This window comes from Glycine max, chromosome 17, assembly GCF_000004515.6.
Source record: "Glycine max cultivar Williams 82 chromosome 17, Glycine_max_v4.0, whole genome shotgun sequence".
NCBI classification, from domain to species: Eukaryota; Viridiplantae; Streptophyta; class Magnoliopsida; order Fabales; family Fabaceae; genus Glycine; species Glycine max.
Window position 1 is genome coordinate 6,426,267 of NC_038253.2, and position 68,808 is coordinate 6,495,074.

Below are 68,808 nucleotides of genomic sequence, written 5' to 3' on the forward strand. Positions count from 1 at the left end.
TATGCATGGAAAGTTAACAGAAACCAGCAATCTGTAAATTCATGCATATCTATTCTAATTATATTTAAGCTGATTTTCAAGACGAGTTAAGTAGATTTGGAGAAATTTCAGTAAAGGAGAAAAAAGCTACAAATCACAACAATTAGTAAGGTTATCTACTATCTATTTGTGTCTTTAAACCAAAAGTTTCCTAAACTGAACAAAATATCAATTAGGTTTATAACACAGATCATGTGTCATCTGTCAAACATACCAGCATGCGTGTGTTGGTTTGTAATAAATCATAAAATTTATATTATCAGTTTCATTTATATTATTAGTTTGGATAATCTATCAAGCAATAGAAACGAAAACACAAAGTAGTCACACTTGAATAGAAATAATGTTGCTCAAATGATGTCCTTTCTTTTTATCTTAGGCTAAATAATAAATATACCAAATAATTAACATAGTAGAATCACAATGACACAATAAAAATTCTACGGAAGCGACAAAGCCTGTATTTCCACTAGTATTATTTTAATGTATTGTTCATTCCAAATTTGAAGTTCACCCTTGCACCATTTGGGAGGCTGGTTCACCCTAGAACGCTCCCAAATCCATCTAATCATTCACGTCCCTTTGCATTACTTTCAATGTCCAACAATTACCTCTGTGATCACTGGCATAAGTGTAGTATTTGATAACATTAAAATATGCATCTCTATCTCTTCACCAACATGTTGGTACGAGTAAAATTGAATTCAAGTTTTTTAAAAGGGAACTACTACTACTTGGTTAAGGAATTATTTATCACAATTACCACAATTTTTTTTCAGTCACTTCTCTTTTCTTTTCCTAATACAAACCCTAAAGTTTCAACAACTTTAGCATCTGAAAGCATCTACGCAGAATTAAATTTGAGTAAATTAACATATCTTTATTTTTTTTTGGAATCAAATTTTCTCCAAAATTATACACACGATATAGTTCCCATTGTGCAAGAGGAAGCAGGATGAGATATTCACGCATGGGTATGTGCTTTTCAGTGGATTGTATGCATCATTATACAATGAAAAACACAAATAGAAGGAAAAGTTTATAAATAACTACAGGGAACTAAGATAATCTTTTATCAATGCCAAAATGGGGTTGGCATATGGATATCCTTCCAATTTCTCAAACATGATTCCGTCCATTCGTGCTTGGACTTCATGGGAAAATGTCAAGTCCTGTAGTAATTCATTGAAAGTTCTGTCTACTCCAACGAGAGAATTACCTAGACCACGTAAAATCTCGGGTAGAGAAGGGCTCGGTCTCGAGAGCTCCAACACAGTAACCTGACATAGCTCAAGCACGATTACCAAAATAATTGTCTACAGGTATATAAGCATACACAATCTTAAAATAAAGGTATTATCAAACCGACCTGTCTGTCCAGCGGTATATTGGCCTTCAATTTTGCTATGGCAACAGCTCGAGAAAGGCCACCAATAGCATCAACCAAACCGTGAGAAGCTGCGTCCTTACCAGTCCAAACCCTTCCTTGTGCAACCTCTTCCATCTTGTCTACCTAGTGACAGAACAGCAACTGTACGTAACTTGGATTTACAAGAGGATGAACAGAAAGCATGAAAAATAGCTAATTGAATTTAAAACATACAGTCATAGATCTGGATAAAGCTGCCTTATCTCGAAATTGTTTATAAGCATGCTGCGCAGACTTGGAAAATAGCTCTGCTTCATCTGGTCTGTAGAAGAGAGAGAGAGAGAGAGAGAGAGAGAGAGAGAGAGAGAGAGAGAGAGAGAGAGAGAGAGAGAGAGAGAGAGAGAGGATGATTATGAGTACCAACCCTCGAATCAATTAAAAGTAAAAGATTAACGCATAAATGACAGCAAAAGCAAGGCATTGAAGACAAACAGGCTATATAAAAATAACTCTTAGATTAAAATCATCACCAGCATTAGTAAGATTATATTCCTACATTGCAAGCAAGCCCTGGACCTGCCTAGGGTGATCTTTAGTGCCTCTCTATTTCTCCTCTATTTCTCACATAACAGGCGTAGAGGATAAAGGCAACAAAAATGTTCCATGTATTTCTCTACTTTTGCCATAATCCGCTTGCCAAGATTAAACAACTTTAAGATGGGCAAAAAACTACATTGATGACAACGTGGGCAACTGGAGTCATTGAAAAACATCTCTACATGTTTTGTATCATAAATCTAAACTATCTGCACCCCGTAAGTCATTGCTCTGGTTCTGCCGGTGCCTTTAGGGACACGTTTATGCTCTTTTCAGGGATTATGAAAAGGGAAAACTATAATTGATAACAGTATCAAGTGATACATGTGGAACCCGAGCCAGGTTTTATCCATTGTCCATCAAACTCTCTAATTGATTAAGGAACTTCCCTAATAACTGAATTCAAAGAATGAGAAGTATATATTGAAAGCCAAAACTGGGTTAAATGAAAGGATTTTAGCTGGATTCAAATACTGCCGCAAAAATGGAATTTCATTATCAGCTTATTAAAACTGGACTGGAGACTATTCAGACAGATACTTTGTGTCTTCCATTCACAAACAGACAGTGCCTCACAGTTAGATATCAGATGGAACGGTGCACTGGTTAATATTCTCTCCTGCTCTACTAGAACTTTAGCAAATTCCATTACCTTAAAGAACGCTGTTCAGCTGCACGGAGCTCAGCATATCTACCCCTTGATATGATTTCTTTGTTGAAGCCAATCTTCTCATAAAGTTTCCCAAGGTTAAATTTTCCTACAAAAATATGTTATAGTGTTATACCATCAAATTAATATATTACAAAACCTAAGGACAATATCTGGGGAGCTGATTGTTTATGAAATTACAATGTCTTCCCTCATTATCTCAGAGCTCAAATGAATATTTTCTTTCCTGATACAATTTCCTTTGGTTGCATTTAATTACCATTTAAATTTCAAACTGCTATATTTTTCTTCATCATAAAATGCTATATATTATATTACCATATTGACACAACTCATAATATGCTATATTATATCATGTGCATGGAAAGTTAACAGAAACCAGAAATCTTTAAATTCATGCATATCTACTCTTCTTTTATTCAAGTTAATTTTCAAGACGAGTTTATTTGGAGAAATTTCAGTAAAGGGAAAAATAGCTACAAATCACAACAATCAGTAAGGTTATCTAGTGATATCTTGTGTATCTAAATCACCAGGAGTTTCCTAAATTGAACAAAATATCAATTAGGTTTATAACACAGAGAGATCATCTGTGTCAACTGTCAAAACATACCAGCATGCGTATGTCGGTTTGCAATAAATTTTAAAATTTATATTAGTAGTTTTATCATCCACACATTCCTTTCTTTCTCCTACTGAAACACCCAGGTTCACCTGTGACCACTCCAATTGAACCAGTTAAGGTAAGACTTTCTGCAACAATAACTCCTGCTCCCATTGCCATGTAGTACCCTCCACTTGCTGCCACATCAGACATTGAAGCAATGACTGGTTTTGAGGCAGCCAGAAGCCTGATTTCTCTCCACATCCTGCAGATCATGACAACAAAACTTTATAGTTAAACAAGCAAACTCACCAAAATACTTGCACTTAGCATCATAATTTCATGACAAAGATCAGATAAGTTTTTCAAATTTAACTAGATCATTAATGCACTAATAACTCCTCTCCAATCTAAAAGTAGGATCTGAAAGAAGTTCTAAAGGAAAAATCAAAGCAGTATATGTTTTTACCAAGTATTATTGCTTTGGTATAGATCTTTCCTAAATGTGTCCAACCAACCATTTCTTGCATGTCATTTTAACAGAGTGCATTTTGAACAGTGGGAAATTTACCAACACTTACAAATCAGAAGCAAGAGCATCCCCTCCTGGACTGTCAATTCGGATAATAGCAGCCTTGTATTTATTTGACTCTGAGGAGAAAAAGAAGGCTCAATGTGACCTCCAAAATTATGACACAAATATAATAACCAAAAATAATAAAGCATAATAACATTGCCAAAAAGTTTCAGGTTTGGCACAGCATCATAGTTGAACAATGAAAGCCAACGTTATCCGTGTTATGGAATAAAAGTATCCAATGTAAAAGGTACGAAATAAAAATGAGTGTTTTGAGGCCTTACAGGGTGCAATAATGCTGAAAATTAGACAAGGTATTAGAAGGATAGAAATGACTTAAATTAAATTGCTATGATGGCAGTGATTTAGGCCAAGAAATTGATGGACAACTTGTTGACATGATGACTAAAGCGCTTCCGATATTAGGTTTCATAAAGGTAACTTCATAAGATTGAGTGTACCTCTAACTTTGCGTATCTTCTCAATTAACTTCTCTCCAATGATACCAGAGCTACGGGTACTTAATGAACTCTCGATACGGCGAATACTCCCTGAAGCTCGGATGATGGCTATTAATTCTTTGCCACCTGATAGTCCAAGAGTCGATTTCCTAACTCCAGAGTATTTTCTGCATTTGAGAAAAGAAAATATCAGTGTATGGTTAATGTGAGCTGTTTGGAATATTTTAATTTATAAAGTATCTATTCACATTATAAATCTGTTGGGAAACAAGAAGCCATATAGTAAATAATATATTGCAATGGCGGCATCACCACCTGTGCCGCTCATTTGCAACTGAGACATGGTGGAATGCTCTGATACCAATTGATAGAACCTTGGGAGAACCACACCACAAAAGCTAGTTGTTGTCATTGGAGTCTGAGGTCTTACCAACCCCACACTAGAATCCCATACTTCCAATGTGGGACTAAGTCCCATAACTTGCAATTGAATCCTAACAATCCACTCGAATCAATGGAGTCAGATTCTGACTTATCATCACCAAAACCTTAAGATCTAACAAAATCTCCCCCAAAGATGCTTGGAGGAGGAAAGGAATCCATTGTTCTAGGTTAATCCCCAATAAGAGGGAAACAAGAAAGAAACAACCGTGATTTATGAATATTGTTTTTCATTGGTGAAAATTAAGGTAACATCTTTGATTATGGAAGTTATTACAGCCTTCAAACAATATTATAAACTTCCGAAATTAAAATGAAGACCAGGAACAAAAATTTTAAGAGACAGTGAATTTATTAGACTAAGAAGGATTTGTAGAATTATTTTAACTTAACTTCCATCTATTCAGAATAAATGTCATAATTCAATGTAACCATATTAGATTTTTGAGGCCCTGGAAGAAAAAACAATACCTGTTATCAACCATAGGAAGATTTTTATCAGTTTTAACTTGAAGTCTCTCCTTTAACCGAGTGATAACCTGCAAAACATTTAATGTTTCTTATCCTTTCAAGTTTTGATTCCCTTTGATTGTATCCTCCAAAACATTTTGTTAACCAGTGTTAATTATCAATACGTATGAATGAAGTGCACTCAACAAGTTGATTGAACGAAGAAGAAAATAAAACCAACAGACTCTAAAGGAGCTGGAGAAAACCCCTTTTTCAGAACATTTCCATTAGATGAGATGCTGTCATACTCTCTCAATGTGATTATATTAATCATGCCAACAAGTGACAGGTTCACTCATGTTGTCATGCAAGTAATCAGACATATAACACCAGTGTACATCATGTACCTCGTCATCATAGATTATGTCTGTTAAGAAGCCCTCTTCTTTAAGTCTCTCTACTTGATAGACACCTTTATTTATGAAGTTCTCAATATCTTCCCTTTTCTTTCCTGTATAGAATTTGCAGAAATCCAGAAGTTAATTTATTGATCCAAGATTCAAGTAGGTCTTTAAATACACTTGCATTGCACCTCTAGCAGAAGAGACTTTGTCCAGCCAATTAGTATAGATATTATCAAGCAACGCAGTAAGCATCTCATGATGATCTTCAGACATGGTTTTACGGGTAAGTTGATCTCCTACACTTTTGTATTTGCCAATCCTTTCCACTTCTGGTTCAATTCCAAGATTCTCTAAAACACCTAAGAGAATTAATAAATGACATAAAAAATTAGTTTTAGGCTAACTATAGTCATCAAAGAACAAGGGTCTATTTTTGGTCCTAAGTCAGAGACCGGTGTCACCCAACCCACTGGGTCAGAGACTAATCCCAGTCGCAGTTCGTGACTACCACTGACCCAAGGAAATTTTGCACACAATGTGAATCGAATATGGGTTCTCCTGCTAAATAGATTGCTCTCACTCATGTGAACGCGGTGAGGTCTTACACCGCTGCACTGACATTTTGGGTTGAACAATGGTCTATTTGATTTGGGAAAGTTTTTTCTATTTCCAATATTAATTATAAAAGTGTTGCCTTGTTTTCACTTTTTTTAGTATAAAGATTTGTATATGAAATTGTATACTTATTTTTTCCCCACTATTTCTCATACAAATGTTTGAAAACAAAAATAAAATGAAAAAGGTGGTATTTTGGTAACTAAAAGAAAAAACAAGAAATAAAAAAACAGAAAAAAATTCCTTATATTAAACTTGCCCTAAATTTATAAGGATTTAGCAACAAGTCCCCTACCAATACCTACAAGATGGACAGGAGGATAGAAAACAATTTTTCAATAACATCAAAAGCATGAGCTGATGCCATAAGTACATACATCTGAACAATTAGCATGCTATAAGTTTTATAACTTTATTTATTACTTTATAGGGTGCACCATACACTAAAAGGTGAACCTTTGCCCACAAATATGCAAGAAAAAGCAGAATCAGCTTACCTCTGAGAAATGGGGCTTGAACAGTCAATCCAAACAAAGAAAAATATGCACTTGGAGGGGCATATATTTCTTCACAGGCACACGCAATATAATATTCTTTTTCTCGACATGAAGGGACGTAAGCCACAACAAATTTTCCTACAAGCATCATCAACTATCAAAGCTGTTCATAAGTAGCAAATATCAGAACTTATAGATCAGAATATTAGATGATTCAAAACATTGTATATATTTAGTATCAAGAATCACCAAATTTAGGGGGCATTTGGAAGAGTTTATAGTGAGTATAATTAAGCTTATAAAAATAGCCTATGACCATCATAAGTTCTTCTTACCTTATTTCAATAAGCTTTTTGTTGTCATTTATCAAAATAAGCTCTTGTCAGCTTGGTCCAATAAAATTCAAGGTCAAATTTATGGCATAAGTTCTCATGTGATAAGAGCTTATCGAATAAGCACTTAGGACCTTTTTGGATAAGTTTATCAAAAGCACTTCTAAGTGAAGAAAAAAATGAAATGAGTTTCTCCATAAGTTAGCATAAGTTAAAAATCATCTTTTAGAGAAGTTATATGAGAGAACTTCTACAAATTAGCTTATGCATAAACTAATTTTAGCTTATCCAAAAGCCCATTTCATTTTTTTCTTCTTATTTTTCCTCCTAGAGGTTCTTTCAGAAAAATTTATCCAAACATGCCCTTAATTAAGTTATCTCCCCAATCGTAGCTTAATGTATATAAACTTCAGTTGCTTCATAGCCTCAGAAAACCACATATACCAGTGTTCTTTGGGAGAAGAGAAAACATACTGATTCAGGCAACACAACAGCGCTACCTACTTGCAACTATAGCAACTTAATAAAATTAAAAAAAAAAAATCGTATTTAACAAATAAATAATTTTCTTGAATTTTCTCTAATGGATACATGATTAAAAATAAAATAAATTGGCTGCCTTGAAGAAATTATCACAGATTTGAGGCTGTAACCAGTTCGGATCACTACATCTATGTAACCAGCTCACTTGACCATAGTATATAAAACAAGATTGTAAAAATGGAAAGTAACATTAAAAAAAAATAGTTACATTATTACTAATACTAGTTACTGAATTATATTTTGGTAATTTGACGCACCTGATTTTCTGAAATTCAAGATATGTCTTCGAATTTCTTCGACCTTTGCCCAACCACAATTTAAAATATCAATATGGAGATAGATGCCGGAAATTCGAGGGTCATAAGTTGCCTTGAAGAAATTATCACAGATTTGAGGCAGAGATAATCCCGGGGAGAACCTACTATTGAGCTGATCCGATATCTAAAGCGAAGAAACATGCAAAATAGTAAACTAGTCACGCACGTGAGTGAGAAGAGAGTTATAACTTATAAGGTTGTTCTGGTGGTTGAAGGTAGGAGAAAAATCTCGTAGGTTCGAGTCCTCAAGCTAAGAAAAATTAACAAACTATAAAAATAAAAATAAAAACAGTGCGTGAGTGAGATGTTAAAAGAGAGAAGGGGAAACCTGGCCGCGCAACTTGATTGTTAACAGGGTGCCGTATCGGAGACGCTCCCAGGGGAAAGCCGTTAGCATCTTGAGGTTGACGGTGAACTTTTTCCAGCCTGTGATGGGCTTGAAATCAAAGTCTCCGGTGGGATAGTCTTGTTTGGGGGAAGATGAATAATGACGAGGAGCGTGGAAGAGGAGGGGTGCGCGCGTGAGATGTTGTTGAGAGCATTGGAATTGGGAGCGAGTAAGTGCAGCTGATGATGATAACGCGGTGTAGGTGTGGCGGAAGCGCTGAATGGCGATACGAGTGCGTGACATATTTCCGTGAGTTTGCCGCATCACCGCGGCAAAACGTGGGAGGGAAAAAGATCCGAGAAATTTGCCTGTTTGTCTGAGAAGGTAATGCTAAAACGAGTTTCCAGAGATTTTAACGCAGAAAAATAAAATAAAATAATTATTATATCAGGTTCTTTTTTTTTTTTTACAAATGTTAGTGAATAATTGCCAGTTTTTTTACACCAAGAATCCAATTCATAACATTTCTCTCTTTCTTCTGGTCTTATTATTCCCATCAACCTTATAACTTCATTATATTAAAGATGTAGTTAATCCAACTTAATCAGAATTCTTCAGTTAAATTTTGAACGTGTAGTTACATCAAATACTCTAATGAAAAATTTTGTTGTTAATAATGATCACATCAGTTCAAACATAATTGTTTTTGATAAATAATACATCTGATCTTAATAAAAAATAATTAGTTTAAAAATAGAGGTGAACTGAAAAAAAAAATTCACATGATTCATGTAAGTTTGGATGAAGTCAATCTACTTATAATTTACAAAAAATAAAAAAATAGGGTCCTCTTAGATAAAAACAGTGTAATTTAGAATTAGAAGATAAGGTATAATAATAAATATAGATTAAAAAATTGAGATTATAATCAACTTTTAATTTTTTTTTCATCTCTATTCGATTTTATCATGGTTTTTAATTGTTGATTTTCAAATGAAGTGTGAGAGTATTTTAATCAATTCCAAAATTTTAATTTTATTTATTTAAAATGGTTAATTGTTGATTTCATGTAAGTTTTGAACTTCGCTTATCTCTTCAGGGTGTTATAAATTCTTTTGAAGTATTCTGAGGATAAAGAATTTTCTTGAAACAGTATCCCGTGTTTCTAAATTTATACATAAAAAACTCTTTATATTACAGAATTAAATTCTCGTTCTAAAGAGTCTTTATTTTCTTAATTAACCCACTTTTTATACCTTGTTTCTTGTCTTATGTGGTGTACAACATTGCATAGAAAAGTTGTATGCCCCACCGAGTGTATAAATTAATTGGCATGAAACTGGTATAATTTAATAAAAAATTTCAAATTCAAGTTTAAAATATATAATTACGTTAAATACTCAGACCAATTATATTTAATGAAAGATACATGTAATATATATATATATATATATATATATATATAAATAAAAAATAAGCTAACATAAAAATTTACACGACACAATTATGTAAAATTTTAAAACAGTAAAATACATACTTATCAACAGGGTGTTTGAACTTATATTTCCTATGTGGGGAGACAGCCCAACATCAGAATCTATCGTTTTTAGATCTAGGGTGGCCTAACATATGTTTACAGCCGGCAATATGAGACTAATTCCTCTGCTTATAAATGTTTTTCTATTCATAAAACTAAGAATCAAATCTATTTTATGTATGCTTAAAGGATTGAAGTTACTGATTAATCACTCGTATCTCGTGAAGAGAGAGTGCCCTACAATGAAATCTATCCTCTACTTCACCAAGATTTGTGTATCATATCAAACATTTTCAAAATCGCGGGCATGCTAGGGAAGTTAATAGTACATGTATATATTGCATCTTATTTAAATGCTGATTTCATTGGAGATAAGCCCCTTCCAAATCCAAATGGAAAGCGACTTCGTCCTCAAAGCATGTTGATGATTTGAATAATGCACTAACGAATATTAATGCTGCAACCTAGTAGCTAGCTACTAGCTAGTAGTAGTTTATTCAAATGTGATGTACTTCATAACATATTAGCATTGATAATGTCAAGTAGCATAATACTATTTGCTCCAACAAACTCCTGTACCAGCTGGTAGATCATACTACGGCTTCAAGCTTAAACCCCATAATAGCATTTACTCCAAGCATTTCTCCATTTATGAGGCTTGTAATATAATAAAGAAAACCTGTGTCCTTCTGAGAGACCTACAGGACATGTTAGATTCAGTTTTATTTTTGACTAGATTCATTTTTAAATGTCCATTTTTTAAAAATTTATTCCTAGTGTGGTGCGAGTGCGATGTTGTGTTGATATGTGTCATGTGTGGAGTGTGGCTGGTTTGAGTAGGGTGATTATACAAGTTTAGTGAGTTATGATACAGAGTTCAAGGACTATGGTTATGGTTATTGTTTCGTAAGAAAGATTAACTCTTGATGACAAAAAGGATGGATGTAGCATGAGGTTCCACATGAATAATTATATAAATTTAATGTACTTCGTTAGTTAATTTTTTTTGGGTTGTTGGATATATATGACCACAATATAGGTTTGAGAAAGCTTAAGTTAGAAAGGGTTCATTTTTTAGGCACTGCCTTTAGTCAATTTTTATTTTAGTTTCAGCTTTTTAAAACACATTCACTTCACATAATGTTGCATAAGACAAATAAGACACATCACAGTGTCATATCATCATCTTTGTTACTTATTTTGCATATAATTAATTGTTTACTTTAAAAAATGAAAGGATTAAAATTAAGAAACAATTATGATAAGGAGACAAAAAATGCAACTCAAGCATATCATATTCATAGATGTTAAATCACAATAGTGTGTTTTGAAAGAAAATCACAATGCTATTTAAAATAAATAAGTCAGGTCATTCTACTAGTTCATCATCTTCATTATCATTTTGCCATGATGTTAATGATTCACTCACATTTACAAAATTAAAATAGTAAAAGATCACATTTGTAAAATTGAGAAAATAAAGAGACAAAAATACAATTAAGATTAATAAATAATATGTCAAAATATTAATAACTATCAAAATGAAACTTATTTACTTTGAAAACGCATATTAATTAAATAAAACCAATTTAAAGAATGTAATATTAATATAAAAAGTAAATTTTACTGAAGTCATTTGAGGTTGTGTATCCTTTACGAGTATGTATGATTTCAAATGATTTGTGTAGGCCTGTTATCGTACAATATTCACTTTCAATAGTTATAAACCTTGCGGATAAAAAAACAAAAACAAAAAAACTATTAACCTTGCGTAGAAGACTTTTGTCTCGGTATACAATTAGGACAATCTAAACGAATCAAAATTATTTTGGATCTTGCGAGCCATCATTTTTTCTACATAATCTTGGTCCTTTGAAGACGAACATATGAAGATTTCTTGTTTCTTGACAAAACTTTCCCATTCAAGCTCCTCTCTTGGCTAAATCAACTAACCGAATACGATAAAAATTATTCAGTTCAGTACAACTTGGTGGAATCTCATGCAATTAATTGGGGATGCTCTACCAATGCCTTGTTTTACGAATATCAAAGTCTAAACATAAAAATTATAATAATAAAAAAAAAAAGCCTTCAATGTTTGTAATGCCTCAGAGACATAGCATACAAAAAGTAACATACTAGTACATATCTGAACAACATATTTCAGAACTAACCAGATATGCATCCATACCCTTTAATCCTTGCATGCTGTGGCTAATATAGTGAAATGGCCATCACTATCACAACAACTATGGAAATGCAAATGAGTACAACACAGTAATTGCAGCTATTAATTAATTATCTAGTTTCAAAAGAAAACCTAAACATCAACAAATTAACCAGCTGTGGAGCAGGGAAATACACCTAGCTATTTCCTTTTTCCCACAAAGTAATTTTTTCTCACCTTTCCACAACCCTGAACTGGAGACTTATCTTTGCTATCAACTATTAACATCCCATTCTTTTCCACCTTTTTCCCTTCCATTTGCTTGTGTTGAGTTTTACCTGCTTTCTTCTCTAAGCAATACTTGTTTTCATCATTTTCTTCTTCGGCATCTCGGCGGAAATCCGCAAAGCCATGATGATGACTTGGCCCAGAAGACGCATCAGAAGCCATAGAATCATCACTTTCATCATCATCATCATCATCATCTTGTGGATGAGCTTGAGTACCTTTCTTGTTGTTGTCGTCGTTGTCACTACTATGTCCAGCATCATCTATGGGGGACCCAATATACATGGTCCATCCAGATTCACTGCTGTGACATCCCTCTGCACCGAATGGCTCCATCCTGAGGGTGTGCAAAGAAGGAGAATGAGAGATAATGGTAAAAAAATCAAAGAGAAAAATAGGAAATTAAAATAACATGTACCTATTTATAGACACGGAGATATAAGGTTAGTAGGATGGTTAAGAAAGAAGAGAAGGGAGAATTTCTTCTGCTAATAAAAAAACTAACAAATTAACCATTAACATTTTTCTATAAAAAAAAAAATGTTCATAGACACCTGAGAAAACACCAGCACTTGAGATATGTATGTATGTATCAAAGACTCAAAGCAAAATGTGATCAGAATCTCTTTAATGGCCTTGAGACAAGTCTTTCACCACACAACACCACCTGGAAGTGCATGTAAAGACCCATTAATTCTCTGACTTACCCAGCACCAGACACAGGTAGAAGCTGTCAATGAAAAAGTGAAATTAACCCACAGGAAGCATAAATACCAAACTTTTCTAAGGACATAGGGGTTGTTCAGTTAGTCATTGGGTTCCATAAGAGAACATGCAATCATCATTATTTCTCTGCATAGGTCATTAAATATGAAAGGTGGATTTAAATGCAGAATAGGTGGGAATGCCACAGGGCACAGGCTACAAAAACTGGAGAGAATATTATAAGACCTCTTGTTTAGGTAGTACAACAAGAGGACCTCAATTCATTACCTGATTCAGCTTTCAAACCTTTAATTCTCTTGTTCTCTCGTGAGAAACAAGCGAGAATTTTTTTAACTTCACAAAAAATGGCAAAATCACACTACTATGAGCTCTCTCTGTTTGAAAAATGAAAATTCCTCTGCTTCTTTTTTGGCTTGTCGGGGGAGTAATCAAGTTATTATGATTTCATGCCTGAATTTTTTTTTTCTTTTTTTCTTTGTAGAAACTAGAAAGACATGGTGGCAATAAGGATTTTAATGTTGAAAACCGACGACTTGTACGTAAGCTTTTTATGATAATAGTATGTATCGAGGAAAATGTTTTATGCGACAAGTTTCTGAGTGACTAGATTGTTGCGTCTATCTATTGGGGAGTGCATGGTTAGATAAAGATGGTCAATCCTAGTTCCTGTTATGAGAATTCACATGCCCCACGTTTTCTTCTTCTTCTGCAAACAATGTCCCACCCACACACTAATAATTTCTCCAAAGCTACCAGAACGGAAATTTAAAATAACAAGTATCTGTTCATGGACACGGATGTTTTTTTTTTTTTTTTCATACACTCATTTTGAAATTGAACTTAGGATTACAAGGATGTATTAAGTGAGAACAATTTTCATAGTAAAAATGTGAGAACTTTAGATTTAACTAATATAACTATGTATAAATGGTTAAGATTAAAAGTTATTTAATGATCATATTATTACTTTAAAAAGTTACATGCATTTTCCTTTTAGCTTTGATTATTTAAATAAAATTTAATAGTTTATATGTATAGTTCTCATTGATCATAATAATAAATGTTCTCATATTTTTAATTTAGTCCATTATTTTTTTTAAAAGAGAATGATTTTTAGACACACATCCTTTTTTATTAATTTTTTTAAATCACAAAATTTGATAAGTCTCGTGTCTTGTTTAATGATTTTTTATTTTGATTTTGTAGTTTTTAATAAATTTTTTATCAATAAAAAAATGTGTTATAAAGAATATGTTTCTATAGTACTCCTCTTTTTTAAAATCATTATCATGCTTATCTTGTAAATCATACTAAAAAGTAATCTCATTTTTAGAGTATAGACCACAAATAGGCAATGAACTGCTCAAGCTTTTGTAGAACTATTATGGATAACCAACTTCCCCTTGTTGTTATTTGATACACACTTGAGGTATTTTTAATCACGTCCCTATGTATATTTTTTAAATCATTTTCATGCTTATCTTTTATTTGGAACTGGTTTAGAACTGCCATGTAAGTTACGAACTTACATTTCACATTTGATAGGACTTATTAGTTCACTGAATATGCAATGTAGATGTGTTTGCTCGCTCTAATCCCATGCACGACCCTGAGCCAAAGTACATTATGAGAAGAAACCTATGCTTGAAATATTTGTTCATCTGTCGCCTCAATATAGCTTCAGAAGAATACTTGGCAAGTTGGCATGCAGTCCCCCACCATATTCTGGTGCTAATTGGCTTCTCCAAGTCAAAGGAGGAGAAGGAAGTATCGTTGTGCATGTGTAAATGATAAAGGCATGTACATGCATCTCGTACCCCACTATCGCTTTAGGATAGACTTTGGGGCTTCCCCCACCTTAAAAATGCATTCTTATGCTTCCAATGGGTTCAAATGGCCCACTTATTATTCCATGTGTTTGCCTTCTAAATAGCTCCACCTGCGGCTTCAAGCTTCGCTCTTTTCAATCTGCACAATGTTTTCAACTTTTTTTTCTTCGGTACTAATTAAGTGTGTTGCCTTAGTTACATCTTTATCCTCAAAATCAAAACTTTACAAGGGTGATTGTTTTTTCAAAATGAATATGTTACCAAACAAATTATTCGCATGGATCTATTTTGACCATAGATAAGTTAATTAAATGGAAAGTTTAACTATGTGGTATGCCACACCAGCGTCATAAGATGAAATTGCTATTGCAAACAGTAGTTTCATCTTGACAACCATACTACTAATTTTAGCCCCTAGTTATCACCATTCCAAGCGCATCATTTTTTCGCAAATATCCTATCACCTATCCACCCTAAGGCAACACAGCCAGATTGTAATTCATTTTTACTATTTGAAAACTTTTTAATTTTTATGCACAATTCGGATAACAGTCACGTCACATATATTGAAGTTGCAAATAATATTTGTTACTTCATGCAATTTTTTGGTGCATTAGTTACGTCATAGCTTGAAGTTGCAACTAGTATTTGCTACTTTAAACATTTGCAATTCGTGATTACAATTTTAGTTATAATCCTTGATTAAATCTTTATTGTCCAATTTAACGTGTTTCGACTTGCAAGCCATGTCCTCGATTAGCTTATTTTTTTATAAAAAAAAATGTGACACTAAAATTACTAGTCAAAATTGCAGTTTGATCACCTGGTTTACCGTAAAAAAACACAAAGTTGTGTCGATAATTAATTTCATAACAGACCCATTTTAAAAATATAATATTCTCAAAAGTGACCCAAATTGGTCAATCAAACAATTTTACAATCTTGCAAATCTAGTTTTCAATATTTTTTTGCAAAATTTGTCCCCTAGTTTATAAAATAGTGATTTTTTTCCGGTCGTAGAAAAACTGTTACTGTTAAGAAAATTTTGTTGTGATTTTTCCGTTGAACTACCACAATTAAGACAAAAAAGTGATTCTTTATAAATTGAGGGGTAAAATTTATGGGGGGAAAAACATCGAAGAGAAAATTCACAAGATTGTGAAACTTTGGAGGATAAAAAAATATAATTAAAAGTCTTTAAATTTTTAAGTCAGCATCCATGTGGACATACTTGTAAAAGGAATTTTCATATCATGAAAATAAAATAAAAATAGTAAAAGGAAAATAGTTATGTTTTTGTTATTCCCTAATATCTTTTTTTTTTTACAATGGTTTATAAAAGATACCACCTAGTGTGTAAATTGACTAATTAATATCTTTATATAAGTAAGACACAAACTTGATATTAGTTAAAATAATTATGTGTGATTGTGTCAATTAATTCATGTGTTTGGTGGTATTAAGTATTTGTTTAAAACTTTAATATTAATGAATTAACTATTCACTATGTTAAAAGAATAAAAAAAAAAGATAAAAGCAAAAGAGAAATAAATAAAAAAATATATATTATTTGGATTGATTAAAACAAAATAAGAAAAAATATTTGTTTACTTGAAATAAATAAATTATATGAAAAAATGGGTAAAAGAATTATATAAAACACCTTTTCTATACTTTTTTTTTAAAAATATGGATCCGTGTCTTTAATTTTTGGCCTCATTTATTCTCCTCCACCATCTTCAACCATGCTCTACCGCCACTCCTAAATATTCAACTACAAGCCATTATTCGCCAATACAACTATTGTCCAATCACACATAGACTCAAACCTTTGTAAAACCAACACAGAATAATGAATCATCCATCTGGACCAGCCATCGTACGTCCAACCCTTTTAAGGTTTTACCCATCCCCACCACTTTGTAGAAAAGAGAGACAGAAGAATTGACAAAAATGAAGAGTTTTGAAGAGAGTCAATGAAGGAGAAGAGTGGGAGAAAGTTGATGAAGGCATGGGGTGAAAGTAGTGTTGAGAGCAAAAGAAATAAGGACATCCAAGGAAATGAGTGGAAAATCCAATTCCAATCCATTGAATAAATGAAAAAAAAATAATGGAATTGATACGTACGATATTAAGAATTATAAGAATTAAATAAAATAAAAAAAGATCACGGTTAAGAGTAAATGACTCTATAATTTGTATAGTTTTCTTTTGATTTAACCCAATTATCCTTGAAAACAGGCCTGTTCGAAGTACCATTCAGTATTAAATATACATTTTTATCAACAGAGAAAATCAATAAATTTAAAATTAGTGTTATTTCATAATTAACGTTATGAGATACGAGTCTCTTTTGATATACTCAATCCCGTTGGTTTAAATTTGTATAATTAACTTATTAATCTGTCCATTTCATAATAAGTGTTGCGTAAAAAAAATAAGTATTATTTTTAATTTTTAATTTAATATTAATTATTATTATTTTCATTTATAATTTTAATAAATTTTTTTAGAATATTGTTATAGTAATAAGACTAGTTTCATAAATTTGTTACAAGCTTTCATGTATTTAACTATTATGCTTTCATTTATTTAACTAATCGTCATCTATGCATGTTTATAAAATTTAGGACAATACTTATTATTATGAGATGAAAGAAGTACAATTATTATTATAAAAATATATTAAAATATTAGTTCCATACATATTTTTTTTAGGATCTTGTTAACTAATATTTTTAAGCTATCAGTTAAGAAATTTAAAATAATTTTTCATTAGAATTCATATTTAAAATGCATCAGAGATACAAATAAATATGTATTAATATCAATTTTTAATAAAAAAAATCTATTTTTATTCTTTAATTGATATTTTTAGGTAACTAATTAACATTTTTGTCAACTTTCTATTCAATGAACTGTTTTTCTTGAACCTCGTCGAAGTTCCTCACACGAGAGAAAGATGAGTAACTAAATGTTGATGTCAAAACTATGGAATCCAAAACAAAAGACTCTTATGTTTTACTTTTGGTTGCCGACAAGTTGGAGGGAGGGGAATGATGGAATTTTCTTTATTATTATTTGGTAGGAGGAAGAAAAAAGAAAAAAAAATACTTTTAAAAATAATGAAACCTATTGTATATTTTTTTTTTCACTTAAAAATAATGTCAAAACTATAAACCTCTGTATTTTTCTTCAACGAGATACTTTTGATTTACATTTTATTTTTTCTTATTTTTAATAAAGTATAAATCAAAAGTATTTAGGTGAAAAAATAGAGAGTTCAGAAGAGATGAGTAAAAAGATAAAGATAAGTTAAAATAGAAAAAATACAATAGGTTTCATTAATTTTAAAATTATTTTCTTTTTTCTTCCTCCTACCAAATAAAAAAAAAAGAATAATATTATATTTTTTATTAAATTCTCTTATAAATCCTCCTACAATAGTGAAATTAAATAAATAAATAAATACATCTAATGTCTTAAAAATATAAAATATATTCATTATTTATCATAAAAATAATGTAAAAGAATTTAAAATTATTCTTATTCTTTACTTTTATCTACTTTATTTCTCTCTCAATAAATACAAACATGCATTATCGGTAACTGAAAAGTCAAAACCTATATATATATATATATATATATATATATATATGTATATGTATATATATGTACACATGATTTTCATTAAGCATCTGCAGCATACGAACTGAACGATCTATCGAAGTACACTGTTCCCTTTTGCTTTTGTGAATCCGTGCCATCCAGCTGTCGAATGTCCTTCATGAATTATATGCATGATAATCCTATGTCATAACATGTTTTTTCAACCATCAAAAACAATTTGGTTTAACAACTGTATGAGTATTTTAAACTTCTAATACTATATTTAATTTTTATAAATAAAAAAATATGATTTTTATATCTGTAATATATATATTTTTAGTTTATTACCAAAAAAATTATTTATTTCACTATATGATATTTTTAAATTTTTTTACTTTTGATATATATCATTAATTTAAATTCATTAAGTGATAATGTTATATTATATTAACTTATCATATCATCACCTAATCAATGATATAATACCCTATTAGCTAGTTAGACAAAAAAAAATACATATATATAATTTATTCTATATAAATAAATATATTAGATTTAACTTGAACATTATATTCTCTTTTAAATGTATGTATCTATAAAGTCGATTCAAAATTAAAACAATTAAAATAAATTTTAAACTCACCAATAAAATATTTTTTCTTTTAATTTTTATAAAACAAAAGAATGTCATATGAATTGAGAAAAAGAATTAATATAGAATTTTCTTATTTAAAAATAAAATATTTTTGAATCTCACTTAGGTTAGACCAACACTATATATCCATCACATATCAAAGCAAGGAGATCCAAAATCAAACCAACAACACTAATGAATATAGAGGATATGGTAAGAACAGATATTACTATACACGTTATTATATTGATCCGTATTAAAAAAAAAATGATCACCTTATTAATGTTGAATGCATACTGTAGTAAGTAGTGTAAATGGTTTAGAAAGTCGATCTTATCAGCAACTTCAACCACTCCACAAAAGTAAGATCATCTTTATAATATTAAAGTAAACAATCTAACCCCAACAGATTTTGTTCATGGCCTGTCCTTTCATCTCTGATTTGTGTTTTCTCTAGCTAGCTTTTCACTCCACACGTGTACGTGTTGATCGAAAACACCTAGCATTCTTCAAACTAAAGATGAGTCACAGCAATGATCAAAACCAGCCTCAAGGTACGCAGCATATATATTATTAATTTCATTAGACACGGACATGTTAACTTTGACAACACGTTTCCCCTGAGATCTCTATATCAATATATTTGTACTTTTGCACTATATATCATATATTTAATGCTGAATATACAAACTTTGGTTTAGTTTGGAATTCTGCTATAGCATATGAGTCAAAGGACATTGCACCGGGTCCTAATTATCAAGTTCCTCCACCTGCTATTATTACTCACGAGGAGAAGGTTCCTCCAAACGGAGAAACTAAATTCAAGGGTGACGGATTCTGGAGAGGATGGTAATTATATCGCTCTCATCATTTAATTATATATGCTTTCTTTTACAACCTGTAGTTACCTGTTTGTGAATTCAACAGTGATATTTGACTATAGCGTCAGTTTCTATGCAAACTATCATTGTATTTAAATTTAATCGATTTCGTTTGAATGCATATAGTTATTTTTCTTATACACTCACGTTTTCAGTAACTGTGTTAAATTAAAAAAAAATGTGTAACTTTATTTATTTAATTTAATTTCTTTGCAGTTGCGCGGGCATGTGTTGCTACTGTTGTTTGGACGTTTGCTTCTAAGATTTCAGGAATATTATGCATACACTATTGACGTGTACGTACTGGTCCCCTAATCCATCTACATGTTAGATATCGGCCAAAGGAATCTAATTACTTAATAGTTTAATTATTCATTTGATTTTTATAAATTTTAAATTTATTATTTTTAGTTCTTTTAGTTAATAAATAATTTTTTTTAATCTCTTGAATTTATCTTTTAAAATTCTTTAACGTTATACAAAAATTCCATGTTAATAAAAAAAATACAATCAATAACATATAAGAGGAGTCCTTAAAAGAGTTAAAAAAATTTAACAATAAATTTTTAAAAAAAATTAAAATTAGAAGTTAAAAGTGATAAGTTTAAAAATTATAAGAAGTAAATTATAAGAACATATAGTTTCTGCATCTCTTTTTTATATTATATATAAAAGTATGTATGAGTGTATAACAGTATATATTGATATTATAATATATATATATATATATATATAGGGTTTCAATATTTATACTTTTTGTGTGTATAACTAAATTTTGCACTGGGTCTTTCATATATATTATTTTTTCTCGTATCCTAAAAAAGGTATAATTACGACTATTTTCACATTTGTAATTTATTGTTAACTTTACTCAATTGCACATGCTGCTAAATAAATTAGGGTTGAGAAATGAATTCATTTGTTTATATGTAAAATTTAATCCAATCCATCTAGTTGTTAAAATAAATAAATAAAACTATGGTTTATATAATTAAATGAATGGATGATAATTTATCCTTTCTTATTTTCAAATCTAATATCTAATTAATACTTTATGGATGAGTATTTAGGTTGATTTGGGTGCAATTTTAAACAAACTCAACCAAAAATATTTTGTGAATTGAATAAGGATATGGATGAGAGAATATTTTGAAATAATTATAAAAACTATTTAATTTTTAAAAATAATTTTATAGATGGATTGGATATCCATTAAAAAGAAATTTTATTGATTGGATGATTTTTATTAAATAGATCATTGAAGAATTGAATTTTTTTAATAAAATTATAATTTACTGCCAGAAAAATACAAAATGCATACCAATCAAAATCAGCCACCGAAGTTTATCCGCCGTTAACAGTGACTAATTCAGCGACATATTTGGTTAAAATATAAATGTTGCGACGGACTTGGTAATCGAAATTGTTGCGTAGCGACGGATACATTAACATGGTCAAAATTGTTGCGTAGTGACCAATTCAGCGACAGAAACAAACTCAGTCTCTAAGTTGGTCTCTAAATGCTTTTACTTTTAATCAAACCACCAGCAACAGACTAATTTATTATACCAACAGATTATATGTATACATATAAAAAAAAATGTAATGAAGCAACTATGCAACACGCAACTATGTTCATACAAAGTCATGTCATGCATGGTAACGGAAACACAACAACTATGAAAGAGACAATAGCAGCAGTAGCTAGTGTCGCAAACTCACAAGGAGAGGGGCTTTGCCAAATGAGTTGGGTGCTCTTCTCCGGCTACGATTACCAAAATGTTATGCCCTTCATCAACTTGTGTAGTATTTGCTACCCCTCTCGAGTTGTTCACGTCAACATCACGCAGTGACTCTATTGTTGTTGTTGTTGTTGTTTCAGGCCATCTTGGACGACACCCTTGACGTGCTACCAAAAGCAACGCTACCACAATGACCCCAAAAATGGGTGCAAGTCCACCGTACAGAAATGAAACTGAGGAGTTCCAGCTCCACTCAAACCTCCCCACGCCATTGTTACCTATCGCGTCACTACTCATCTATCTAGCTACTCAAGTTTTACCTTTTTAACTTTTTTTGGTCTTGCTCTGGTAGTAATGAGTTATTTTAATTGCATTTTTATAGGGTAGTGAGAGATTCTTTTTACATTCTTGAAATACTATGTATGGATTAATAATTTTTAAATGTATAGAATCTTAGTGTAATTTATTTGTAATTTTGTGGCACGACTTTAGGAGTCGATAAAGATTAAGAAAATAAAATAAATCCGTGTAAGATTAAATATCTGTACTTTTTGGTTGATGATGTGATGTTTGCCTTACCACAAATCCAAGAGACGCTGATTTTGGACATTTATTTAAATGCGGGATCTGTTGGCTAGGGTGGCAGATTCATTGGGTACAGATAAACTTTGGCTTGAACAATCAGGTTTTTTTGATACGGATAAATTTATTTAATTATCAGTTTTAGGAATTTGGCCTTAACCCATTTTTAGATACTGTCCCTCTAAAATTATTGTAACGTATTTTGTGCTGAGAGGAATCCACTTATCCATGTACTTAAGAGGCGATGGAAAAAATTGACGCCATCGAATTCCTTTCCCACTTCAATCTTTTACTCCATTTCAATGACTAGTCAAGTGCTATGTTCCTTCTCTATTAGATTTATAATGAATTTAAGTTTTATACGGAAAGCAATAATGAGAGTGTTGGTTCCATGATCCAGATTGTTTTCACTCTGAAGCTGTAGACGGGTTCTTCTTCTTCTTATGTCTGCTGCAAGCTCTTTTCAACATGCAGGAACGGTGGATACCAGCGAAAACTCTAAGCAGATTTAATAGAAAAATTGTTAATCTTAGAAAGACTTACTCTCCTATAATCTTATTTGGAGAACTAGTGACAATTTCTCTGAATGCACAAAACCCTTGAGACAGCCATGTCGACATCCCCATTCCAACGTTAACGAAAAGCGATAGTCAAATACTTAATCATTGAAGGTAGGCGAAATATGAACAAAGAACGTCAATAATTAATGATATTCCATTTATGCTGATAAATTCTGAAGACACTGGGAGATTGTCTATTTCATAAATTACAAGAAACAAAATTATGTAGAAATGACAGAAACAATACTTTAAAGCCAACACCCGACTACCTAGACTAGCACCAAAAATCGACGATACATATAAATAATATGGCTAACTCCGTCAGGTGAGGAATTGCTATTGCTTTTCTATCAATTAACATATAACTAGACAGTAAATGCACACGAAATTTTTAAACGACTGCAATATGTAAATCTCATCATGCACCACTTTTCCTTCCGTAGTAACTCATTGAGAAAACTTCGCAACTAACTTATCAACATGGATAATGATATCATCTATCCTGGGCCGCATAGAAGCCGTTGGCTGAAGCATCCATGACACGAACTGATGAAGAGCTTCTGGATATGGAGGCTTGGGTCCAGCTGGCCATTTGACCTGTGCATTTACAATAGCCAATTGCAGGCTTCCACCAGACTCTCCAAGTGCATATTCAAATGGAGATACCCCATACCTGAAAATTTCAGCCAGGAGATATATAATAAACAATTAAAACGTGCACTGAAGTAGCCAAGATATAATTCTAACACAACACACCAGGAAGAAAAACAACATTTACAGACAATAATCATTATGTGCTTTTCTTTTGCATTTATTGTTGGTTGAGTAACATTACTAAGAACAGTAATAATATTTGATAAATTTTCTATTTTTCTTTTACAAAAATATACCAAAATTTTAAACCAGAGGCTCTGGCTCATAAGTAGGATTTTCCAATAAACCAAATGGTAGTCGGTCCCTAGCTCCTTTTTTTGTGCATAATGCTCTTAACAACACATCTTTTATGACAAAAATTGGTTAGGGCATAACAAATAAAATAACTTATTCTCCTACTCCCCCTTCTTTTCTCCTTTTTTAGTTTATAGTTACACTCAAGGAAAAACGAAATGTGAATTGACCAGATGTTGTTTCTTCACTATAAAACAAACCAGAATCTGTCATTGTTTAGTTGAAACTTTTGAGACTATATCTCACACACACACAAGTAAACAACCTTCTTTGCAATATTAAAAAAGTTATAATCTATATGTTAGTTTGTAGGATCTATATGCACATCAAGGGTTCCAAATCAAATGCATTGAACATATGAAACTAATGATTTTGAGGAAACAATTAGAATTTATAGAAAAACCAAGAAAAAATGACCAAAAGATGGTTATATGTTGTATGAAGGCACAATTAGCAAAAGTTCTAAACATAAAAATTAGCACAATCACATGTAAAAGAAGGGTTCATACTCACATTATTGCATATAATGTGCATCCTAATGACCAAATGTCAGTCCTCTCATCTATATCAGCTTGGCTTGGGCAATCCCACAGCTCAGGAGCTCGGAAAGGAGCAGAGCAATGTTCAGATGCCCATTCCTACATAGCAAGACAAGTAGCAATTAGCAGGTTAGAAAATCCAAGCCATAATATTGCCAACATGGAAACATAAGCTAAGCAATTGAGTATTTTTAAATAAAACATAGAACCATTTAATGTTCAGTAACAATTAAAAGGGTCCATTACAAGACTGATGATCCATATGCACCTCTATCATATTAGGAAATACAATTTCACAAACTACAAATGGAGCAAAAACCTCTAAAATATGATATACTTTTAAGCACCACATGTTCTGAGCTGTATTAAAGAAATTACCAGTAAGTGCCAAGTCATTAAAACAGTAAATAATCTTTCATCAATAAACAACACTTTGTAAAGGGGGAAGAAAGAAGCACCTGCAACTGGAGGGCCTCTGACCTGGAGCCAATTTGCTTCCTCGCCGGACGAGCACTGCCAAAATCCATCAGTATGGCAAGAGGTGGTTGTCCTTTTCTATGTGTTATGAGAACATTACCAGGTTTGACATCATTATGAGCATGAGGAGGATCAAAACTGTGCATGTGCTTGAGTCCTGCACAAAGCTGTTGATTTTACAGGGTTAAAAGAGTTTAAGAACAAATTTTTTTTAAGTAAAGTAAAAACAATAGTAAACCCTAAAATGTCAAAAGTTATACAGAAACTAAGGCAAAAAAATGCTCCTCAGATTCTCTAGAAGCAGACCACAGAAATCCATTTCTCTTCTAAAATATGATTCTTAAGACAACAAATAACCCATGTCACAAGAATTGCTAGGTTGATATTAAAATATGTGCAAGGGTATGTGAAACCAAGAAAGGATATAATATATGTCAAACAATATATTTAGCACTAAAATCTTGAGCTGTGATAGCAAAATGCATAATGGAAAGATGGTTCTTACCTGACGAAATATTTGAAGCACATCTGAGGTGGAATAGAATTCCTTCTTGGCTTTCATTATCTTGGCATTGTCTAGCAATGTTCCATCCAAATGAACTGGAAACAACAAATATGCTTCATGGTTCCAAGATGTTTCTTGGGTAGGCTGCTAACAAAATGTACATCTTCAATGATAATAAAAAACACAGAAATTGAAACAGTAGAAGGAACAGAATTAAACCAAATCTTTAATGGAGGAAATGAGAAAAGCTACACATTCCCACTTTAAGAATAGTGTTATTCCCACTGTAACAGATTGATCACTTTAACAGATTGAAACCCTTAAAGAACTACACTAGCAATGCCACATCACAAAACATACAAAATTCCCAACCAAGTTAAGAAAACCTAGATTTTGTGCTGCAACATTAGATACAAGTCGGGTAAAACAGTAAGTAGCGTTGGTAGCTCTGGTACATAGATACTTTAAAATTGACAGCACATTTGTATTGCACCCATGCACCCATACAGGAAACATACAGAATCAACCGAAACTTTAAAATTGACGGCATATATGTATTCTACTCAATACCTGTTCCCATTCAAATAGATTGGTAGTGATATTATATTTTCAGAAGATATCATATTCTACTCACTAAAAGAAGGTAAATGTTCATTAGGATTGTTGACGAAGGACCAGGTATACAAACTTCCAATGTATCCAAGCATGAAATTTTTTCCAGATAAGCCCCAGGAAAACAATACAGCAAATTACAAAATTGTAGTTCAGGAACAAATTCTAAAGTGACAAACCTTAACAGAAATGGCATTTGTCTTACCTGAATGAATCGGTGATACTCTTATTCTAGTGGACTTTTGCTAACGAAAAAAAATCTGAACTGTGATGTACTAAGGAGAGGAGTAAGTGTTTGCTGCAAAAACCACTTTACCTTGACAGAAATGATCGCATGTTCAAGAAGTGGCAGCAGATTGGGATGATTGAACAGTGATGAAACACGGATCTCCTCCCTAACCAACTCCAGTTGTTCATTGTTCTGAATGAGGACCTTTTTCATAGCATAAGTCCCGTCATCTGCTAGTATATGGTTAATGAATTAATTTGAATCCACAGAATAATACAGTACCACCTATTTAAATTTTATTTTAAAAAAGTCCACCGAATACTTTTAGTTTCTACAATAACACGGCACCTTCTTCATCACTGATAATCAAAATTGAACTCAGATTCAAAAAGACAGAACCTCCTATTTTCAATTGCAGCAAGGAAAATTAAACGCCTTATCAATTACTACCACCAAAGCGATAAATAGGACAATCATCACATCTTACAAAATAATTTAATCGGTCGCTGCAACAACAATAGTAAGCAATCGCTACACAATAACAGAATTGCACACAAATCTCTACGAATAATAATCCACAGGCTCCAACGTCTGGATTCACTAAACCTTTAAAAAACAAAGAGCTCGATTCATAAACTAAAATTACATTCACAGTTGCCAGCAAACGCTAAACAGCAACAGAATTGCATAAAAATCTCTAGGAACAAGCACAGGCTCCAAGAACAGAATTCGATAAACATTAAAAAATAAACAACAAGCACGAATCAGAATCTAGCTCTAACAGATCGGAAAATGAAATATCCACGGAGAAGCAATTCTAACATTTGGCCAAGGAAATGCCATCACAGATCGAGAAAAAAAAACAGATCAGGCTACGACACGGTCTAACAAGGTCAATTTCGGAAAAAAGAAAAAGGAAAAAGAGTGAGGGAAATCGAAACAGGTTAAGCAAGGAAGCTGACCGGAGAGATGAGAGGAGCCTTTGAGCTTCTTGGAGAGGCCAGCAGCGACGGCGGAATCATTAGGAGTCTCCTTGACGAGGTAGACGTAGGCGAAGCCACCTTCTCCGAGCTGGCGAACGATGCGGAAACGGTTCTCGTTGATCCAAACATCGCCTCCGCCGTTAACGGAGTCGTATAAGGCATTCAGACCGGAGAATGAGCACCCCATTTGCTTTGCTCGGTCGTTCCCTCTGTTGAATACAAAAGAACTGAAATCAGGTGTTGACCTGATTTCACATTAATTGAGTTTTCGTAAAATGGAAGTGTCAACACCTCTCTGATCCCTCCTCCTTAAATTTATTCGGGCTTCAGATTTTCTTACGCGCCCCCCTCCATTCTCAACCCAACGCCTGTTTCGTTTATTTGGGCCACACATCCCGTACTTTTTTCATCCATGATACATTTACCTTCTATAATTATCAAATTAGAGAAAATTTCACGAAACTTCCCTAAAGTTTACTCTAATTGCACGTGCATTTCCTCTGTTTGTGATAATTTCCTTGGCATCCCTACTACTTTAACAGTGTTAACTTTTTAAAATTAAATTACAGTTATATCCTGTTTATTTTTATGAACACCCAAAATTACCCTTCTTCATCAGTTTCCTCACTCTCTCTCTCATCTCATGGTCAAAGTTCAAACCCAAACTCCCACACCTTCCCATGGCAGCACCATCCACTATCTCATTTTCCCTCTTGCACCCCCTTTCCCCAAAATCCCTCTCCTCGTTTTCTCCTAAATTTTGATTTCTGATATCTTCAATGTGGACGACACAAGAAGCCGCGCCAGGAGAAGCCCCCACCGGTTATTGACGATGCTCCTGCCAACGCCGTCGTAGCCCTCATGGCGCCGCCGATCTCGGTCCCGGAGAACGCACATGTGCGCGAACTGACGCGTCAGCACTAGCGGGTGAAGCGACATCGTCGTCGTCGCTCATGGCCGGTGTGACTCGGTGGTCATCATCAGATCTGGGTTTTGACCATCATAACGAAAATCTCATACAGATCTGACAGTATCTCGACTCCATGGACGGTGGCGCCTTTCGCCAGAAGGGAGAACTCCGACATTGACCACTCCGTGGTGGAATCGCTACCCGCTTTCAGATTCAGGGCACTGCGGGAACAAAATGAAGGGCTCTTTTGTGTGGTTTGCCTTACAAAGTTCGAGGCTGCGAAAGGGAAACAAAATTAGTTTTTGCTCATTTTCTATTAATCTGTCATAAAATTCTTTAGTTCTGAAATTCTCGATTGATTGTTGTGGATGAGATTTTGGTTTTACTTATTCCTTCATGGTAAAACAGATGCATTGTTAGTTTGCTTGTGATGAATTCTTATTTTTTTAATAAAAATGTTGATTTGTTTTTCTAAGATTGTAACACTCTTGTTTTATTGTTTTAGGAATAGAGAAAGCTTGATTAGGTGCCAAACTCAAGGAAGAAGATGGGGGCTTTTTGGGGAATTTTTCTTCTTTTTTTTCGAAATCACATGATAATAACGTGATCACTAAAACTAACGGAACTAACTCTATTTGGGGAAGAGAGGGGTTTCAATGTAATGAGAATGAAAAAGGGAGGGAATTTTGTGTAGGATAAAAAAAAAATAAGGGATGCATGTGTAATTAGAATAAATTTTAGGATAAATTATTGTAATTTGCTCATAATGTTATGTCTCTATGTGAAATTGTTTACATATTAATATGTAAAATAGTGATTATTTACTAATAATTGTTGATATAAGTGATACAATTTGAATTTTGGTTGATGCTTTAAATATGTAAATATTGATTATATGTGGACATGTAATCTTTGTTGACCCTTAGGTATGAAACAGTAAGGGTGTTCAAATTTAAAACAATCCAAAATAAAAATAGAAAATCAAATTAAATCAATTTTTTTAATTTGTTTGGATGATTTTTTTTCTTCAAACCAATCAATTTGATTGGTTGGTGATTTGTGTTTTTGAAATCGAATCAAACTACAATAATTATATTATACTTAGACTATTTTAGTATTGTGTGTTTTATGTATATATCACTTGAATTTCACATAGTTATGTACTATTGTATATACGAAACTTATGTGATATATACCACTTTATATTTCATATGAAAACTTTTAAGATATGTGTTAGTTTAAAATTGATAAAAATTTGGCGGATTTATATTGTAAAAAATTTAGTATATTAATAAGTTTCATAAATTGTTATAACAATTTTTAATGCAATTTAATTTAAAAAGGAAAAGAAGGTATATGAGTTTCAATGAAATGATATTTTAGTAGAAACCACAAAAAAATTGAATTGAATCAAATTGCAAAATATTAGTTTGGTTTGAATTTTATTTTAAATAAAAATCGAACCAACCCGATTTTAAGGGAATGACATGTTTTTTAAGTTTGGTTCGAGTGACATTTTATTAAATCAAATTGAACAAACACCCCTATGAAATACATCAAGTTATAAGATAAATATTTATCTTGTTATAAGATAAATATTTATCTTGTATATGCTCATGAAAATTGATTATTACTTTTGATGAAAAGAATTTTGTACTAATACCATTGTGTCAACAAAAAAGAATGTGTTGATATGGTAAACGATTAACTAATCACATTATAATTTTTTTAAGGTGATTGTTTTTTTGGTAAAATTTGTGAAGTAATTATTATAAAAATTAATAAAATTATTGTATATGATATTTTTTATTAGATGAGCGTCGACTATGTAAAAACTATTTACATTGTTATAATTCATGTATTGTTTACTCATTCAAAATTATTAATTATCAGAACAATTACTTTAAAAATTATACTAAAATAAATTTTAATTAGTTATGTGTTTAGTTTCTAATAACATAATTAGTTGATTAAAAAATTTCATTTATAATAATTTTATTATTTTTTATAATAATTACATTAAAATTTATTTTTATTTCTGATTAGTTGAACATTTTAAAAAATTCTACACTATCAACATAGATTTTAAACTCATTCTAAATTATATGATAATTTATAATTAGATAATAATATTACAAAATTTATATTTTCAGTTTATTTTATTTAAATTTTTAAAATTCACCTTATTTGTGTATTTTGTTTTAATGGAACTTGCCCAACTTAGGTTTGATTCCAATGTTACGAGTCGAGTCAAGATCAATAATAACAATAATTGTGGACATGCACCTATTCACCTAAATGTGGACAACAAAATTCAACAGACTTAGCAATTGTTAAGAATGATTCACTAATTCAACCGTTGGGGGGAGAATACATCAGTAACACTAATACGGCCAGAACAATATCTTAATTCCAACAACAAAAACAGAACAAAGGCTTCATTGAAGAATTGAGTATATATATAAGTAAAATAAACTTTAATACAAATATTAATATATAATTTTTTTATTATGTTATTGTACGAAATAGTTAGATAGTGTTTAAAAAAGTCAAACTCAACTCTACTTGGATAAACATATGATAAATATTAATTAAAAAATTAAACTTAATTACAATTTTATGTTTTTATTCATTTTTATCTAATTACTCTAATTAATTACTGTATTTAATAAATAAACAAATATATATTAATATGGTTTAATTTATTTATATATTACATTTACTTTAAATTTATAAATATCAAAAGTAATTCTTTTGAAATATCTTATAAGTTAAGCAATTTATTTGAAAGAAAAAATTCATATAATATGCCTTTTTTTATATATTTATTATGGGTAAATAGTGCTTCTCTTCTTGCAATCAAGACTGGTAGGCAGGCTAAGGCCAGAGATTCAATGCCCGATAATTCTAGTCGTCCTAACTATTTCTATCTTATTCTTAGGTCTATGCACCGACACGACAAAAGAATTTTTATACAGTCAAGTAATTAAAAATAATATTAGGAATAAGTTTTAAAATAATTACTATAAAAAGTCAACAAATGTAAATGACAAATTTAAATTTGTTATAATTTATTCATTCATTTAAATTTCTTATAATTTATTTATTCTATCAATCACTGGATTTTTTTTTCTTTCTGAAAACAAAATATCCTCACCGTAAAAAAAAATCATAAACCCAACCCTCGAGATGCACTGAATTTATTTATTATAATTAAAAGTTATTAAATGATATAATAAATGATATATTTTAAATATACACTAAAAAAATTAATTTTTTTATTTATAAATAGAAAAACAATATAGATTGTTACATATATACATTTTTAATATTTCATCTCTTAATTCCTCTCCTAAATTAAACTATAAGTATGTACCTCGTCAGAGATTAAAATAATATATTTACTATGAATGTAAATTTGCATAATTTATACAGGCCAGTCTTTCTGAATTCATCACACATCCAATAAGCTTCTTTCAGAAACATTTACTCTAGATGCGATTCACGAATCAAGGAAAGAAAAAGATCAAAATCCTAAACCCTGTAAATTGTAGAGAACTATGACCAAAGAGAAGATTCCAAATTCAAATCAAGATTGCTTCGGGCATCCTCATGGGAAAATCATGAAGGTGGACAAGGCAAATTATGCAAATGATAAGGCAGTGGTAGACTATATGACAAGAAAATAATAAGCAAGATAGAAAAATAATAAAATTCATACATCAATTGATTGTAAGGCACACTAATACCACATGTTAATCCAGCTGAAACAAACAGTAGATACATGTGTGCTTAATTCAAAAGAGTGAAGTTGTAAGCTCAGTAACTTCCGCTACAACTTGATCATAATCTGACTTTAGTTTCTCTTGTTCCCCTTGCTCTATTTCACCCTTTGCAGGCTTTGTCTGTACCAGAACACAGCAAGTAGGCCTCTTTGTTGCTCCTGCGCCTGCAAGATCCTGGAAAAACAATATAAATAACAAACTTTAAGTGAACTTGCATAGTAATTGGAGTTTCTTGAACATGATATATGAGATAGCATGAACAACAATAACCAACAGTTATAGAAAAAATATCCATGTTTCTCCAACTCTTACTCCCACATTTAAAATGAAATGATAAGTGATAACACAATGATATGCCGTGCAGGTCACAGAAGCAACAAAGAATGGTAAAGTCAGTAGTACTTAAGAATAGGTATGTGATTTAAAACTTCCCCACAAGGTTCAAATCAGTTGAAAATTGGATATGCAGGGGGAAACAACAAGATCCTTTGTTTCATAAACTGAGCTAAAAGTATTTTGGTTTCTTCTTATTATGCAGTTCTCTGATATTCAGTTAAATTAAAACAAAACAAAAAAAAAACGTGTCTAATTCATTATGATAATTACATTAGTGTTGCTATAAGTGTTAGATGAACAACTAAAAACATGCATTCAAGTTCCTCCAGTAGATGCATCATCTCACTCATGTTTGGTGCTTCAATATTTCTTATGAGGGAGGGGAAAACATTAATGAAAAAAAATTGGGACTTGAAAGAGGTAAAGCAAGAGGTCTACAATAATAGCAAAAAGACATATGGAACACAAACATAATCAAGATATGGAATGCAGAGTTGGTTGCGTACTTCTTTAGATGGGACATAAATATAAGGAATGTCAGACTCTTCACAAAGAATAGGAACATGAGTGATGACATCAATCGGTGATATGTTCCCAGCAATCACACACAATCTGCATTCACAATACCGGAAAATTAGGGTAAGCATTTCTAATGTTTTTGTGAGAAAGAAAAAGTTAGAAAGAAAACAGACAGACCCTTTATGACCTCTCCTTATACTTTTAACGACCTCCTTCACTCCTCTTTTCAAGCATTTGTGTTCGGCAGCTGAAACAACACAATATATATACTTAACTAACACCAAGCAGCAAATAAAAAAAAAACACAGACAAATTGAGAGAATGCGAATGGATCATAAAGCTAACCTCTACGAACAAGTTTTAGGGTTCGCTTGCAAAGCTTCTTCCCAGCAAGAGGTTTAGCAATGGGAGCCAGGGCCAACATCTTCTTCTTCTCCTTCTCTTTCTGCACCGACTTCTCTGCCTCGCTGTCGCTCCCCATCTCCCTCTCTCACTCTCTGTGTCTGTCTGCGATCTGAATTGGCGAAGAAGAAAGAAGCTTGAAAGTTCAAAGCTTTAGACCCTTTTATCTAGCTAGGGTTTAATTTAGGTTTCACACGCTATAGCGCCGCGCGTGACTTATCAAATGTTTACTCGGGCCACTCCATGATTTGGTCAGACCCAACCTCATAAGGATGATGCTAGGTGCACCAGCATTATTATTTTTGCACCCAACAACTTTTTTATTTCCCTAAATGCTCTTGGTGTCTTCTTCCTTTTGAAGTTGATTGCAGTGTTATTTTTTCTCTTACGCCTCCATTGTTTTTTTCTTCTCTTTCTCCCTTTGTTATTGGTTTGTGTTGGTTTTTCATTGTTGAGAGAGTTGCCGCTTGGGTCAAGGTGAAAGTGTTAGGGGTCGGTGGTGATTGTTGCGGTGGTTGTTTCGTCGTCGTCGGCATTTAAGGTATGCCATTTTGCTGGGTGTGCGTGAATTGATCCGTATGTGTAAGTTATAAGTACGGATCAAGTTGATCCGTAAGTTAAAATTACACATACGGATCAAGTTGATCCGTAAGAAACATACAAATCAAGTTGATTCGTATAGCTCATATGGATCAACCATGACTCATACAGATCAAGTTGATCCATATGAGTCCTACGGATCAACTTGAGTGGAGGACATTTTCGCCTATTCACTTAAAATGTTGGGCTCGATGCACCTAACATCACCCATCTTATAATGGGATTAAAATTTGGGCTTATCTAATGGACCAGAAAGGGCTCTCCTATTCCAACCTAATATTTTGCTAATTTCACATCATATTTTGTTTTATTCTTCTTTTTTTTAAAATACTCCCGCATTTCCATTATCCAGTATACACAAAGTGTTTCCATTGTATACTTGCATTAGGAGCATGGGTGGATCCAGAAATTTTTTTTAGTGGGAAAAAGAAAACAATATGTTATATTTTTACAAAATATATAATTTTATGATAAAAATATTCAAATTACTCATAAGCTTTAACAAATTACAATTGAGTCAAGATGTATGTTTGTCATTGACTTTCTATATGCTTTTTGTATTGTAGGATCAAAACAATAAAAAGAGTATCAATTTTTTTTAATCTCTTAGGTTTGTCTATGGGGGCAAGTTTTGTATATGGGTCCACTTGGTTTTTATGGGGGCAATTTTTTTATATCAAATGTATGAATAAAAAATATTATCTTGTAGGGACAACTGTACTCATAGTGCCTAACATGCATCCATCCCTGATTAGGGGTGTTCTCCCCATTCATAATGAAAACACATTTTCATTATATATTATGCACAATAAAAACACTATCCATTGGGCATGGAGGATGGGCCCCTAACAGAATAGAAACACATTTTCCATGTGAACAATACATAATGGAAATATGTTTTGATTATGTATTTGACAGATGAGATGAGAAGAAGGATTAAAGAAAAGAGAAAATAATAGTGAGTAAAATGGTAATTTGCTACATTTTTTGTAAAAATAAGGGGTAAAAAAAGAGGGGGAGGTGAGAACAGCAATCCACGACCAGAAAAGGAACTGCGCCTACAAAAAAAAAAAAACCTAAGTTGACAGTGTTTGACTGTTTGCAAAGGAACGAAGAATGCAAACAAACAACTAGAATAGTGAGCTACTGAACTCCAATTGCCGGGAAAGAAACTATAAAATAATCAAGCAAATAACTGTAGAACAGATTTGGCTCCTCAAATAACTTTGACAGCTCGAGCAACTCTACGAGGACAATCCATTAAGCAACAATTGCTTGATAGAAAATGTAAAATGAGCATTAAGGTATTGATTAGGCATGGATATGACATCATATGCATCGGAGTTAAAATAGCTATTTCATATAAATACGTGCTGTACTAAAATCTGTTGGGTCTATTAAATGTGTTTTTCTTGGTAACTTATTAAATGTGTTTTTAGTTGTGTTGGCTATGTACATCTATTTTTAAATTTTATGTAATTCTAGAAGGGACACGCGTAACCAAACAAATATATATTTATATGTCTATCTTAAATTTATTGTCAAAACACAGAAAAAATGTACTTTCTTTTTACTACTTTAGAGAGGAGACAGGCCAGTTGGTTTGAGACGAGAAACTAAACACGCGGTAAAGAAAATTTTCTTCCTTCTTGCAGACGCTGAGCAACTCGCCACTAAAACAATCAAACGGCTGATCTATTCACATAAATCATAAAATGAAATGTCAAGGGGAAAAGCTAATGAGAATAAAGAACAATTATAATATATGCAATGCAAGTTCGGTATTCCACCAAGTAGACGAATTATTTAACGAGGAAAAAAAAGATATACAGAAGCTATATATTACAGCTTAAGTGAATGCCAACATACTACTACTTTAATGTGAGGCAGTCCCTCACAGATTGGTAATTGTTTTCATAAACCCTTTATGCTTTAGATATACTTATGAAGTTTGTCTCATACACAGTGATGACAATTTGACAAGAAACAAAATATATACACATTATTTTTGGGATGTAAAACCTCTGAACAAAAGCACACCAACAGCACCAAAGGCCAGAGTCAGAACCAGGGGGATGGCAACGGATTCAGCTTCACGCATTCTTCCTGTATGGTCTGGTCTTCCCAGGCGTGACCTTTCTCCAAAGTATTCATGCAAAAAATTGCTCAGAGTGTCTAGTTGATGCATGATTTGACGTTGTCCTCGTGCAATAACTAGTACCTATTTTGAAAAAATAATAACAATAAAAATAAATACCCTATATGTTTCATTGCTCCAGGCAAAATTTTGAAGTAGAAAACCACTCCAAATTTTGCTACTGACTAACGACTAGCTCTAACAAATAAGATGATAGTATTAATTTTCTTTCTCCAAATTGGAATAACCTGACACCATCTTAATGGAAATGTCTGAAATGAAGGGAGATTGGATGTAATGAAAATGTTAGACCAGGTCACTGCAAATCTAAAAATAGTATCCAACACTTGTTTAAGAGGATATTATTCCCATGTTACAAGAATTTTAAAGGGGACCATAAATATTGCTCAACAGATTGAGCAAATGGGTAGATAGCATTACTAATCTTCATTGAATTATTCCTGATTACTTTAAAAAGTATTTAATTGTTTTTTGGAATTTCAAGACTATAAATTTTTGTATTTTTCATTTAACAGTTCCTATTTTGTATTCCTTAACATACGCAGGGTACAAGGCAACAAAACTGTATACAATTTTATTTTTATCTTTTCTCATTTAGAGTTCCCTCATATCATATCTACCTCACGGGAGACATAGAATGCATCTCTACACTCAGCAGACACATAGGATATAGTATATACTATATACAGTATGCATATATGTAATCTACAGAACTATTAATGCCTATCACCTAACCTACCTCTTCCATCAGGGGAGACTCTTTATTAGCCAATTGAGAAGATGATGAAGAATTAGGTAGCAATGATCCAGTCAATGAGCCATTGCTTAGTCCAGTTACAAAGAAGGAAGTGGGGCCAGAGCCATTGCAGGCCTCAGCCTGTAAAGCCAAGTTTTGTTGACTGGCTGCTGAATCTTTACTGATAGCGAACTTTGAATTCAGCTCTTCAATACGGGAGGTGAATTCGTCCATTCTTTCATTTAATGTGGAAATTTGATCAGAAAGCTGTGTGATGACTCCCTGGACAACTCAAAAGCAAATATCAGTAGAAGAATAATTTAGATGGGTAGAGAAATGTGAGATTATGTCTTGATAATGTATTTATTATTAGAATATTCTATTTCCTATTAATCAGTAATTGATTGACCTTATAATCAATACTAATTCCTTTTTCATATTATAAATAGCATGAGGTGTGGTCTACTCAGACACAACACAACAGTTAAACACTGTTATAAGAAATAAGCAGAAAATTAAACCTCTTAAGACACAAAAGCGAACAGCTATTAATTGTAGCACTTTGTCTCTGCCAAAAAATTATGTAAATATAATTTCCACAAAATTTTAATATAAACTAGCTATATATTCTCTCTGAAATTTCATGCCAATATGCAGTACAATTGTATATCATTATTCTTTTCAACATTTCTCTCTATGGACTCAACAGGTAGCTTTTCCATGTTCACAAAATAAGATACAGCAAGTGATACATTGATGAATGAAGAGGCCAAAATTATTTTAATTGAATGACTTCTCAAGGAAAACATATCTTACTTGGTTAGCAATTGGTGCAGGTGATTCTAGCGCTCTTGCATCGAATCTTCTGTTATTTATAGCAAGTTTAGTCAGCTTAGGTAGAATCTTGTCCCTTTGAGTTGAATATGATTGTGAAATACCACTGCAGAAGACAAACATGAGAAAAATATCACAAAAACCTTACTTTCACAAATTTTTAATCAGATTAAGAAATTCTTGTACCAAATATGAAAAGTAAGTAGAATACATATCAATATTCTTTTTAAGGCAACTCAAATAGGTAATGAAAATTAATAAGTACCGATTAAGATACTTCATTCTCCTATCTGCAGAAGCTCTGGAAAGGGCTTCTTTGGGGCTTGAAACCAAGTCATCATCTATGCTGAGTTTTGTCTTAAGATCATCTGGCAATGCCTGCAGTTTGATCAGATCAGCGATTCAGCATACAAAAATGTAAACAACAAGCAAAAGGTTGTATGATGGCTCATACCATCACATCATTTACAAGCTTTTCAAGCTGGATTTGTTCAATGTAAGTGCGAGGAACATAGGAACCATCCAACCCCAGTTTCTCTGCTACAAATTTACAATAGTTTCTGTCTTTCCCTTGAACCTTCAAAACAACATGAACAAGTATTTAGTTACTGACAACAAAAGAAACACATTATAGTTGATATTTCCTAAATAAAGTCAACTTATATAAGATGTTGTATTAGTACAAAGATACTATGAACTACCAACAAATATAATTGGCAGACATTCAGTCCTTCTTCCACATGTACTTCGTAAGCACCAGCTGTTTGACATTCACCACATAAATATATTAAAAATGATTCCCAAGCCACCTCTAGTCTCTACCCATCAAAGGCATATGACAGAGAAGATGGGAGTCAATAAAGAAGGGAAAAGAGAGAAAACACTGATAATATTGTTTGTAGCACGTGTAACAAAATCCTGAGGCAAGACGGATTTACCATAATGAAGGTTAATAAAGAAAAAAACAAAAAATGGCAGCCCAAGGCCTAGGGGAGGATCAAAAAGCATTGCCCTCATAAATGGAAAAGCAGTTTCCACAACTAGAATTGTGACCAGCAGATCAAATATTAATTACAAAAATGGAGAAATAGGATGTTAACTAGTGGGAGGACAACACTCAACAGAAGAATGGAGGGCAAAGGGGAAGTAAACCAGATGTGTATGTGTATGGCAGGTCATAAATAGGGTACATATAGTACTGAAAATTTTAATGTTTTACAAATTATATCTGCAGATAAAGAACAGGAATCTATGGGTGATAGTACCACTGATGGACAGCAAACAGTAAGGGTAGATTAAAACTACTTATCACATAATCAACAGGTGTAAAAATATGTAAGGGAAAGATATGAACAATATGCTGTTATACCTGAACATAGGTGCGATTAAGTTGTTCTAGCCAATCAGTTTTTATGGTCACTTTATCATCATGAAAGACATGGCTGCTTCTTTTCAGGATAGCTGCAATTGTGTATCCCAAGGCCATCAGCCCTCCAAGAAGGCGCACGCTGACCTCAAAAGTAATTCTAGGTGATATTATGAATGGACTATCTGTCACCCATTCCTGAAAACAATAATGCACTATCACTATAGAGTTTTTGCAGTAATTTTGCTTCTAACTGCAAACTTCTCAGCAAATTTCAAACTCAAGAAGGTAGTTATAGAAGGATGTTGAAAGATAAGATCTGCAAAGCCGTGAGATTGAAAATTGAAATGTCAATACTATCCTCCATTGTGAAACAAGGGCTTTTGAAATATTTGTCAAACTTCTTGAAACAAACTTCATGTTTCACGCTTTATCCAATGTTTTTTAGAAGCACATATGCATACACACAAAATGACACAGCACAACCATAGAGATAAAACAAAAAAGAGAGAAAGAAAAGAGAATAACCCACAAATCATTGGAAAAAGCGTCAACCAAAGAAAGAGGTTTGAGACAAAAAACATACTGAAGGCAGTAAAAGGAGGGAAACAAGTAGGAATAGATGTTTCATTAATTACAAGGACTCAATTTGCAAAGAAGCTGTTGTAGGTATATACACCACAAAAAAGTTTGAGTTGAAGCTTTTTAAAAATGAAAATTTTATCAGTTTTTTTTTCCTATTCATTATCATTGAGTGTCACAATACCATGAAGTGGTAGCTATGTTTTTCCTTGCAGAAGGTTTTTAATAAACTTTTAACTAAGTAAACAATATCACATTATCATGAGTGAAGCAGTGGCATAAAATAAATGCATATTAGCTAATTAGACAAAGGATGCATTTGGGTGAATAGCTTAATTAAGCACATATTTAATAAGAGCTTATTCATAAGCTTGACTATGAAGTTTACCAAAGAACTTTGATAAGTTTTTCCCTGAAGATTAATGAAATAAGTTAAAAAGAACTTATAAGAAGGTCATAAGCCTCTTTCATAAGTTCAAATTCAAATAAGTTTTGTATAAGTTCCTAATCCCACCACACAAAAAAAAGGTTTATGCCTTGCTAGACATTCTCTCAAAAAATAATAAAACTACAATAATCTAAAAAGTTTTCAATCACCTAACCTCAAACATGAGATTGTACTTTCCATCACGGTTTCTCATTCTCAGATATGATTGACAAGCTTCAGGGTCTTCCCCAGGGGGTAGAAGAAATATGTCATACGTTTCCTCTTTGGTTTCAGTATGCTCTGCAGCAATAATTGCCTTGATTTGATCAACTGTCACAGCTCTTGCTGACTAAAATGGTAGAAACAATCAACACAATGCATCATCAAAAAGACACTTGAAAATATAAAGAATCTTACTATGATAGCATAGCATAGGGTCACCTTCAATATGTAAGTGGGATTCTGGAATCCAGAGAATGGATTAAACTTGTTAATAATTTTTAGATGAGCTGTTTTGAGATCTGGCTCAATAAAAGCTTTATACATAGGATACACCTGCAAAAGGAAACAAAACAATAGTTAAAAATTATAGCAGGTGCCTTAGTCTTACAGATGCAAGTTTTCAAAAGTCCTAAAAAAATTATAACATGAGATCAGTGAAAAACCGTTTCAGAGATTTGATGGATTATTTCTTCAGGCTCTTGACCGGCACGATGAATGTCCCGCAAAACACGCTTGACAAGATCAAAATGAACTCCACCAGTGACAGAAACACGAAGATCAAGCAAAGGTCGTGATTTTTCACTTAATGCATAGATGCCTTCTATGATTACAATACGAGAGCTAGGGACTTCAACAGTCCTGTAAGCAAAACAGTACAAAAGAAATCAACAAAAAACTAACTTACTCTGCTGCCAGAAGGCTCCTCACCCTTGGCCCTCGCTATGAGAAGGTATCGAGAGGGCCATTATTAGCAGTCTTAAGCTTGCATATACAAAGAGGTTGTTTCTGGATTTGAACCCATGACCAACTGGTCACCAAGGCACAACTCACCCTCAATACAAAATAAATCAACAAAATAAACATAAAGGTAAAACATCCTGGGTTGGAATAATGTGATGCTATTTCTAGTGCTAAGGCTCGTCCCAATTTACATATTTTGTCCTGCACCTCATCTGTCCACACAATAGACATTCCTGTGCGTGTATGTGCTTTGTTTTGTGTGTACCTGGATGTTCAAAGGTGAATGCACACATAGGTGCACAATTACTCATGCAAAGTAGATAATAAAAGAGAGAGAGAGAGAGAGATTCTCAAGAGTAATAATAGAGACCGAGAGAGCAAACTACAATATGTTGCTGGTTGATAATATACATGCATTTGTGAACTATTAATTAGGTGGGTGTTTGGCAATTTCCAACATTATACAAACATGAAACTGATTTTATCACACTCAATTATTGAATAATCTTTTATTCACGGATAATCCAAAAATAATTAAACTGCAGATAAGCAGAAATTACAATGATTTTCCAATTCCACACGTAAAGCATTTCAAATCTAATAGCTTGACCCATAGAAAACATAGTTAAATATCATTAGGTTTTGTATTCTCTTTTCCAGGTTTCCCTAATTTGTGAGATTAAACCTAGATGGCACAGCTACAAAATGAACTCATGCATATTCTAAAAATGAGAAAATTAAAAAGGTACACAACCTGTAACCTATGCGAGAACTAGACTTGAAATCGTATATTGGAACTTGAACAGGCTTCCCTGCTTTAAGACCCTGTATATTTTCGAGCAAGGTATCATAATCTGTCAACCGAGGGTCTGTTTCAAATAACAATGACATTAGAAAGCTGTGTTGCATAACATCCCTTCCTATGTATTGACTAATATGATAAACAAGTAAAAGTATTTCTTAGAAACTAAAAGAGTAAAATAAGATTAGATACTATGGGGAACTCATCAATATTACCAATAATAGATGATACGCCTGTCCGTGCGTGTGTGTGCAATGTGCGTGTGTTGCGTAGTGGATGCAAAAGAATCAGTAATTGAGTAATATTTACTATTAGGCCTCCATATGTTCCTCGGAAATAATGACAAAGTATCTGGAATCTATACAGTTGTCAATACTCAATACATTTCAAGATTAGAAAGTTGCTCCATCTAAGTGTGGTAAAATTATTTTAGTATTATCAGCCAGACAGCATAAAAGAGACGGTCCTAGACAGTAGTGGTGATTTGCCAGCAATATAGCAATTGTCTTGTCTCACTACATCATTTGATTATACTTCAAAATTAGCTAAATATACAATGTGTCTAATGATATCTCGTTGATGTTGTTTGTTCATATTAAAGCCAGATGATTTCTAACTCAAATATATGTTGAACATGTAATAGATTGGAGGCCTTGCAATCTACTATGTGCAATAAAGTAGCAAGGGCCTTTCATCCTACCTCTTCTAGATTTTCATCAGTTCCAAACCCCCACCCCCCAAAAAAATCTTGACACTAGTTCTGTCACCAGCCATAGAGAACCTGGATGCTAAGCTAGAGATATAAAATGCTATTCTTAGCTCTTGCCTAACAAAAAATAGCTTGAGATTGGTCCAGGGAAAATCAACAAAATGTGCATAAACCCATTTCAAGACTTGGAGAAGACAAAAAGATACACTGGGATCATTGAAGGTTGCTTTAAAAGAAAGAGACAATCCAACTAATAAATTTGAAATTATAAGTTTATAGCATTATAGTTACTACACATTCATATGGAGAACATAAAGAGAAATAAACAAATGTCACTTTGTTGTTCTTCGAACCCTAATTTTTTTCCTCTTCTTCATATGTCCGTGTATGTGCGTTCTTCTGAACTGCATAGCAATAGTGCTGCAGCAGAAGTAACTTTGGCAAAATACAAGTTCAAAGTCATATAATCATGAAGTCACAGGTAACACGAAGTAATAGTTAGCCCTGTAATCCTCACTCTCAGAACAAAAAAGAGATATATAAGATCAAGAAAACTTTGCAAAACCCAAAATGAAACAAAAAATAGATGTATGCACTCATTGTAGATTATGTGAAAGTAAATAGAAGAGAAAACTTACCATCAAAGTTTCCATCAATAATTCTACTAGAATCATTATAATTATCCATTGTTATGACAGCTATGCTTGGCATAAAATTGAGGACCTTCTCGGTGAAAACAGTTTTCCCTGCTCCAGATGGACCTGCAACTCCTACTAATATGATTCCATTGTTCTTTTGAGCCAACAACTGGCATGCACGAATAAATATGAAGAATCCTTTCTCAAATGACAAAGAATCTTGGATAGGAACAATTTCATAGCGATTGGAATCCTTTCTTTTAACCACTTGAACCTGATCTCGTAATAGACGTCGCCGAGGCGAGTCAACACCAGAAACAGTATCTTGTGCCATTAGGAAAACCACAGATGTTCAAGCCATGTGCTGCAGAAAATGAAAATGGCAATCAAAATGCAACGGCAAAGATGGGAACCAAACTGAGACAAATAATGACTCAAAACTGCATAAATTGCACATGGAATCAAGAGATAGCATTTTTACATTTCAAAACATATAATACAGAAATAAAAGTAATATAATTTAGTTACTACCTTGGCAGCTTACAAGCTTACTGGATGTCTTAATTGTATATTAGAGTATGGGTATAGTCTGTAAAACATTTTTTCATCTGTACAGAAGTAGTTCAGTAGACTATCTCTTTCAGCCTTCAGCTCTAAAACTTCCAGCTGTCATCTCTAACTAACTCAGAGTTAGTTAGAGTTCGTTAGAGCTTAGAGTCTCTAACTTGTCTCCTATAAATACCTGTTGTAGTTCTGTTTTTCTTAGGTTGAATTCATTTTACAGAATACAAATGCTTCTCTCTAAATTCTCTCTGAAATTCAATACAGTATCTGGAACTTAGTCTGATCCTCAAACCCTAAACCTATGGCCCCAGATCCAATTGCTCCTCCGCCAATCAATGCTAAGCCATTAAATTCCTTGCCGCTGGCGACACTGTTGGAACCTTCTGCTACCTTCTTGTTGGAGTACAAGTGTGAAGTGAAGTCCCACATTGAGTAGAAGTGAGGAAAAGTTAAGCACCATTAAGTGAGGAGAAAACCCACAAATTTGAGCATTAAGGTCAACAATTACACCACTACTTGGTAAATACTCATATTTCCCGTTTTATTGGTTGCAAATCGTCTCCCCAATTTTGGGAGGAAATGCACTCCTATTTTCATTGCATATTTTGCACTCAAATGGGTGGGTGTGAACAACTCCAACTCATAACTACCAATCGCCCTTTTTATGGCCAATCAAGATCAAATGTTCACAATCTTACTTGAACAAGATCAAGGGTTTAAATATACGTAAAGAAATTGAAAAAAAAAATAAATATAATTTCATGTTACAGAATATGAATTGGATCAAATATGTATTCCTGCATTATAGCAAAATCATTAGTTGAAGGGGGTCAACTTCCACCGTCCCATAGTTTATAACAGTAAAGAAAATCCATATCCACACATGACGTCATCCGTTCAATTCATAGATGTATGGAGGTTAATTAGTTGCACAAGGCATGGTCATGTTATCTAAGTTGGCTTTTCATGTGATAAATCAAAAGTAGTGCTATCAATATCAACTATTCTGAATTTTCAAAAACGACTATAGGAGTCGTATGTGCTAACTAATTAAATCAGCAGCCGTTTTCCTTTCATTGCCATTTTGACAACATTTCTTTACAGTCGCAAACAAAATGGCGGAAAAATATATATATTCCAAGTTTTCCCACTAACACGTAACACGATGCAAAGAAAACTAACTGAAGATCATAAACCATTTTCTGGGCCCAAAATTTACGAGTCTCTACAGAGAAATTTAAAATATAAACTTCTTAAAAAATTAAACAATTGTTTTTTGTTATGGATTTCAAAAAAGTCTGGAAAACATTTCAGGGATTGACTTTCAAGTCTTCAACCAAACGAAACGAAGCATTGAATAGGATCGTGAAATTGAAATAAGTATGTTTATAAATATAGTTCGTGAGGCAGAATATTGAACAAATTTAAATAAACAAATAAATAAACAGGATGAACAGCAATCAAAAGAAGCTAGTAGATAAAGTGAAACAGCAAAGTGGGACGAACCTTTTGGAAAAGTGAAGGAATAATAATAATATTAAGACGTGAGTTCAAGTCAAGTTGGTGCGAAGGAAGACACGGAGCAGAATTGAACGGAATTTGCCGGCGGCTGTTGGATTCTCGCTTTTTATTTTTACTTTTCACACAAAAACAATACGTGGAACGCCGTCATAGGATGACCGAAGGACACGACTCATAGCTTGTCCTACCATTTTGCATGTCCTGTCACACCGACAAGACAACTAGTTTATCAGTAAATAAATTCACTAAATTGTGATTAACTCGTGCTTTCGTCTTTGATTATCTCTAGCTTTATCCAAAAAGCTATACCCTTATACTAGTGTATCATATTTTATATAAATAAAAAAAGTTTAATTAAATTTTTCATACCTACGATTATTTTTAAATTATTATCTAAAATTTATTTTTTTTAATCAAGTATTTGAAAAAAATTTACGTTTCATTTTAATATTTGTCGATAGTTTCATTTTATTAAGTAATAATGTAACAGACAGAGTGTCAAGTCATCAAATTTTATCATTAAACATGTAGACAGAGATGTCCATGTAATTATTTATTAATTTTTTTAATTTAAAAAAAATCAAATCCAACTCTTCTCCTCTTCTTCCTCTTTTCCTTCTTCCCTTTTGACACTGTCCCTTGCTCCTTTCGCAACCTCCGAGCCCAATTCTTCCCTACTACAACACCATCGACATTAAAGAAAATAGGAATATGTGAAAATAAGCGTTGATGATAATGTTTTTTGGTCGTGGGATGTTGTTTTGGGTCGTGTTTGGCAGATCTGCATGGAGGTGGTGAGGGTGGAGGTGTGTATGATGATGCGATGGTTGGTGGTGGTTGGGTCGTTGTTGTTGCGCATGCACATAGGTGGATTTGGGTGGTGATGGTGTGCACACGCGACGATTGGCTTAGACACGAGTTGTTGCATCTATGTTGCATTAGCATCCTCACGAATTCACACCACCATCCTCGATGTGGTTGAGTATGCTTGTGTTGTTAATAATCTTGTTGATGATTTTGTTGTTGTTGTCGTTGTCGATTAAGAGAGGAGATGGATCAATGAGGTGAGTTGTTGGTGAAGTGAGCTGTTTGGTGGCGCGGTGGGTTGTTTTTAGTTGGATAAGGGTAAAAAGGGGAGAAGGAATTGAATGGTGTGGTGGTGGTGGTGATTTTTGTTGGAGAAGGGGAAGAAGGAAAATAAGGTGATGACATGACACTAAGATGTTAATAACAAAGTGTGATGACATGATACTTTTGGAAAAAAATAGAAACTAAGATATAAGATTTTTCGATAAGGGATTAAAAAAGATTATTTTATTGATATTCTTAAAATATTTCTATTTTGACTCAAACAAGAAGAATAGGAATCGGACTCTAGGAAAAGACAAAAAATCCCCCCTAGAATACATTTTCCATATTTAAATTGATTTTGTTTCAAATTATCTATCTATATAGATATCTATTTTATGTTTAGTATCAAATCCAATTTTGTATGTCATCTCATCACTTAACGATGGGTAATAAAATGAAGTATACAATTTTTTAAGTACTTGATTAAAAAAAATGAATGTTAAATAATAATCTAAAAATAATCTATATTTCAATACGAAAAACTTAATTAAGCCAATAATAAACTATCAAACACTTTAACTTAATTGATTGGAAAAACAAGCTTAATTAATTGAACGTATTTTACATAAATAATTAATTACCAAAGACTTTAACTTAATTATGTTAGGGAAAAAAACTTAATTAATTGAACGGTACGTTAGTTGTTATAATTTTTAAAATATTTTTTTTATTCTTATAAATAAATAATATATATATATATAATATGAATTAAAATCTAACTCGATACTTATTATATACTATTATTTTATTAAAAAAATAAAAGAATTATATAAATTATAAAAAAAGCAAGTAATGAACTAATTTCATGATATCTGATGCAATTTTGCAAACTAAAAAAACACATGAAGTGGAGACACACCCCACGTCCAGGAAGTATTGCCCAAAGCCCCAAACCATGCACCCCTTTTGACTTTCAAGTGTTTCACTTAGACATTTGTCTACCTCACTAAACCATTTCATGTGCCTCTTTCAATGATTTTCCCAAATTATTAGGTAGTCTTACACTACCACTTATACATGATTCCAACCAGTCTCTGTCACAATGAAAAAACCATTGCTTCAACTCCACGAACGCATAGCTAGACTCATTCTTTTTGCTGCACCAAACATTATAGAGCTCTTTGATTGAACCTTTAACTTTTGAGACAAAAGCACGGCTGCTCTACTTGTTGAGGGGAGATGATCTATAAAGTTGTTATCTTAGTGTAATAGCCAGTTGTTATTACACTTTTAAACGTTGTCAATGAGAATCCTAGTCGACATGCTAATGAAAAATGTGTAGATGCTGTCAAGGATGGCATGCAAATTGACAACTCGATTGTAGCTTTTGATAAATATACTTCCATAAACAATTAACAAAAGACATTAGTGGTGTAGGTGTTGCGTATGCAGAAAAACATATTCCAAAAAGCACCAGAAGACACTACTTGTACACGTGCTGGGAATGGTAAAAAGGTTTGTAAGTGGATTCAAGCACTTTGGTCCTTTATGTTATTTAGTAAGTTCATTTTAGTCCTGATTTTTTTTCAAAAATTTTAAATTTGATCCAGTATAAGAAAGTTCAAAGTCTTTTAAGTTTTTACAAATGATCAAAATGATTCATTAATGTTTTCTGGTGTGATGGTAAGGACCGATTTTAATATTTTCAAAACATAAAATACTAAAATAATTTTTTTAAAGATGCGATAGAGATCAAATTAAACAAAATAAATAAAATAAAGATTAAAAAGTTTATTTTATCCTTTAATTTAAATTTATAAACAATAATGTATTCATGATATTAATATTTAAATTTAAAGAATATATAATATTAAAAATAATATATTTTTTTTACTGAAAAATGAAATAATATTAGGATCTAGATTCTCTAACTTTAATGCAGTAACGTTACTGAGTTCATGTTATTTGGGCCATAGATTAACGCTTTCTTTTAGATTTTGACATGTGTATGGAAAGTTTACTTTTAATTTTAAAGTAAATAATTAAATTCGTTCTTAAAGATGCCAAAAAAATTAATTGTTAAAAGATAAAAAATTTAAATTAAATTTTTGGATGTACAAAAATACGATAAATTAATTTTATAAATAAATTAGTTTCTAAATTTTATAATTTTATATCAAATTAATCTTTTAAAAAATATTATTTTTTATTAAATTAATTTTTGAATATTATAAAATGATTTCGAAAAAATATATAATACAATTAATTAAAAATCCTCATAATTTAACAAACATAATTAATTTATAGCATTTTTTTATATAGGAAATAAATTTATATTTTTTTATCGGATCAATTTGATTATATTTAATCTTAATTTTAACTTTTGTTTCCTCCTTTAAGCCAGCACGCCAAAAAGAACTTCTTTGCAAAACACGACTGAGGACCTTGCAACACCGGCGTCTCCCTCCTTCCTCTCCTCTCTCTGCCTTTACCTTTGATTGTAGGTTTTTCATTATTTGGCGGCGGTGAGTTATTACGCGCAACAGTATTGAAAAGTCATGCATATGCTATATGCATATCTCAAATCGTGTTTTATTTTTTCAGAAACAGGGTTGAATATTTTTGTTTTAGCGTCTGAGCTTTGAATTACAGAGCAAAGTGAAGCGTGAACATGGTGATGCATCTAAACGGGACACCGTGCGCTCTCGGATTCCACATGCCTGCGGAGTGGGAAACCCACGCGCAGTGCTGGATGGGTTGGCCTGTGAGAAAACTACGTCCTAACTATACTATTATTGTTATTATTATTCTTTTTTTTTTTTTGGTTTGTTATGGCAAGTTGATGTTGCGTGACAGGAACGTGCCGATAACTGGCGTGACGGCGCCGTTCACGCCCAACGCGTGTTTGCGAGGGTAGCGTCAGCAATCTCAAGATTCGAGTCTGTAACAGTTTGTGTTAGTTCTGCACAGGTTGTTTTATTTTTTGGGCCAACGTTAATTGTTAATTGTTAGTTTTTTTTTTGTCAGCGGAAAATTGAATTCACTATCTCGGTTCCTTCTTCTTTTACCACCAAGCCAATTTTATAACTTCACCCTATTGGATACTTAGTATTCATTGTTTATGGACGGTGACGGTGTTGGTTTTGTTTCTGATGACGCTTGAATTGTTTTATAGTGGGAGAACGCGCGGAGTCAGCTACCGGAGCATATCAGGGTCGTTGAGATGAACATGAACGATTCTTGGTTCCGTGATATTGGACCTACTGTGAGTTTCTCTCCTTCTACACGCATGAGTTTTTCTGAACCATGTGCGTGTTTGAATGTATAAGAATGCAGAGTGTGGTTTGCTTTGTTCAATAGTTTGTTGTGAGAAGAAGCACCACGCCGGAATCTGGTGATGCAGTGAGCAGGATTGCAGGGATTGACTGGAATTTTAATAGTTGGGGAGGTAAGCACTCGGAGGACTCTTGATATTCGGATCTTTTTATTTTTGTTAGGATGGGTGATTTAAAGAACGGTTAAAAGATACAAATGTTTTTTTTTTGTTTTTAAATTTTTATTTTTATGTGTTGATTGTTGGTTGTTTGACTAATGAAGTTTTATGAATTGTTTAGGCTTAGAAGATGGATGTTACTGTGATTGGAGTCTTGATTTGCTTGTGGCTAAGAAGGTTTGGAAAGTTCAATATTTCACTTTGTTTATATATTTATTTATTTATTTGGCCGTGTGAATTGCTTACCTGGTTTTGTTGCTAGATTTTGGGAATTGAGAAGATTCCTAGATTTTCACATTCGATGGTGCTTGAAGGTGGAAGCATCCATGTGGATGGAGAAGGTAAGAGTTATATGTAGTGTTTTTTTGCCATGTCGAAGGGACATTTTTCTAGTTTGGGGAAATATTTAAACGGACAAAACTTTGATGTAGTTCCTTGGATGCCGATGGTGTTGTTCTCCAATAAGAATTGGAGTTTCACTTTGATAATCTGCATAGTAAAGGTTTGCAATAAAGATCAATGTAGATTACCGAGGTGGAAGTTCAATTTTGATTTGAGAACAAAACCAACAACACTTAAAGAACTGCATGTAAGTTTTATCTTATTTGAAGAATTTTTTTATATAAAGTAGAATTTGACTGGATGCTACATGCTTGTGATATGGCATGTAGTCATTTGTAAATAAATGTAGTTTTACTGCTGATTTATTCAGAACGAGGATAAGAGGCATGTGTGCAAGAAAATATTTTATTCTATTTGTATTCACGAATGTGGTTTAGTACATTTCATGACTTCCGTTTCAATTTGTCCTGAGATCAGATCGTGTATACTTAGATTTATGGCTCTATACCTGGATCTTTTGTGAATAAAATTTTCAAGTTTTTCTGTTTACTTCAGCATTTTTTCCTTTCTTCAGGAACTTGTCTTACCACAGAAGAGTGCCTCTTGAACAAGAACAGGAACCCTCACTTGAGTAAGAACCAAATAGAGGATGAACTTAAGACATATCTTGGAATCCGGAAGGTTATATGGTTGCCTCGTGGATTATATGGTATATAAACTTGATATTGATCTTTCCTATAAATTGATGGTATTTCAAGCAGGATATTTAATTTCAGTTAGGTAAAAATTCATATGGACCATTAATCATGTGCTGTTGCACAATTTTTTATACAAATTACAGATTTGTTTCTTGACAAGAATAATTTTACTTAAAAAAAAGAAAAAAAAACTTGACCCAGCATAAAACCAATAGAACAAATGATTAATATAAGGTGCAACTTAGAATGTGCGGTAGCTAGATAACTAGTTGTAGAACCATATCATGATATTTATATGATAAGTGGAATCTGGCTGTTTTCTTGTTCTGAATGCACTTTCTGTCAGGAAATTAACTTCTGTGCATATGACTAGCTTTCACCATTACATAATAGACTTCAGACCTTCACAATTACTCAGTTAATGTATATTGGTTATATCACCTAAGACCTAAGTATTTTTCTGCATTACAGAATGAAACTAAAAATAAGGTAAAATTGACAGATTTATTTACATCTTTCTTTGAATGAAAGCTAATACAAAATTAGGAGGTTCCACCTAAGCACCAGTAATGAGAAATTTGGAACTTGTGCCTTAATCCTTCTGGCTAATTTTTGACAGAAAGAAACAACAATCTTGTAGATGTTTTATTTTGTTATGATGTTCTTACAACTGTCTTTGGGGATCCTTATGTTGTTGTTCCTACTATTTTCACACTTGAACTCCAATTGAGCTAGTAAATTTTTAAGAGCATAGACCTGTCCCTCTGTAGAGATGATCTGGAAGTATTACAAACATGTTTTAGGTTATGTTGGGGTATTTAGATTTTATCTATTCCCTAAATTCTAATACGCTGCTTTTATACAGGAGATGATGACACAAATGGTCATATTGATAACATGTGCTGTTTTGTGAGGCCTGGTGTGGTTATGCTGTCTTGGATTGATGATGAAACTGATCCTCAGTATGAAAGATCTGTAGAAGCATATTCTTTGCTTTCAAATGAAACAGATGCTAATGGTAGAAAGTTTGAAATCATTAAACTCCATGTTCCCAGTCCACTCTATATGACAGAGGACGAGGCTGCTGGGGTTTCTCTGGTAAACATTCAACTTTTTATTTCTTTACTTTTCCATTTATTTTTTTCTCTTCATGTTTGAAAGTAATAACTAGAAAGGAGACCTTGCTATCTTTATTATTATTATTATTATTATTATTTCATTTCATTAAAAAAATTATTGGAATAATTATCATAATGACCCAATTATCATTGTAGTATATCTTTAAATGATACAGTGCATAGTTTGTTGCTATACGGTCATCAGCTATAGAAGTTTATGATGTCATATTTGAGCTCTTTTTTTTTACGGTTTGTTGTTTATCAAACTGTTGCCCGTATATTTTGGTTAGTACTTAGTTTAAATGTTGGTTAAAGAAGTTGTGAAACATTTTTTATTGGATTTGGTACCACATGGAAAACTACATAGGTAAATCTATGATTTTGTTTATTCCACTTGTACACTTGTTAGGATTTGCATGAAGAGTCAATTAAAATCTGTTTTGGTTGGTTTGTATCTCTCAAGTTTTCAGTATACTGTTTCTTTAATAGAATTTGTCTCTGCTTATGTGGAAAGTTTAGTGTCCTAGTTCCAACCCTATCATTACCTCTACCATAGATCTGTATATTAGGTCAACATGAATTTCATTTACAGTCAAGAAATGAATGAACAATTATGTTTTCAACGGGATGTAATATCAGGAAGAGCAAAATACTACAAACTGATCTGCTGCCTGTACTACTCTGATTCAATGCATCCTCTGATTGTTTTGCACACCTAATCTAAATTTTAACACTGTAAAATGAAATAAGGTGATTTAGGATGCTGGGTGCATCAAATTTTTGAAGCAGTTAGCAACCAGTCAGCTGACCTAGTCATACTTATAGCTAAAGATTTTCCTGTTTTCCTGTTTTAGTTTATTATACTTTCAAATAAGCAAAATGAGGTGCCATAAACTAGACAGATATTTCAAACAATTTTTAGTAACAACGGTTTGTAATCAGTTATAGACTTAATTGCGATATTCAAATAATGACTATGCTACAACTTATCATATGAAGATAGATATACTGAGCTTAACTCAATATTGATACCTGATGGCATGGTTTAAGATTGGAGTGGTTCTATTTATTACAATTGTGAGTGATAAATTATGAATTAGACAGATTTAACTCCCATTTAATACTTGTTCTGGTATGATTCTACATTTGTCAGGATAATGAGGCTAAGCCAAGACTTCCAGGTACTAGGCTTGCTGCTTCCTATGTAAACTTTTACATTGCAAATAAAGCTATCATTGCACCACAATTTGGAGATAAAAAGTGGGATGATGAAGCTGTCCGAGTCCTATCTAAGGCCTTCCCTCATCATGAAGTAAGTAAAACTGATTGTTAAAATGATCCTTTTTTTGTTAAAAAAGCTTCAAGCAGTACGGTAATCTTTGAAGGACATGTATGGTTGCAATAATTTCTGATGTTAGTTTAGATCAAGTAATATTTCTGAATGCATTATAGGAAATTTAGGGGTATATTTTATCCTGAAAATCTCGAAGAATATCCAGTTAAAGAAACAACGGTGGTTGGTAACTCGAAAAAATGAAACACAAGCATGTATGAAACAGACAACAGTCAAACTTAGAAGTGGGAAAAATGTGTTGTGAGGGACTGGAGATATAAAAAAATTCAAATGATAGGGTATGGATTTTGCCGACCCCACCTAGTGGGATAAGGCGTTGTTGTTGTTGTTGTTGTTGTTGTTGATAGGGTATGGATTTTTTTTGTTGCCCCAAGTGCTTACTGTTTGTTCTAGAAGTAGCTTAGAACTAATGCTATCATTCAAGATGATGCGTTTTTGCATTGACTCTTTTCAAAGTGAACTCTCTTTGATCTCACTCAGCCTATCATCATCATTCATTGACACATCAGAAATTGAGTAGAGTTTTCCTTGAAAACTGGCAAATGTATACCCATCGTTTGGCCAAGCTGCGGAGCTAATAGTAGTAGCAACTAGCAACATACTATTTTTTTTGTTGTTGTGCACTAGTATTTTATATGTCGTTTATGTAAACTTTGGTTCTTATTTTTGTGCATGGTTCTGGTTACTGAATGACATTTAAAAATGTTTGTCGGTTCCTAGGTTGTGGGAATTGAAGGTGCCAGGGAGATTGTTTTGGCCGGTGGAAATATACATTGCATTACTCAGCAACAACCAGCCATTTGAGCGGCGGCACTCTCGATATTCGTTGATAGGTGTTGTATTGTTGCTTATGGGTTTCCAGAATAAATTGATTTGGTTAAATTGCTTGGTTAGTTAGTTGGTTTGCTCCAATTGGGCATGTATGCTAATTTTTGGAGATTAGCAAAATCCAATAATTGCAGCCTGGATGAAAGTGTATGCAAATAGATGGAAAACCGTTGAAAATATAAAACCTAATTTATATTTAAATTGGGAAATTGTGGTTACTCTTAAATGATTGAATCGGAATTTTTAGTGGAACCAGCTATTGATTTAACTCAATCCTTCTTTCATACTTCCACTCATGAGTAGTTCTCTCTTAATCTCCAGTCTCCACGGGAACTCTCACTCTCGAGTCTCGAACCAACTGGGACATTACCTTTGGTTTGACAATTGAGGTTATTTGGAGGGATAAGAATAACCTTGTGTTTCATGATATCAAAAACCACCTTTATTTATAATAGAACAATATCAAAGCTAGGAGGTACGTAGTAGAGAAGTTTAAGCAAATGATTTCTTTGGTGCGCAAATGAAAAACTTTTAATAGAATACTATTTAAATATCCAGTTATTTATGGTTAAATGCTTCAGTGGTGAAAAAAAATTCAAATGAAAGTGAAACTTGACAAATATCAACGAGATGTCACTAATTTTGAAATCATTTTAAGATTTTGTAAATGCAGTTTATGTAATAAGAAATGTGAATGTAATAATAAGCTTTATATAATTATTGAGTAAAAAATGTAAAATAGTGTAATTTAATCCCTGATTGTAATTATATTATTCATAAATTTTGAAACCATGACTCATAGTCATAGACTCATCGTATGACATTGTTTGTTTGGTGTATTCGGACCTGGGCTTTATCTTACTCAACACTTAAAAGGCAATTGCTATTTCCACTCCCCATTATTTCTTGTATACTCCCTTTTCCATTATTTTTTATTTATTTTCCCAAACTGCCCAGTAAGTACACTCCCCTCAATCCTCAATTCCTCATGCACTCTTTTGGAAGTAACAAACACTCTCCATACCCTAACTCTTTCGGAAAAAAAGTTATTTCCTCATGTTTGTGACGATGTGGAATGTGTGGCCTCACATGAAGGTGGAAGCCTAGAGCCCAGCGACAACGATTGCACTAATCTCCCTCCATCGTGACATCCCGCACTAGTGCACTGAGCTCCTCTACCTTCAACCCCTTCCCACATGTTCCTCTTCCAATTTCTTTCTTTAGTCAAAACATCGTCTCTTTTCAAGGGGTCATTCCCCAACACCAACATTGGGGAAGGAGTGAGAATTGAGGTTGTGACGAGCAAGGCCTAAATGGGAAAATCATGGTTAAGGCACTGCTTAATTATGATAAATTTAAGGGTGTGGTCTTTTGTTCCAATGCAATTGGTTCCTCTACTATGCAAAATCACAAATTCACGACAATGCTTCAACCTTGTTACCTTCCGAGAAATAAGAGTTTATTCAAAGAGAGGTTTTGCTAAAATTCAAATTTGACCCCTTTTTCAGATTTTAAGGTTGATAAATTTGATTTAGTGGTTGATTGCTTTGTTAAAAATTCCGCTAAGATTTTTAACTGCATGTCTTCTCTATTCATTCCCAAGTGTCCTTTTTTTTATATTGGTTCATCAATTTTCAGTATCAGCATGGATTTTGAAAGTTGCTTGGAGAGGAGGAGTGTTTTTTTTTTCTTAGAACAAAGTAGGGGAGTGTATTGTAGGGATAGTTTCGGGGAAAATTAAAAATATAATGAAAAAGAGAAGTGTATTGGTAATAAGGGAGAGTGGAAATAACAATTGCCCTTAACAATCAGACCTAACTTGAGTTGGGCCGCTGCACTTCACCACTTGCATCCAGCACTTCCCATTTTCATTGTGCGGACAAAATAATCCTTAATAAGTTTCTATACTACCTTTTCCTAAATATATTCAGGAATTTGTATTCCATAAGTAAAAAATCAAAAGTTATGTATTGAATTAGTGTTCAGTAATACATTTCTAGAATTGATATTCCCGAAAACATTTAAGAAAAGGGAGTGCTAAAACTCATTAAGGATAATTTTATCCATATAATGAAAATGGAAAGTGCATGAAGGAAAGTAAATGCCTAAACTTAAGATATGGATAATTTGAGCTAGAACTTAAACCCAACCAAGTAAAAAAAACAACAGGAGGAGTGTCCGTGTAATTTTTGTTGACAAATATTAATATTAATTGTTAATTTATTTTAGCACGGAATCGAACACGACCTTTTTTTTTTCATTTATTTTCTCTTAATCACACACACACTTGTATCTCCGCCCCATGTATTTGAAACTCGTAGACTCGAATCCTAAAAAATTAAACCCTAGCTAGAGAGAGAGAGAGAGAGGGTTTAAAGCTTCTTTCTGGCGCAACGCAATTCATAGCAAAAACAGAGAGTGAGAGAGGGAGATGGGGAGCGACAGCGAGGCAGAGAAGTCGGTGCAGAAAGAGAAGGAGAAGAAGAAGATGTTGGCCCTGGCTCCCATTGCTAAACCTCTTGCTGGGAAGAAGCTTTGCAAGCGAACCCTAAAACTTGTTCGTAGAGGTTAGCTTTATGATCCATTCGCATTCTCTCAATTTGTCTGTGTTTTTTTTTTATTTGCTGCTTGGTGTTAGTTAAGTATATATATTGTGTTGTTTCAGCTGCCGAACACAAATGCTTGAAAAGAGGAGTGAAGGAGGTCGTTAAAAGTATAAGGAGAGGTCATAAAGGGTCTGTCTGTTTTCTTTCTAACTTTTTCTTTCTCACAAAAACATTAGAAATGCTTACCCTAATTTTCCGGTATTGTGAATGCAGATTGTGTGTGATTGCTGGGAACATATCACCGATTGATGTCATCACTCATGTTCCTATTCTTTGTGAAGAGTCTGACATTCCTTATATTTATGTCCCATCTAAAGAAGTACGCAACCAACTCTGCATTCCATATCTTGATTATGTTTGTGTTCCATATGTCTTTTTGCTATTATTGTAGACCTCTTGCTTTACCTCTTTCAAGTCCCAATTTTTTTTCATTAATGTTTTCCCCTCCCTCATAAGAAATATTGAAGCACCAAACATGAGTGAGATGATGCATCTACTGGAGGAACTTGAATGCATGTTTTTAGTTGTTCATCTAACACTTATAGCAACACTAATGTAATTATCATAATGAATTAGACACGTTTTTTTTTGTTTTGTTTTAATTTAACTGAATATCAGAGAACTGCATAATAAGAAGAAACCAAAATACTTTTAGCTCAGTTTATGAAACAAAGGATCTTGTTATTTCCCCCTGCATATCCAATTTTCAACTGATTTGAACCTTGTGGGGAAGTTTTAAATCACATACCTATTCTTAAAGTACTACTGACTTTACCATTCTTTGTTGCTTCTGTGACCTGCACGGCATATCATTGTGTTATCACTTATCATTTCATTTTAAATGTGGGAGTAAGAGTTGGAGAAACATGGATATTTTTTCTATAACTGTTGGTTATTTTTGTTCATGCTATCTCATATATCATGTTCAAGAAACTCCAATTACTATGCAAGTTCACTTAAAGTTTGTTATTTATATTGTTTTTCCAGGATCTTGCAGGCGCAGGAGCAACAAAGAGGCCTACTTGCTGTGTTCTGGTACAGACAAAGCCTGCAAAGGGTGAAATAGAGCAAGGGGAACAAGAGAAACTAAAGTCAGATTATGATCAAGTTGTAGCGGAAGTTACTGAGCTTACAACTTCACTCTTTTGAAACAAGCACACATGTATCTGTACAGTGTGCTCCAGCTGAATTAACATTGGCAGCAACCTGGGCCTATATTTTGTAATTTTTATTCAGAGAGCAAAGAACCAAATGAGGTGCCATGAACTAGTTATTTAGTGTATAACTCACAATGCAGACAAGCAAGTTGGCGAAGAAATTTTGCACCATCATTTTGTCATCCAAAATTGCTATATCACCTGTTTTAAAAATTTGAGGCAAAATTTTTAGACGGAGAAAGGTATTCTAATAAACTTGCAACAGAGTACAAATTTTTTTATTAATAGAAATTGAACACAATATTAGAGAGTTTATAACATTTACATATTGTTCAACATTGAGTTATATTCCTTGGTATAGAGTAGAATTAAAAACAATGAAATGTGCTATATTTAATAATTAATTTGAAGTTTGTATCTTTCGAAGATACCATGATAGGACACCAATTAAAATTATGTTTATTGCTTCTGGGTTTTTATATCCAGAAGCACTTTGGATGTGGATGGTAATTGCAACGGGTAGGACACCTCCAAACTTTGTAAATCCGAAATGATCAATTATAGCATGGAGCTTATTTCTGTTTGGGCAGTTGTTTCCTGGGCCCTCCAATTTGCTTCCTATGCTTTCCATAAATGCATAAAAAAAACACCCTTCTGGTTGATCCTTTGGGCCAGAGATTGTTTTCTATGTGGCCGTTGAGTTTTTAAGATTGCTCGTTGTGGGTTGATGAGCTACATTCTATAACTTTTTTTACTTAAACTATAATATCTGAAGTTAGATTTTTAAATTAATCACAATGCTATATTTTTTCAGAGGAATATTTTTTATAAACTAAAGAAAAAGAGTAATGTACGCCGGTGATTTGTACATCGATATTCATTAGCAACATGATTTAAATGAGAAGTGTTTTTTTTTTTTTTTTGACAAAGTTATTCTGACCCAACCTCAATTTAGATAAGAGAGATGAAGAGAAAAGAAAAAAAGAATATTAATATGATAGATGATGTGATGTGTTTAAGAAAAGAAAGATAAAAGAAAAATAAGAGTTGTTTAAAATAATGATACATAAATACCTTATCATTTTAAATACTTTTTCAGCACTTTTTTTATTATATCATAAATTCTATCTTTGTATTTTTTTTTCTCTTTTTAGGTGATAAATAACACAATAGGTGTCCATGTAATCTTTTTCTTAAAATAAAATATCACCAAAATGGGATGTGGTAATAACACACTCGTATTTTTTGACATATTTTATTATTGGTTATATTTAAAAATTATAAAATCATGAAAAATGTAAGATGTAAGACTTGATAAAATATTGTGATTTTAAATAAATTTGAATCCATAAGAGATAAGAATGTTATTATTTTTTGTATGGTTAATTTTTTCTCACAATGATTAAGACTAATGAATATAATATATTTATATATAATTATCAACATGTGATTAATAGTTTCGTGAAAATTTTGAAATGTGTAATAGTGATTAACTTTCATAAATGATTAATAATATTATAAAATTGTCAAAATGTCTAATAGTAATTAACTTTGTTTCCCTTAAAAAGATTTTAACTTTGTTTCAGTTGTTAATATTAACCACGTGATCGTGGTATACAATTGCCTTATTTATTCTTTAAGTAAAGTAAAATTAATTTACTTACACAATTATAGTTTGGCATAAAAAATCAATTTAGCCGACCAACTTTGGCATACTAACCCAATCCGACGTTAATCAATATTTCTCAATTAAATCGATATCTTGTTCAAAGTGCAAATTTGCGAACACTTTTTTATGGAGAAATAATCTTATTTTTAAAGAAATTAAAAAAATTCTCTCTCTACAAAACAAGCTAAACTAAACATATAATTAAACTCGGACGGAGAAGATTGAGCGTTTCATTTGAGGTGTACATTAAGAGCATCATCATTCATATATTCATGAGTTACGGCACGAGAGAAAGCTCGTTGAGGAGAAAGTTTCAAGGGTTTATGGATCTGCAACAAAACTACAAAACCGACAATCTCTACTTCCTATTATCGATGCTTCAGTTTACACATTTTCATTCCATGCACAATCTTCACATATTCTACTTTCTCCATTAACAAATCCTTACTCACAACAAACTGAGAGCGTTTCTGACAGTAGGCCTTGCTTGATTGTGTGTCTTTTCACCACTCACGAGGTTGTTACAAGGTCGTGCTCTTTCACGTTTCCTCTTATTTTCCTATATTGCGTTGCATATGGCGTTCACATATGCCTATAAATATCATCACTGAATACTTAAGTTTCGTGCCTTACATCAAACATTATTGAGTAGTATTAAGAGCATTGCAATGATGATAGCTATCTCTGCAACTTTTATGATTTTCTTCTTGTGTTCGCCATCAGTGGCTATACTAATCACCAGGTTGCCGCTACCCTCACCAGTGACAGGCCCTGAGTCCGTAGCATTCGACCGGAACGGTGGAGGGCCATATGTCGGTGTTTCTGATGGAAGAATTCTCAAATATGCTGGTCCAACCGAGGGCTTCAAGGAATATGCTTTCACTTCACCAAACAGGTAAACATTACTAACAATTGAGTGATACACATGACTCACGCTTTGAGTTTTCTAATTTATGAGCTCTAGTACATGTTACCTGAAGATTAATTAATGTTGCTTTGTTGGTCAAATTCAGAAACAAGACAATCTGTGATGGGCTTGCTGATTTCTCAGAACTCCAAGCAACATGTGGGAGGCCATTAGGATTGCGTTTCAACCATCAAACAAACGAACTATACGTAGCTGATGCTTATTCCGGGCTTATCAAGATTGGACCCAATGGAGGGGCTCCAACCCAATGCTTTAAAGATATACAACCACAACAAGAGAATGTTAACACTACTCTAGGCTTTCTCGATGGTTTGGATGTAGACGTCAACAGTGGAGTCGTTTATTTCACCCAAGCTAGTGCTAACTACCGTTTCAAGTAATTAATTAATTCCTTCCTCACACATTTCACTCTTTTCTTTTCTTTTTTCACTTAAAAGAAATGCTAGTGACACCAGCTGAAATTTATTAAAGATCAAGAATTTTGATGAATTTCACTTATCATTAATAATTCTATCTCTTAATTAAATATGTCATCCACAAAAATTGATGATTATCAACAAATTTCAATCACAGAGAATGTGTTAGGAAGACAATATTAAGAAATATTCCACTTTACTTACATACTAACTTTGGCCTAGGCTAATAAATTAACAAATGTGACACTTAATTATTACAGGGATGCTCAGGCACTACAAAGCAGCAGAGACCAATCCGGGAGCCTATTCTCACTGGACCCAAAAACGAACCAAACAAGAGTGTTGATGAGGGGTCTTGCATTGGCATCTGGGGTGGCAGTAAGCAGAGACGGGTCATTTGTGCTTGTTAGTGAATACTTGGCAAACAGAATTCAGAGATTTTGGCTGAGAGGACCAAGAGCAAATTCCTCTGAACTATTCTTGCAACTTACGGGAAGACCAGACAACATTAGAAGCAACCAGAGAGGTCAATTTTGGGTGGCAGTGAATGGTGCTTTAGGACCAAATCCACCTCCTAGGCCCACTATTTTACCTGGTGGACTCAGAATTAGTGAGAATGGTGTCATTTTACAGATTTTGTCTCTTGTCAAGGAATTTGGTAGTGAGGCAGCGAGTGAGGTTCATGAGCATAACGGGACACTCTACTCTGGCTCCTTGCGTGCTTCCTATGTTCCCATTTCTTCTATGATCTAGTTTTTCTACATGCTCCATTTGTATGTGAGGGGAACTTCAAAATTATTAATGAATAAAGAATATTGATCCATATGCGCTTTACTCTTGGTCTTATGATCTTATTTTTAGAGCACGTTAAATATCCGCCATTATAATTTTACACCTTTCGCCATGAATGATTGTCATTCAATTGAAAAACAAATATAGGTTACACAACATCTAACTATGAAAACCGAATATAATATTCATATAGTTGATTTTGAGTTGCGATTATTGATTAACACTCTGTTTACAAAAAAAACAAAAAACATAAAGGGTAAAATGAAGTGCAATAAATACCGGGGGCAAATCTGGATAGTATGAATATAATAGTGGTCATAAATTCACAATATAACAAGTTTTATTAATAAAATATTATTGGTATAAATTTTAAGATAATTATTTCAATTCAATCTAAAATTAAACATAATTCTTATTTTAAATATTTGACAAAATTAGTTGAAATGCTTACTCGAAGCTTAAAAAGTTAATTGAAAGTTAAAAAGTTAATTGGTAGTAAAAAATTGTAAGATTATTTTCATTGAATAATAAGTATTTAATAAAATTAGCCGATGAGGTAGCTAAAAACGTAAAATTATATAAATAGACATGTTATTTAATGTTTTATACAAATTTTAATTTAATTTTATTGGTAAAAATATATTTTGTAGTATTTACTATTTTAGTATTAAATTAATTTTAAACACTTGTACCTTTTTATTTATAAAATATCCAAAAAATACTACATTAAATTATTATATATCTCTATCAATATCATATAATAATAAAATTAAAAATGAGAAAATTCTATCATAAGTAAACAAAGGATAAAAATAATAAATTTTTACCTTAAGTGGAAAAGATTAAAAAGATTAAAAAGGATATCTAATAAATATTTAAAAATAAAAAGAAAACAGTAGAAGTTAGCATTTTAAAAAATAATACTTAATGCATCGTCTCAAAAAATGTTAGAAGAAACTAAAATATATTTATTTACCAAACACTTGAAAACTTTTTAGCTAGTAAAAAAACAAGAAGTTAGTTAAATGTAAATATTTAATTTTAAAAAAAACTATTTTGGAAAGGCTAAAATATGTTTTCTTGTTCTTGTAAAATGCTTTAAGTTCCTTTTTAGTCCTTATAAGTTTTTTTGTCCAAGTTGTGTTACTTTTTTACCTAGAGTTAGGTTTGAACGAGTTGGAACCTACATGGCGGTTTTCTTGCCTGAGAAAATGGGTTTCATTTTGTGGTAGTTTTTAATTGCTAGAAATAGTCTTTTGATTTTTTTATATAAATTATGATAGTTTTTAACCTTCAGAAATTATATTTTAAAATTGAAATAAAAAATGTCACATAGGTTTGGAGTCATCCAAATCTAACTAAAATTTCAAATTATTAACATAATGCTCTAATCAAATGAGTTAATAGGTCAATTATGCTATAAATTAATTAATGTCATTATATATAACACTGGAAATTTTAATGTATATTTAATGCACATGTATATTTATATAATAAATTTTATGACAATTAATTTCATTCTATTATATTCAATGCACCAAAATTAATTATCATAAAATATATTATATAAATTTACATGTGCATTAAATATACATTAAAAATTAATGCACCAAAATTAATTATCACAAAATTTATTATGTAAATTTACGTGTGTCTTAAATATATATTAGAAATTAGTGCACCAAATTTTTTTAAAAAATCTGTAATCCTGTAATCTGTATGTACATATGGATTCCCAATCTGTAAGCTGGTGGATTACGAATCCGTAAGTTTGCCAGCGTAATTTTGGGAAAAACGAAAATTTGTTGGGTGTGTAAGGAAAATTGTGAGTGCACAAAGAAATAGCCCAAACTCAGTCATATGTTACCCAGGCTCTCATTGGGCCTAAAATATTTGGCCTTGTCTAATGGACCCGTTAAGATGCTACGGCCCATATAAATACCTAAGACAAATAGTATCGGATTCTGAACATCTCTTTCTCCGTCGTGGTTTCACTTGTACTCACTCACTCCAAGACCAAAACGGCGCCATGCCTACCGTCAGTGTGGGGCGTGATCGCCTGTATGCTGCTCTAGGAAAGACTTACAGTGAGCTTCCATTCCTCAATGACCTATCTGTTATGCTATCCATCAATTTTCACAAGGATCTCACTGAATCGGTCATTTTGTTGTTGCTTTATTTGTTCTTCTTCAGCGCAAGAGGAATTCGAAGACTTGTGCTTCAGTTTCGGGATCGAGCTCGACGACGTTGTAAGCACTTCACCGTCTCTACGGAGCCTCAACCACTGTCTTTAAATTAGTAATTTGTATTAAAAAAAAGTAATTATTATTATTATCAGCACCATCTGATCAATTCAGCGTGATTGTATCAGACGACGGAGAAGGCAATTGTGAGAAAAGAGAAGCATTTGGATGAAGAAGAAGCTGACGAGGACGAAGAAGTTATCTACAAAATCGAAGTTCCCGCCAACAGGTACCTTGATATTCTTCATATTTTTTTGCTGCATATAGAAATGAACAAAATGTGCTTGTACGTTTAATCTGTCTTGCTGCTAGATATATAAATGATTAAATATTTTTAATAATGTTCAACCATTTGTTCTCAGTTTGTGTAAAAAACAAAGTTTCAAAAGTCATAATGAACGATGTGGCACACCATTCTCTCATTGCAAATTGCAAATTCGCTGAATTATAAAACATGCTGTGGTAACTTATAACCATTCAAAGCACAGTATTAGACCTTGTCTCCATTCATAATTTTTTCTGACATCATTATCCTTAATGCAAAAAATGGTTCTAACTTTTTTTTAAATAATCTATTTTGCATAGATATGACCTCCTGTGCCTTGAAGGGCTTGCTCAAGCCCTCCGAGTTTTCTGTGAGTTCCAGGAGATTCCCACTTACAGATTGTCCAACATCAGTAAAGATGCAATACAGAAAATGCACGTGAAGCCAGAGGTACTTATGTCATGCTTGTGCCTTTTACTTTTAGTATGGGTGTGGGTCTTTGCTAAGTGGAAAATGACGTGATTCTTTTATCTTGAATCATTGTAGACTTCTCTGATTCGTCCATATGTTGTATGTGCTGTATTAAGAGGTATAACCTTTGATAAAGTAAGATACAGCAGCTTTATCGATCTGCAAGACAAGCTTCACCAAAACATATGTCGGTAATGTGATTTGACTTGCTGCTTTATTCATTTTGAGCTGCATACTACTTGTTTCTGAATTCTAAATTTCTAACCAGAAATAGCCTTTCAAATTTGAATGCAGTCCAAATGTGTTTCTTGTTACTGAGTTTTTGATAAAATAGTTGTATAGTTTTTAGGATATAAAAAAAATCCTCTGTGTTCTAAGATGAGTTTGATTAATATATTGTATATTATTCTTTGAATCTTGTGCCTTGCCATCTTACATAGAAAAATTGAAAAATCCCTTGTGCTGGTAGGTTTTGGTTTACTTTTATTTCCACATTATGCTGTTCTTTTTCTAATTTATGTTTCCTTTTTCTCCATCAGTTTATCTTTATGTTGCTTTTGGTCATCTCATGTCACAAAATTATTAAATTTTCTGAATATATTTTCAGTTAATTTGTTTTCATTCTTTTCTATGTTTCAGCCGAAGAACTCTTGTTGCCATTGGAACTCATGATCTGGATAAATTGGAGGGCCCTTTCACCTATGAGGTTAATTTCTTTTATCGACTTGCAAAGCATGAAAATCAAAATGATTTAAATTGTGGATAGATAACTTACAACTTTAGAATTTAGATAGACATTTGGGTAATATGTTTAAGAAAGCGGGAAGCCTACAGCCTAGTGCTCCTTAGAAAAGTAAGTTGTTGCCTGGGCACTTCGGTTGATTGTGTCGGACATGCATCACTGTGCTTTGACTTTGAAGTTATTGGTATCAAAGGAAGCACAGTGCTGCTTGACGTGATTTACTGCTGTTTATGACCCAAATGGTGCACCTGAATTTTTCTAAAACCAATTAACAAGAAAGATCCTAATAGTTAATGACCATTTTATTGTGTAATTTAATTATCTTAATTCCCTGCATGGCTACATCTTCAGTATCAATGACTTCAGTCTTATGTAATTTTCCAGGCTTTGCCACCTTCAAGTATAACTTTTACACCATTAAAGCAGGTAAGATTTTTTGATGATATTCAATTTCTTGGTAACCAAATGTTTGAAATCAGGTGCTACCTCCTTTAGTACAAAAGCACATGATTGAATTTTTAATGTGAATTGCCAAGCTCATCTTTGGTATTTTTTATACTTTTTTGGCATGATAGGAAAGAAACTTCAGGGCTGATGAGCTAATGGAGTTCTACAAAGTGAGTTTTTGTGTGATATTTTCCTTTCTGTATACATCAAAAGTTATTATAATTTATAAACGTAGCGGAGGTAGGCTTACAATTTATTATAGGCCATGAAACCCAATTATATTTCCGTTTCATCCGTGATTAACTTTTTCTGTTTGGATGTGCTTTCTTTGAGACATGTCTGAATACTTGTTGATTTGTTTGACAGTCAGATTTGAAACTCAAGAAATTCTTGCATATAATTGAGGATTCTCCTGTTTTCCCTGTTATATATGACAGTAAGAGGTATTATATTTTCATAGAACCCTGATATTTAAATTTTCAAAGATTTGAAATGTTAGCTCTCATTTGCGTTATGCTATAGGATAATATTGTCCAAGATGCTATTTTCATTTATTCTGGTTATGAGGATTTGAATTCTTTTATCTCTCATTTGCATTATACTGTTGTCTTGTACAACTCTCTAGGTCATATGTATTTTGTACAGAATAATTTGTGTAGTCTTAAAAATTTAAATTTAACAATTATAATTAAAATAAATAAGATTATATATATGTATTATATTTCTGGTTAATATCACATGCGGATGGAGATGGCAACCCTATGAGGCTCCCAAGTTGGAGATTTGGGGAGGGTAGATGTATGTAGAGTTACTCCCAACCAACTAGCTGTTTCCAAGGGTCACAAAGCAGTAGTTGTACTGCCAACTGCCAACGCTCACCCTCAAAGTTGAGGCTAAATTCCAGCTAGAAGTTATAAATATGCAGAGAAAAAATTCAGTTAAGGTGTGTTTGTTAGAGAGAGATGAAAAGGGATGAAAGAGAATATAAAATAAAGTTCTTTGATTGGCATGAAAGAGATGCGGCAAATAAAAGGAAAAAGTAAATAAAATAGAGATGGAGCAAAAGAAATAGAGATGGAGCAAATATCCATTTTACCCCATTAAGGTGCGACAGAATTTTTTTCCTTTTTAACTAATTGAACGCTGTAAGTCGATAATGTAAATTGCATAATCAATTTTGCAACTTGATCTGAGGCCACCAGAAAGCAAAGTGTGAGAATCAGTGACCACCTAATCGACTATTCTATAAGTATAATTGATGAGACCAACTTGACCAAATTTGAACAATGCAATGGATACATAATGGATCATTCTAACATCATAATCATTGATGCAGGCAACCTGACAGCCACGAGGGTGTACAGAGGGTCAATTTTGGCAAGTGAAATGTTGTTCTCCTGTGCCCCCCGTGAGTAGTCTCTTTCATCCCATTTCATCTCAATTTGGGGTGAAAGTTTAAAGGCATGGGTCCTACCAATTTTTTTTTTCTGAAACTTTCATCTCCCTTTCACACTCACCAAACATCCTCACCTCACCCCTTTCACCCCCAATTCAGCTGAATTCACTTTTAGCACAAATTCACCCCTTTAAACCAAACACTACCTTAGAGAATGTAAAGAATAAGGATAAAAATTCTGGCATGATGATAAAAAAAATTACACTTTTTATGTGATGGATCTGTTAGCTGTCTCAATGTTATATTTAGGCATCTTATAGGTTGAAATTCTAATTTATAAAAATTAACTGGCAGATTTTGAGCATCAAATATACTCATATTATATTCAATGTGAAGGTGTTGGAAGTTATTAAACAAAACTTTCATATTAACTCATGACAACAGACACACCCATGCACACTCTAGCCATTGTATGGATGCATAAACTGAAAAGAACTTTCATGTTTTCTTCAACGAGATGCATTTTGATCAGGTTAACTTGCTGAAATGCTTTTAATTATTGCTCCTTGTATAATGTCTATTATTTGTGTGTTTTATGAACAGAAAACAACTGTTTCTTGATCTTTAATTTGCTCTAATATTCTTCTTACATGCTGTTGTTAAATTCAACTATTAATATTCTATAATGTTTTGACAGAACTGTGTTATCCTTACCCCCAATTATTAATGGTGCACATTCAGCCATCACTCTGGAGACAAAGAATGTATTTATTGAATGTACTGCAACTGATCTGACAAAGGCGAAGATTGTTTTAAATACAATGGTAGAGTAGTGAGTTTTGCTGTATGTTTTTCTATTTGCATTTTGTAAGTGGTACAATTGTTTAGATGATGACAGACTATTTTGTCTTTTCTTTAGGTGACAGCCTTCTCTGAATATTGTGAAAACAAATTTGTCATTGAACCAGTTGAAGTGATTTCTTCTGATGGCAAGTCAAACATATACCCTGATTTATCTGTCTACAATATGGAAGTTTCTCTATCTTACATTAATGGATTGATTGGGGTATCATTGGAGGCAGAAGAGGTAATTATTTTGCTGCTTCATATGAGTGGCGTGTTCCTGCACTTGCAAATTGACTATTGATAACTCATTTAAGCTTACTATTAACATATTTAATATCTGACATCTGAGACATTCATGTTAAAATAAAAAATGCAATTTTTACAGCTTTCTGCCCCTGTTCTTTCCAGATGTTAATTGTGATTGTAAATTTACCCATATTAATTTATCTTAAGGATTTAATTTCTGTATGCATTTAAACAACCAAGTTTTTTTTATATACTTTTACCAGGTGACTGCTTTCTTTTATGCAGCCATTTTACTTCTGTGGTTGATTAATTCGTTTGTTCATGTGAAATTTCCTTAATTTGTATCTAGTTAGTTGTCTTTATATTGCAGTTGCTTGTCTCTAACACAAGATTCAATGCTCTCAGGTTTTTAACAGCAAGTGAAACAAATATTTTAACTTGTAATTATCGTTTGATAATCTTCCCACCTTCCTTCAGGTCACTAAGTACTTAAATCGGATGCAATTGCATGCCAAGCAGTCTGCATCTCATAATAAGCAGTGTAACATTGTGGTATCTGTACCTCCTTCTAGAAGTGATGTTCTTCACCCATGTGATGTTATGGAGGTATTGATAGTGACAGGCTTTGTCATTCTTGAATTGGATCTATTGTGCCGTTGTGTGTATGTTTCACTGACAAGGCATGCCTTTTTTATTCTTGTTTTCTTTTATCTATAGGATGTGGCAATTGCTTATG

General features: G+C 32.7%; 10 protein-coding genes across 19 annotated transcripts in view; 5 read left to right on the plus strand and 5 right to left on the minus strand.

The window, feature by feature from the left end:
* Positions 1-898: 898 nt before the first annotated feature.
* LOC100809623 (serine protease SPPA, chloroplastic) lies at positions 899-8,650 on the minus strand. The gene is made up of 13 exons (XM_003549538.5): positions 8,245-8,650; positions 7,857-8,040; positions 6,725-6,862; positions 5,801-5,971; positions 5,616-5,719; positions 5,230-5,297; positions 4,318-4,484; positions 3,861-3,930; positions 3,390-3,544; positions 2,658-2,763; positions 1,643-1,730; positions 1,409-1,552; positions 899-1,319 (listed from the first exon to the last, which is right to left on the minus strand). The coding sequence occupies exons 1-13, from the start codon at positions 8,566-8,568 to the stop codon at positions 1,089-1,091; spliced, it is 1,950 nt and encodes a 649-aa protein (XP_003549586.2). The 5' UTR covers positions 8,569-8,650; the 3' UTR covers positions 899-1,088.
* Positions 8,651-11,383: 2,733 nt separating this feature from the next.
* Positions 11,384-13,910, minus strand: LOC102662747 (protein SOB FIVE-LIKE 1). Of its 3 annotated transcripts, none has more exons than XM_006600548.4 (2): positions 13,230-13,910; positions 11,384-12,573 (listed from the first exon to the last, which is right to left on the minus strand). In XM_006600548.4, exon 2 carries the CDS (start codon positions 12,570-12,572, stop codon positions 12,150-12,152), a length of 423 nt encoding a protein of 140 aa, XP_006600611.1. In that variant the 5' UTR covers position 12,573; positions 13,230-13,910; the 3' UTR covers positions 11,384-12,149. The 3 variants fall into 3 exon arrangements, 2 of the variants coding, with proteins under 2 accessions (XP_006600611.1, XP_040867043.1); XM_041011109.1 differs by lacking the exon at positions 13,230-13,910 and adding an exon at positions 12,791-13,219 and having other exon boundaries at positions 11,386-12,573; XR_001385652.3 differs by lacking the exon at positions 11,384-12,573 and adding an exon at positions 12,660-12,966.
* Positions 13,911-19,298: 5,388 nt separating this feature from the next.
* On the plus strand, positions 19,299-20,319 carry LOC106796776 (cysteine-rich and transmembrane domain-containing protein WIH2). Its single transcript, XM_041011110.1, has 3 exons — positions 19,299-19,588; positions 19,736-19,883; positions 20,132-20,319. Exons 1-3 carry the CDS (start codon positions 19,555-19,557, stop codon positions 20,175-20,177), a joined length of 228 nt encoding a protein of 75 aa, XP_040867044.1. The 5' UTR covers positions 19,299-19,554; the 3' UTR covers positions 20,178-20,319.
* A 2,603-nt stretch (positions 20,320-22,922) lies between these two features.
* Positions 22,923-28,824, minus strand: LOC100810160 (serine/threonine-protein kinase 16). The gene is made up of 6 exons (XM_006600549.4): positions 27,072-28,824; positions 26,197-26,339; positions 25,269-25,412; positions 24,745-24,930; positions 24,261-24,385; positions 22,923-23,472 (listed from the first exon to the last, which is right to left on the minus strand). Exons 1-6 carry the CDS (start codon positions 27,277-27,279, stop codon positions 23,247-23,249), a joined length of 1,032 nt encoding a protein of 343 aa, XP_006600612.1. The 5' UTR covers positions 27,280-28,824; the 3' UTR covers positions 22,923-23,246.
* A 2,876-nt stretch (positions 28,825-31,700) lies between these two features.
* Positions 31,701-33,245, minus strand: LOC100810689 (H/ACA ribonucleoprotein complex subunit 2-like protein). Of its 2 annotated transcripts, XM_014770105.2 has the most exons (4): positions 32,988-33,245; positions 32,820-32,889; positions 32,630-32,735; positions 31,701-31,961 (listed from the first exon to the last, which is right to left on the minus strand). In XM_014770105.2, the coding sequence occupies exons 1-4, from the start codon at positions 33,121-33,123 to the stop codon at positions 31,800-31,802; spliced, it is 474 nt and encodes a 157-aa protein (XP_014625591.1). In that variant the 5' UTR covers positions 33,124-33,245; the 3' UTR covers positions 31,701-31,799. The 2 variants fall into 2 exon arrangements, with proteins under 2 accessions (XP_014625591.1, XP_014625590.1); XM_014770104.3 differs by having other exon boundaries at positions 32,630-32,889; positions 32,988-33,231.
* Positions 33,246-35,428: 2,183 nt separating this feature from the next.
* Positions 35,429-46,951, minus strand: LOC100811230 (inorganic pyrophosphatase TTM1). Of its 4 annotated transcripts, XM_041011111.1 has the most exons (13): positions 46,935-46,951; positions 44,930-45,145; positions 42,860-43,223; positions 41,465-41,579; positions 40,413-40,608; positions 40,165-40,302; positions 39,923-40,096; positions 38,742-38,936; positions 37,827-37,949; positions 37,638-37,750; positions 37,355-37,478; positions 36,542-36,820; positions 35,429-35,865 (listed from the first exon to the last, which is right to left on the minus strand). In XM_041011111.1, the coding sequence occupies exons 3-13, from the start codon at positions 43,191-43,193 to the stop codon at positions 35,647-35,649; spliced, it is 2,010 nt and encodes a 669-aa protein (XP_040867045.1). In that variant the 5' UTR covers positions 43,194-43,223; positions 44,930-45,145; positions 46,935-46,951; the 3' UTR covers positions 35,429-35,646. The 4 variants fall into 4 exon arrangements, with proteins under 4 accessions (XP_040867045.1, XP_040867046.1, XP_003549589.1 ...); XM_041011112.1 differs by lacking the exon at positions 46,935-46,951 and having other exon boundaries at positions 44,930-45,157; XM_003549541.5 differs by lacking the exon at positions 46,935-46,951 and having other exon boundaries at positions 40,189-40,302; positions 44,930-45,155.
* Positions 46,952-48,373: 1,422 nt separating this feature from the next.
* On the plus strand, positions 48,374-54,049 carry LOC100811750 (agmatine deiminase). 2 transcript variants are annotated; one of them, XM_003549542.5, is made up of 11 exons: positions 48,374-48,540; positions 48,620-48,779; positions 48,872-48,985; positions 49,191-49,280; positions 49,376-49,463; positions 49,630-49,685; positions 49,771-49,849; positions 50,425-50,559; positions 51,414-51,646; positions 52,820-52,978; positions 53,741-54,049. In XM_003549542.5, the coding sequence occupies exons 2-11, from the start codon at positions 48,687-48,689 to the stop codon at positions 53,822-53,824; spliced, it is 1,131 nt and encodes a 376-aa protein (XP_003549590.1). In that variant the 5' UTR covers positions 48,374-48,540; positions 48,620-48,686; the 3' UTR covers positions 53,825-54,049. The 2 variants fall into 2 exon arrangements, with proteins under 2 accessions (XP_003549590.1, XP_006600613.1); XM_006600550.4 differs by having other exon boundaries at positions 48,404-48,540; positions 48,668-48,779.
* Positions 54,050-56,144: 2,095 nt separating this feature from the next.
* LOC100305515 (uncharacterized) lies at positions 56,145-57,816 on the plus strand. 2 transcript variants are annotated; one of them, NM_001249531.1, is given in 4 exon segments: positions 56,238-56,415; positions 56,514-56,583; positions 56,668-56,773; positions 57,442-57,816. In NM_001249531.1, coding segments are annotated over 4 exon segments (474 nt in total). In that variant the 5' UTR covers positions 56,238-56,279; the 3' UTR covers positions 57,604-57,816.
* A 2,062-nt stretch (positions 57,817-59,878) lies between these two features.
* On the plus strand, positions 59,879-61,458 carry LOC100812289 (protein STRICTOSIDINE SYNTHASE-LIKE 12). Its single transcript, XM_003549543.5, has 3 exons — positions 59,879-60,175; positions 60,294-60,584; positions 60,885-61,458. Exons 1-3 carry the CDS (start codon positions 59,949-59,951, stop codon positions 61,375-61,377), a joined length of 1,011 nt encoding a protein of 336 aa, XP_003549591.1. The 5' UTR covers positions 59,879-59,948; the 3' UTR covers positions 61,378-61,458.
* A 1,775-nt stretch (positions 61,459-63,233) lies between these two features.
* LOC100812830 (phenylalanine--tRNA ligase beta subunit, cytoplasmic) overlaps positions 63,234-68,808 on the plus strand; it is a 9,586-nt gene continuing 4,011 nt past the window's right edge. Inside the window, exons 1-13 of one of the 2 annotated variants that reach the window (XM_003549544.4) lie at positions 63,234-63,503; positions 63,610-63,665; positions 63,788-63,888; positions 64,245-64,374; positions 64,471-64,586; positions 65,035-65,101; positions 65,522-65,563; positions 65,713-65,754; positions 65,951-66,027; positions 67,678-67,804; positions 67,900-68,067; positions 68,550-68,678; positions 68,790-68,808. The exon at positions 68,790-68,808 is cut by the window's right edge and continues 113 nt beyond it. In XM_003549544.4, the coding sequence (XP_003549592.2) occupies positions 63,323-63,503; positions 63,610-63,665; positions 63,788-63,888; positions 64,245-64,374; positions 64,471-64,586; positions 65,035-65,101; positions 65,522-65,563; positions 65,713-65,754; positions 65,951-66,027; positions 67,678-67,804; positions 67,900-68,067; positions 68,550-68,678; positions 68,790-68,808 (1,255 nt within the window). In that variant the 5' untranslated portion in view covers positions 63,234-63,322. The remainder of the gene's footprint in view (positions 63,504-63,609; positions 63,666-63,787; positions 63,889-64,244; positions 64,375-64,470; positions 64,587-65,034; positions 65,102-65,521; positions 65,564-65,712; positions 65,755-65,950; positions 66,028-67,677; positions 67,805-67,899; positions 68,068-68,549; positions 68,679-68,789) is intronic. The other variant, XR_001385835.3, reaches the window with a different exon arrangement.

Excerpts from the sequence above, each read along its gene's own strand:
- LOC100810160 (XM_006600549.4), bottom strand. The coding sequence starts at position 27,279 with ATGGGGTGCTCATTCTCCGGTCTGAATGCCTTATACGACTCCGTTAAC. Across the intron at positions 26,340-27,071 it reads AGGCTCCTCTCATCTCTCCG|ATGACGGGACTTATGCTATG; the intron begins GTCAGCTTCCTT and ends ATATACTAGCAG. Across the intron at positions 24,386-24,744 it reads CAGAGGCCCTCCAGTTGCAG|GAATGGGCATCTGAACATTG; the intron begins GTGCTTCTTTCT and ends CTTGCTATGTAG.
- LOC100812289 (XM_003549543.5), top strand. The coding sequence starts at position 59,949 with ATGATGATAGCTATCTCTGCAACTTTTATGATTTTCTTCTTGTGTTCG. Across the intron at positions 60,176-60,293 it reads GCTTTCACTTCACCAAACAG|AAACAAGACAATCTGTGATG; the intron begins GTAAACATTACT and ends GGTCAAATTCAG. Across the intron at positions 60,585-60,884 it reads AGTGCTAACTACCGTTTCAA|GGATGCTCAGGCACTACAAA; the intron begins GTAATTAATTAA and ends TAATTATTACAG.
- LOC100305515 (XM_041010859.1), top strand. The coding sequence starts at position 56,280 with ATGGGGAGCGACAGCGAGGCAGAGAAGTCGGTGCAGAAAGAGAAGGAG. Across the intron at positions 56,416-56,513 it reads CCTAAAACTTGTTCGTAGAG|CTGCCGAACACAAATGCTTG; the intron begins GTTAGCTTTATG and ends GTGTTGTTTCAG. Across the intron at positions 56,774-57,441 it reads TTTATGTCCCATCTAAAGAA|GATCTTGCAGGCGCAGGAGC; the intron begins GTACGCAACCAA and ends TTGTTTTTCCAG.
- LOC100811750 (XM_003549542.5), top strand. The coding sequence starts at position 48,687 with ATGGTGATGCATCTAAACGGGACACCGTGCGCTCTCGGATTCCACATG. Across the intron at positions 49,281-49,375 it reads TCCGTGATATTGGACCTACT|TTTGTTGTGAGAAGAAGCAC; the intron begins GTGAGTTTCTCT and ends TTTGTTCAATAG. Across the intron at positions 49,464-49,629 it reads GAATTTTAATAGTTGGGGAG|GCTTAGAAGATGGATGTTAC; the intron begins GTAAGCACTCGG and ends TGAATTGTTTAG.
- LOC106796776 (XM_041011110.1), top strand. The coding sequence starts at position 19,555 with ATGAGTCACAGCAATGATCAAAACCAGCCTCAAG. Across the intron at positions 19,589-19,735 it reads TGATCAAAACCAGCCTCAAG|TTTGGAATTCTGCTATAGCA; the intron begins GTACGCAGCATA and ends ACTTTGGTTTAG. Across the intron at positions 19,884-20,131 it reads GACGGATTCTGGAGAGGATG|TTGCGCGGGCATGTGTTGCT; the intron begins GTAATTATATCG and ends ATTTCTTTGCAG.
- LOC100809623 (XM_003549538.5), bottom strand. The coding sequence starts at position 8,568 with ATGCGGCAAACTCACGGAAATATGTCACGCACTCGTATCGCCATTCAG. Across the intron at positions 8,041-8,244 it reads CAATCAAGTTGCGCGGCCAG|ATATCGGATCAGCTCAATAG; the intron begins GTTTCCCCTTCT and ends TCTTCGCTTTAG. Across the intron at positions 2,764-3,389 it reads TTCAATTGGAGTGGTCACAG|GAAAATTTAACCTTGGGAAA; the intron begins GTGAACCTGGGT and ends ATATTTTTGTAG.
- LOC102662747 (XM_006600548.4), bottom strand. The coding sequence starts at position 12,572 with ATGGAGCCATTCGGTGCAGAGGGATGTCACAGCAGTGAATCTGGATGG.
- LOC100811230 (XM_041011111.1), bottom strand. The coding sequence starts at position 43,193 with ATGGCACAAGATACTGTTTCTGGTGTTGACTCGCCTCGGCGACGTCTA. Across the intron at positions 40,303-40,412 it reads TCCATCAAATCTCTGAAACG|GTGTATCCTATGTATAAAGC; the intron begins GTTTTTCACTGA and ends TTCCTTTTGCAG. Across the intron at positions 37,479-37,637 it reads AGAATGAAGTATCTTAATCG|TGGTATTTCACAATCATATT; the intron begins GTACTTATTAAT and ends TGTCTTCTGCAG.
- LOC100810689 (XM_014770104.3), bottom strand. The coding sequence starts at position 33,123 with ATGGGGAGCGACAGCGAGGCAGAGAAGTCGGTGCAGAAAGAGAAGGAG. Across the intron at positions 32,890-32,987 it reads CCTAAAACTTGTTCGTAGAG|CTGCCGAACACAAATGCTTG; the intron begins GTTAGCTTTATG and ends GTGTTGTTTCAG. Across the intron at positions 31,962-32,629 it reads TTTATGTCCCATCTAAAGAA|GATCTTGCAGGCGCAGGAGC; the intron begins GTACGCAACCAA and ends TTGTTTTTCCAG.